The 68,869-nt window shown below is 32.6% G+C and overlaps 10 protein-coding genes, 1 long non-coding RNA gene, 1 other non-coding gene and 1 pseudogene across 15 annotated transcripts in view; 7 read left to right on the plus strand and 6 right to left on the minus strand.

Annotated features, from left to right (window-relative positions):
• Positions 1-8,432: 8,432 nt before the first annotated feature.
• LOC107903058 (uncharacterized) lies at positions 8,433-9,245 on the plus strand. Its single transcript, XR_001685690.2, has 2 exons — positions 8,433-8,733; positions 9,032-9,245. It is a non-coding gene; the product is annotated as an uncharacterized lncRNA (long non-coding RNA).
• Positions 9,246-14,962: 5,717 nt separating this feature from the next.
• On the minus strand, positions 14,963-15,648 carry LOC107903057 (brassinosteroid-responsive RING protein 1). Its single transcript, XM_016829116.2, has one exon. It carries the CDS (start codon positions 15,579-15,581, stop codon positions 15,090-15,092), a length of 492 nt encoding a protein of 163 aa, XP_016684605.2. The 5' UTR covers positions 15,582-15,648; the 3' UTR covers positions 14,963-15,089.
• Positions 15,649-17,100: 1,452 nt separating this feature from the next.
• Positions 17,101-19,118, minus strand: LOC107904481 (1-aminocyclopropane-1-carboxylate synthase). The gene is made up of 4 exons (XM_016830868.2): positions 18,887-19,118; positions 18,664-18,795; positions 18,417-18,577; positions 17,101-18,333 (listed from the first exon to the last, which is right to left on the minus strand). Exons 1-4 carry the CDS (start codon positions 19,031-19,033, stop codon positions 17,340-17,342), a joined length of 1,434 nt encoding a protein of 477 aa, XP_016686357.1. The 5' UTR covers positions 19,034-19,118; the 3' UTR covers positions 17,101-17,339.
• Positions 19,119-26,577: 7,459 nt separating this feature from the next.
• On the plus strand, positions 26,578-31,433 carry LOC107904480 (uncharacterized). Its single transcript, XM_016830867.2, has 6 exons — positions 26,578-26,808; positions 28,028-28,362; positions 28,810-28,965; positions 29,156-29,496; positions 29,731-30,238; positions 30,640-31,433. Exons 2-6 carry the CDS (start codon positions 28,125-28,127, stop codon positions 31,146-31,148), a joined length of 1,752 nt encoding a protein of 583 aa, XP_016686356.1. The 5' UTR covers positions 26,578-26,808; positions 28,028-28,124; the 3' UTR covers positions 31,149-31,433.
• A 579-nt stretch (positions 31,434-32,012) lies between these two features.
• Positions 32,013-33,048, minus strand: LOC107903056 (protein LURP-one-related 17). The gene is made up of 2 exons (XM_016829115.2): positions 32,536-33,048; positions 32,013-32,441 (listed from the first exon to the last, which is right to left on the minus strand). The coding sequence occupies exons 1-2, from the start codon at positions 32,797-32,799 to the stop codon at positions 32,055-32,057; spliced, it is 651 nt and encodes a 216-aa protein (XP_016684604.1). The 5' UTR covers positions 32,800-33,048; the 3' UTR covers positions 32,013-32,054.
• Positions 33,049-34,915: 1,867 nt separating this feature from the next.
• On the plus strand, positions 34,916-37,130 carry LOC107904479 (reticulon-like protein B3; annotated as a pseudogene).
• Positions 37,131-38,212: 1,082 nt separating this feature from the next.
• LOC107904478 (uncharacterized) lies at positions 38,213-41,347 on the minus strand. Its single transcript, XM_016830865.2, has 4 exons — positions 40,997-41,347; positions 40,409-40,561; positions 39,849-39,920; positions 38,213-39,306 (listed from the first exon to the last, which is right to left on the minus strand). Exons 1-4 carry the CDS (start codon positions 41,141-41,143, stop codon positions 38,638-38,640), a joined length of 1,041 nt encoding a protein of 346 aa, XP_016686354.1. The 5' UTR covers positions 41,144-41,347; the 3' UTR covers positions 38,213-38,637.
• Positions 41,348-42,444: 1,097 nt separating this feature from the next.
• On the minus strand, positions 42,445-45,806 carry LOC107904476 (calcium-dependent protein kinase 1). 3 transcript variants are annotated; one of them, XM_016830863.2, is made up of 9 exons: positions 45,294-45,802; positions 44,924-45,210; positions 44,489-44,632; positions 44,247-44,399; positions 44,027-44,142; positions 43,756-43,923; positions 43,167-43,294; positions 42,964-43,063; positions 42,445-42,869 (listed from the first exon to the last, which is right to left on the minus strand). In XM_016830863.2, the coding sequence occupies exons 1-9, from the start codon at positions 45,704-45,706 to the stop codon at positions 42,786-42,788; spliced, it is 1,593 nt and encodes a 530-aa protein (XP_016686352.1). In that variant the 5' UTR covers positions 45,707-45,802; the 3' UTR covers positions 42,445-42,785. The 3 variants fall into 3 exon arrangements, 1 of the variants encoding a protein (XP_016686352.1); XR_001686240.2 differs by lacking the exon at positions 42,445-42,869 and having other exon boundaries at positions 43,009-43,063; positions 43,167-43,245; positions 45,294-45,806; XR_005920916.1 differs by lacking the exon at positions 42,445-42,869 and having other exon boundaries at positions 43,009-43,063; positions 43,167-43,648; positions 45,294-45,806.
• A 2,625-nt stretch (positions 45,807-48,431) lies between these two features.
• On the plus strand, positions 48,432-51,585 carry LOC107904475 (BTB/POZ domain-containing protein POB1). The gene is made up of 7 exons (XM_016830862.2): positions 48,432-48,526; positions 48,622-48,895; positions 48,984-49,127; positions 49,470-49,591; positions 49,675-49,738; positions 49,995-50,274; positions 50,655-51,585. The coding sequence occupies exons 2-7, from the start codon at positions 48,631-48,633 to the stop codon at positions 51,466-51,468; spliced, it is 1,689 nt and encodes a 562-aa protein (XP_016686351.1). The 5' UTR covers positions 48,432-48,526; positions 48,622-48,630; the 3' UTR covers positions 51,469-51,585.
• Positions 51,586-52,214: 629 nt separating this feature from the next.
• On the minus strand, positions 52,215-52,286 carry TRNAM-CAU (transfer RNA methionine (anticodon CAU)). The gene has a single exon. It is a non-coding gene; the product is annotated as a tRNA-Met (tRNA).
• Positions 52,287-53,289: 1,003 nt separating this feature from the next.
• On the plus strand, positions 53,290-55,967 carry LOC107904474 (ubiquitin-conjugating enzyme E2-17 kDa). Of its 2 annotated transcripts, none has more exons than XM_016830861.2 (5): positions 53,290-53,431; positions 53,569-53,648; positions 54,124-54,251; positions 55,273-55,377; positions 55,635-55,967. In XM_016830861.2, exons 2-5 carry the CDS (start codon positions 53,579-53,581, stop codon positions 55,776-55,778), a joined length of 447 nt encoding a protein of 148 aa, XP_016686350.1. In that variant the 5' UTR covers positions 53,290-53,431; positions 53,569-53,578; the 3' UTR covers positions 55,779-55,967. The 2 variants fall into 2 exon arrangements, with proteins under 2 accessions (XP_016686350.1, XP_040961384.1); XM_041105450.1 differs by having other exon boundaries at positions 53,323-53,431; positions 53,548-53,648.
• A 5,847-nt stretch (positions 55,968-61,814) lies between these two features.
• On the plus strand, positions 61,815-66,832 carry LOC107904473 (crooked neck-like protein 1). Its single transcript, XM_016830860.2, has 7 exons — positions 61,815-63,358; positions 63,445-63,510; positions 64,231-64,375; positions 64,463-64,681; positions 65,106-65,325; positions 65,428-65,626; positions 66,457-66,832. Exons 1-7 carry the CDS (start codon positions 62,205-62,207, stop codon positions 66,569-66,571), a joined length of 2,118 nt encoding a protein of 705 aa, XP_016686349.2. The 5' UTR covers positions 61,815-62,204; the 3' UTR covers positions 66,572-66,832.
• Positions 66,833-68,442: 1,610 nt separating this feature from the next.
• Positions 68,443-68,869, plus strand: part of LOC107904472 (high mobility group B protein 6) — a 2,265-nt gene continuing 1,838 nt past the window's right edge. Inside the window, exon 1 of the mRNA XM_016830859.2 lies at positions 68,443-68,869. This exon is cut by the window's right edge and continues 434 nt beyond it. Within this exon, the coding sequence (XP_016686348.2) occupies positions 68,836-68,869 (34 nt within the window). The 5' untranslated portion in view covers positions 68,443-68,835.

Raw genomic sequence — 68,869 nt, forward strand, 5'->3', positions numbered from 1 at the left:
AGGGAAAATTAATGGATCTTAATTTGGAGCTCTGTAGCTTCAGATAAAAATTATTTGGTGACGCTGACTCAAATAGACAGCTTTGAATTTAAATATAAGTGAATAGTGAAATTATGTATAATGCTATTTAAGCATGTTTTATACATAAAGGATGTGGAATGGAGAGGAGGAGGAGGACAATAAAATGTATGAAAGAATTGTGTATAATGGTCGTATGCCCGATTATAATCGGTAAATGTTAAATTAAAATGGTAAATACGTATTGGTACCGAATGAACTATTGCGCTGTTGAAAAGCAATTGATCAAATATATAAGAAATTTAGTCTTGATATATATATATGATAATAATGATATATGGATGATTATATAATTGAGTTGCATTGATTAATTCGGTTTATGTGATGGAAATGTCAAGAACATTTGTCTTTGATATGTGATGATCATGGTTTAAGCTCATATGGGAAAATAAAGTTTCATAGTATGAGAGTGTGGTATTGAAATATATATATTGGATTGAGAAATTAAATTGAATTGTGAACACGAAATATTGTGAATTGAATAAAATAGAAATGGAGCTTTGAATTACATAAGTAAGAATCGGGTCTCGTAGGCCCTATTTGTTATGAATGTAATATTTTGAGGATATGTTATAAAGAATTATAAAAGCATGTTAAAAATTTGAAGAGTTTAAATTTGAATGAAATTTTGTAACTCGGTTTAATACGTTTACATGTGTAAGTGTTATAGTAATGCCTCATACCCTATTCCGGAGTTGAATAAGGATAAGGGGTGTTAGACTCTGCAACTTCAGGGAGATAAGATTCTCAATCTTCAACGTATTCCCCTGTTGACCAGGGAGGTAGGATTCACAATTTTCAACCTATTCCACTGCTAACCAGGGAGATAAGGCCGGGGACTTCGATCTGCTCCACTACTGCTTAGGGAGATAAGATCTATAATTTTCAACCTACTCCACTATTGTTTAGGGAGACAAGGATGGGGTTTTTGATCTACTCCACTACTGCTTAAGGAGATATGATATGTAATTTTTAACCTACTCCACTGTTGACCAAGGAGATAGGATTCACAATCTTCAACCTATTCCACTGCTGACCAGGGAGATAGGGTTGGGGTCATCGATCTGCTTCGTTGTCGGTGCAGGAAGGCAAGATATGCTATTTTTAACCTGCTCCACTACAACCCAGGGAGGCAAGGCTGGTATCTTCGATCTGCTTCGCTGTCGATGCAGGAAGACAAGATCTGCTATCTTCAACTTGCTCCACTACAACCCAGGAGGGCAAGGCTGGTATCTTCGATCTGCTTAGCTGTCGATGCAGGAAGGCAAGATCTGCTATATTCAACCTGCTCCACTGCAACCCAGGGAGGCAAGGTTGGTATCTTCGATCTGCTTCGCTGTCGATGCAGGAAGGCAAGATATGCTATCTTCAACCTGCTCCACGACAACCCAAGGATGCAAGACTGGTATCGTCGATCTGCTTCGCTGTCGATGCAGGAAGGCAAGATCTGCTATCTTCAACCTGCTCCACTACAACCCAAGTAGGCAAGGCTGGTATCTTCGATCTGTTTCGCCTTCAGTACATGAAGGCAAGATCTGTTATTTTCAACCTGCTCCACTGAAAACCAGGAAGGCAAGGCTTTGTGATTTCACCGATTATTTCTCTGAAGAATATGACCTGTATAATGAACCTAAATATGCCTAAGATTAGGATGGCATGATCAAAATGCATCAAATGCTCCTAACTAGACATGTGTGAATGGTGTTTGCATGAATGTAGAATGCTATTTTTGAGAATGATCCCCTTTTTTCGCTTAAGTTATCATTGCTCGAAGTTTGTTAAGGCTTTATCACTGACGTGCTACAATTCTTTCTTGCTTGGCTGGCTTTTCTGAAGAAACATTTAGTCAAGTTGCCTCACACTGTAAACCTCAATGTTCAATCCATTGGGGCGCGAAATTTGTACCATCATTGTCCCACTGTAACTCAAATGTAGGAATATATAGCTTTTTCTCGGTCCTTTCCTATCATAATTCAAAGATACAGGATCTAAAATTCTTTGGCCCTTTACACCATGCCTAAGGTGTCACACCAATGGCTCATGTGTAAATGAAGTCTTTCTTCTCCAAGAAAACCTCTTCCTATTACCTGGTGACCATTGCTCGCTTGTTTATTTTAGCTTTGTCACCAACCTGACATCCTGTCACTTTGCTCAATCAATGTTTTTGACAACAAAATTCAAAAAGTTCTAATTAGACTATTCCTTCTTAAATTTCCAACCTTTAAACTTGGTGCGTTCTAAACAATAGTCCTATTTCAGGTTCCTGTATTATTTAGAAACTTCTAAAGTAATATGCAAAACTTCCCTTGTGAAAGTTTTATTAGTCTATTAATCATTATTCCAATGCAACATGATTGCAAAAAAGGTCATAACAATAGATAAGAAAAAATTAGTTCTGAGCATATCTCGAAAGAAATAAATTATCAAAAATAGCAAAAAAGGATAACAAAGAAATTGATTGGGAATGTGTATCTTTGAAAAGAATGAAGTATTCCAAGAACAACAAATTCAATAGTATGAAAATTGGGTGCCCCAAATATCGCAACTTGAACTTCTCTGTACAAACTTTCTAAAGACCCTTCTAAGTTTGACATGTGTTTGAGAGATCTACAGTACTCTGTCGATACCTCAAGATGTTGCCTACTATTTTCTATTGACTAGATCACCACATGCCCCAATCTGATCAAGATTCGAGTTGCTCTAGTCACCTCATGCCTCATATTGATCACTATTTGAGCCGTCCTTTTCAGGTTTTCAACTCAAATCCCTTTTGGTCTCAAGGCGTCCTTTGCGGATTTTCACATTGGCCTCTCCCTTTTGCTTTTTTTTTTGAAATATTTTTTTTGATTGATTCTGAACTCATAGGATTAGGCATGTTCTTGCTATCTTCGTTTTTCCAGATAAGGCCTTCCACATAAGATCCTTTAACCGGGAAGAAGTTCTTTTTGTATGGGAAGGATCTTCTTCAATACCAGGTCCCTCTCAAAGAATTCTCTAGGGCTGACCTTTTTTGTGAGCTCGTATCATTTGCTTTTGGTGCATTTGACCATGATGTATAACTTTGAACGTTCCTCTTCAATCAAAATTAATCTAAAAATTCAAAGAGAAAGAATCTTGTCTTCAATAGGTAAAACCGCGACGAGCCCAAGAGAAAGGTATTGCCCTGGAAGAATTTTTTTCCTTTTTTTTGCACCATCCTTTTTTGGTGATTTGGCATTGATCGTGAACAGACTGCAAACTTTTGATATTATGTTGTCAAATATGATCCTTTTGGCGTTCCACATGATTCTTCAAGAATTTGCTAACTGTCGACTTTATGACATTGGCATACGAAACAACTTCCACCCATTTAGTAAAGTAATTGATGATCACAAAGATGAATCGATGACCGTCAGACTCTTTTGGCGAGATCGACCAAATGATTTTCATGCCCTACATAAGGAGAAGTCATGTATCCCAATGACTTTTTTTTAGGGTAAGATCCGTTTCTCGACTTGTTCTACCATCATTAACAAGTTCAGAAATAGGCTATAATCTATGTCATCTTCAAAGTTATGAGATCCCTCTAAACACATATCTCGCTCAAAAGGAGATTCTAAGTCTGTAGTAATGTCACTCATGTCATTGATATCTAGGGACCCAACATAAAAGAATATACAAAAGAATGCATTTATGAATAACTATTTGTACAATATATTTATGAATGAAAGAATGATGTGGAAGAAAATCCAAAAGAATGAAATAATAAAAAAGGATTGGCTCAAAAATGAATGCAAAGATGTATTTTATTAGAATAATGACGTTCAGACATGAGCCTTTTTCCACAAAAGAATTTCTATAATTTTTAGGCTAAAAACAAAAAAAATGTTCTGAACATTACTCTAAATAAGCTCTAAAAACTACAGAAATTTCTTTCGCAGTCCCATTACTTAGAACACTCCTAAATTTATAAGGGCGGACATCTAACAAGGTCCCTTTTCAATTGTGTCTTTGTATATGACATTGATGTGAACACTTCCTAACACCTCTTCATATATTGCATTCACCCCATTATCAATCATGATTGGGTAGCGGATTTTCTGCATTAGATGAGTCATCCAACTTGACAATACCCATGTTGATAAAATTTTTAACTAGCTTTTTGAAGGTAATACAATTCTCTATTGAGTGCCCCGTAATTCCTGCATGGTAATCACATTGTGCGTTCGCATCATACCACTTGGGATACGGAGGTTGTGGAGGTTTTAAGTAGGAAAGGGCAGCAACATGTGCATTGAACAACCTTTGATACAGCTCCTTATACAACATCGGTATTGGTGTGAACTGCAGCTTCTCAGTATCTTGTTTCACTCCAAGTTCTTGTCTCAATGAACCTTGTTGACTAGCGACCATTTTTCTTGGCTGATTCATCGTAATCGTCTTGCTGTACGTATTTACGCTGTTCACCTCATTTTCCTTTGAGGCTTGCCTTCTGTTATTTCCTCCAACATCAATCTTTCTGCTCTTTATGGCGCTTTCAACCATTTCACCATTCATGACTATGTCAGAAAAGTTTTTTGTAGCACCTCCTAACATATGTGTGATGAACGGGGCTTTCAATGTATTTATAAACAACATTGTCATATCTCTTTCCAAGAGCGGTGGCTGAACTTGGACAGCGACTTCCCTCCACATCTGTGCATACTGCCTAAAACTCTCGTTCGACTTCTTTTCCATATTCTGAAGGGTGATTCTGTCAGGTACCATGTCTGTTACATGACTGTACTGTTTCATGAATACTTGTGCTAAATCCCTCCATGAACCAATCATGCTACTGCTCAATTGATTGTACCATTTAGATGCTGCCCCTGCGAGGCTATCTTGGAAACAGTGTATCAATAGCTGATCATTGCTAACATATCCAGTCATTCGCATGCAGAATATGGTGATATGAGCTTCTGGGCAAGTTGTCCCATTGTACTTCTCGAATTCTGGCATCTTAAACTTGTGAGGGAATACCAAATTTGGAACTAAGCTCAGCTCTTTAGTGTCAATCCCGCGATAGCTTTCAGTGACTTTCATCGCCTTGAATTTCTCCTCGAGCCATTTGCACATTTCCTCTAACTACTTTGGTAACTCCTTCTTTAATCTTTCCTTTTCAGCCACTTCATCGAAGTCAGGAATGGCGGAGTTAGTAGGGTTGTTTCCGGGGTTAGAGCCTAATCTAGCTTGAAAGTTTGAAGCACCGGCCTGGGACTGCTGAGGCCTGATTGTGACAGTAGGTTTGTGCGGATATTCAGCTTGAGCTCGCACATGTGGAGGAATAAAGCCTGGAGGATAGAGTGGTTCATCCTCATTACCCTCTTCGATATCAGCCATGAGACCCTTTCCCTTATCACATCCTCCAGTCAACAGTTGGGTTAGCTTTGTCATCATATTATTTTGGGATTCCATTATTTTATCTATCATTTTTTGTTGAATCTTCTCAAGCTGCTCATTCATTTGTTGTTGAAGCTGATCTTGCATTTCTTTTTGGAACTGTTCTAGCCTTTGGCCCATGTCTTTAGTCTTTGATCGAGTACCGTAACAGTGTTTGGCAAGTTGGTTGGTTTCCAGATTAACTGAGGAATGATTTTAATCGATTAGGCTCTTTTAGTGGACTTTAATGTTTATGATGTCATGCAATGCGAATGCATGCAATGAATGCATAAAGAGATGTTGATTCTGATTCAATTCCATTTAGAAAACTTTACTAGAAAACAAATCTCTTTACATAAAATGAATATTTATACGACCTTGCCCTCATAGGCGGAGATATTCGATCCTCTTCTTCATTCAAGCGTTAAGATAAATCTCATGAACTCTTCAAAAAAACATCTCTTCTATCTCCTTTTTGCTCGATCCAAGCCATAATTTGTTGCTCACTCATCATCGTGATGCTCGTTGGCTTCTCTTTAAGAAGGTTCAGTAGCTCTCGAATAATCTTTGCCATCTTGAATCCTTGGGCAACGGAGCCATAGTCGTGTAGTCCTCCATTAAATTATCATCCTTCTCTTATCATGTGTTCTTGGACCATATTCGAACAACCATATTGTCATCCACTTTATCAAAAAACTCATTTTCTTATGACAAGCTCTCTATTTAGCAACTGAACGTGAACCAACACCTCTTTTTTAAGATGCAAATGCAATGCATTCGTAATAAAAACAACATAAAAAACAAGTTAGTACAAAGTAAAAGCAAATGAATAAAGTACCTACTTGAGTGACCTCTAGGAGTTTGGCATAGTTTTACCTAGGGCAAGTTCTTAAGGTTCATTATATGAGGTTTGGCTTCTAGAGCAAGGGTACCCGAACTAGCAGATTCCTTAATCCTCACCCATTATAGGCTCATATGGACCGAGTTCAGTTCAGGGGAATACATTTCCCTATGGCTGCATGGAGGTGAAAATCTCACGAAGACATAGGTACGGATGTACCCCAGAAGCGGTCCACTACCCTGCACGGAGGTGAAAACCTCACGAAGAACTAGTTTCTCGCTCCCACTTAAAGGGTAAAATCATTCAACTCATGTAATGTGTAGTGCAAACATTACTTAAATACATTAAGCAAAAAGATAATGAATGCAAAAAGATATCATGAAATTTTTTTTTAAAACAAATACTTTCTCGACCATAAAACAAAAATTAATCAACTTTGTGGCTCGACTCTCTTATTTTTTTTTTAAAATGTCCCAATGGAGTCGCCAAGCTGTCGAAACCATTTTTATTTTGGAAAAAAATAAAAATTAGTTGTCGACTTTAAAAACAAAAATTGGGAGTCACCACCAATCTTTTATTAAGGTGTGATTGGAACACCTAAAAACGACTTTGGTCTACAAGTTTCAAAAAAATGGGTTCGGGAGTCAATTACGTACGAGGAAGGATTAGCACCCTCGTAACGCCCAAATATTGGTACCTAGTTGATTAATTAATGTCTTAATGTCGAGAGTTAAAAAAATACGATCTTTAATTAAATTAAATTATTTACTAAGACTCCCTCATTTTGAAACAGAAAACATCACATCCAATGCGTTAGGACACGATATTTTATTTCTTCAAGATGAGCTTGTCCAAAAGATTTGTGTGATAAAATTTAAAAGAATATTTCATTGTTAAATATTTATGACGAAACCGCAGCCCAATACGTTAGGGCACAATTTCTCAACATCCCAAACATTGAATATTTCCTTTACTAATATATATATTTAAAAATCTTTGTCTCGAGAAATCAATATGTCACATCCAATGCGTTAGGACACAACATATTAAATTCCCAACAACAAGCTTTTTCATTTTATTTTTGATCAAAGAGCAATTCTCGATTGTTAGATTTAACGAAGAAAATTAGAACTCAATACGTTAGGGCTCAATTCTCTTAAAAATCCTAAATACGAGTATTATCTCTATTTCGAAAAGTTCTATTTTGAATTCGAGTAAAAAGATGATGTAATGTTATATTAAATGTTGCAATAAATACAATGATAATAATTTTAATGATGGCATAGAAATAATATAAACAAATAAATAAATAGAATTAATATATAAAAAAAACAATAATCCGTGCCATGCAAAATACCAAATGAATAAATAAATAAATTTAAACACAATTAAATAGCGAATGAAGAAAGCAAACAAAATAAATAAAGAATAGAAGGTATATAATATACACGTTGAAATTATGAAGATTAAAAAATATACATATGATTTACATATAATATATATATAATATCTATATTATCAAAATAAATAAAATATGTGTATATATGTAAATATGAGAAAAATATTAGTTGGAAAGAAAAAATATATATAAATATGTATAAAAAATATATATGTATATAGATTTAAAAAAATAATTACATATGAAAATTATGAAAAATATAAAAAAACTATTAAAATTAATTAATTTTAAGATAAATATTAAAAAAGGACTAAATTGAACTGCAAATAAAAAATCTGGGGAAATCCGTAAATAAGTAAAGCCCAAAGGACTAACTTAAACGCTCGAATTACATAGAGGGGCTGGAAGGAAAAATTTCCCTTCTCCTCTAAAACGGCGCCGTTCAAGGGGGACTAAATTGTAATTAAAAATAAATTAAAGGGATAAATTTTAAAAAATAAAAACTGAATTGTAAAATTATTAAAAGGCGGAGGGGCTAAAAGCGCAATTTACCCCTCCACTCAGAAACGCGCGGATCCTAGGCCGGGTCGGGTTGGCCTCCCCAAAATGACGTCGTTTTGGCATCTAGGGAGGCCTGATGAAATGACGTCGTTTCACTAGGCTATTTAAGCCTAAAAATCAATCAAAAATTCATTTATTCTGTTTCTTTAAAAAAATAAAAAAAAAGCTCTCACCCTTTTTTTTAGCCCTTAAGTCCGGCCTCTAGCGCCGGCGAGCTCAATGCTGTGGCTCTGCCACGCTCCGCCGTAGCGTCGTCGTACCGAAGGGCTAAAACCTAAATCTTTTCCCCTTTTTAGAAAAACAAAAAAATAAAACCCGATTTGGGTGTTTTTTAAAATAAAACACAAAAAAATGGCCTTTCGGCCTCGGTAGTTACAACCCGAGTGAAACCCTAAGGGTTTCCGCGTTCTTGACGAACGGAGGAGATCTTCGACGGCGGCATATGATCCGTATTCAGGTATTTTCAACCCCTTTCTTCTTTTATTTTTATTCTATTTTATTTATCATAATACGCATAAAAATCAAAGAAATCGAAAAGAAACAGAAACATAAAAATATCAACCTTTGATCCCTCTGATTGACTTTTGTGTTTGTGCTGTGAAAATAATAGTTTTCTTTTTTTATCGATTTTTCGATCCTGGTTACAGTGTATCAATGGCTTTTTTTAGCCATGATAAAAACAAAAGAAACAAATCTATTTGATTCGATTTACAAATCTTTTGATTTCCTTTCCATTTTTGCTATTTGCTGTGCAGGTACGAAGATCATGCTGCGATGCTTGGTTGCGGCGCTTGAGGAAGGCTGCGGTTTACCTTAGAAACCCTAAGGCTTGTGAAACTTCTTGGGCCACTATTAATTTTGGGCCTATTCTGTTGTAATTGCGTTTGAATTAATTGGGTCACTTCTTTGTCTTATTAATTTGGCCATTCAGGCCCGTTTGTAATTCGGGATTTTTAGACCCGGGCAAAATTGGGTATTTACATTATTTTTTAATTTTTAGTTTAAACATTTATTAAAGTATAAAAAATCTATTATAAAATTGAAATCAAATAAATAAATTGATGATTTTTTAAAGAAAAAATTGTGATTGATTTTTTTTTATAAAAAGAAATTATTACATTTGAAATATTTATTTTGGAACATTTTTGGTGTTTTTGTCATCTTAAAGCTGAGAGTTGTTACAAAGCCGCCACAGTCTCTCATTATACATCTCTTCCTTATCATGAGGAACCAAACTCAATCTACAAAGTGGACATGTTTTCTGATCATATCCCATCCAACGGTTCAAACAGCTCCGGTGGAATATATGTTGACAATTCGTCAGCCGCCAAATCTCATCCTCCGTTTCGAAGTCCTTAAAACAAACGGAGCAACTATCTGGAGGGTCGACGAGGTCGGAAAACTTCACAACGGGTAATAATTCACGCAACAAGAGAGCCGAGAGTGGGATATTGCAGCGGCGCGTGGCGGGAGAAGAAGAGGAAGAAACATGATCGGCGTCCACTGTAATGTCGGGTTCGATGAAATAAGGGAGACCCAAATAGGAAATGGAAATGGAAAAGGAATTGTGAAGATAAACAAAAAGATTAAGTATAGGGACAAGTAGAATTACAAGAAAAATGTCGAAGTAGGATTTTGGTAACATCATTAAACCACTATATGACATGACAAAGCTCTGGTTATTTGTTGCACAGCAGATTTGTAAAGGAACATGGGTGAATATAAAGGGACAGTCAAATATTATTTTTTTCCTAGAATAAGTCAAATATTATTTTTTTCCTAGAATAAGTCAAAAATTATTGCTTAACGTAGGATTTAAATGGTTGACATCCGACCTGATCTGTTTTTAAGTTTATAATAATTTATATTATGTTATTTTTATATATTATATAATTTATAACACATTAAAAAAATATATACTAAATATATAATATTAGTAAACATTAAAATAATTTTAAGATGATTATATAAAAAAATAAAATTATTAATATTAAAATAATATGAGCGAGTTACATTTCAAAAATAAAATTTTAAATTGGTAAAAAAATACACGAAACTATGTCATATTTGAACATGGGTCAAAACTTCATTAAATACGATGCATTCTATTTTGCTTTTTCTTTGTATTAAATCTCCAAATTTCTTTAAATGTAGTTCTCAATGTTAGAAAAGCAAAGAGTTTTCATTAATAAAAGTCATTTTGAAAGATTTGAAACACGCTAACTTATTTGAGTTGAAATGTGTGGAATGGCGTTTGTAATCCGCTAATTCTTATACCTTCAAATATACGTACATTCATTTTAATCTCCTGCACATCGTTTTCATTTTTAAATGTCTAATTTTCTTAATATTACAAAACAAATTTGTTTCATGCGAATGCGAATGAGATTTTTATTCAAAACTATATCTTTTTAGTATTTATCATCAACAACATGTAAAATTTCAAAATAATAATTTTAAGGACCAAACAAGTAAATTAACCCTTTTATTTTGCTTTGAAAGATTTTTCAAATATGTATGATCTTTATTTTTTTTTTTGAAAGATAAATTCATTCCATTAATAGAACCATACAATTCAGAGAAAAATAATAATAAACACTTGTCATAGATGGTGAAGGACGAGCTCGGTAAACAGAACAAAAGCTTTAACCTCAACATCAATAGAACATCATGACACTATTCCGAAAATCATTTGTAAAACTAAAGTTACATGTATAAGCAAGACTAAAAAAAGTGCTACAAGAGCAAACAAAAACTTCTAAAACTAAAAATTTATTAAATAATAGAAAAAACAAACAAAAAAACATATAAAACTTAAGACAACACGGCTCCAAATCAACTTGTGAAATAATTTATTATTCTGAAATACTCTCAAAGCAGAAACAAATTAAGAAGTTGACGAAGAGCCACCCACTTTCCAATAAAAACTACTTGTGACCGGTGGAGTTTTAGCGAATCTATCCATCATAACTTGTAAAGATAACAAAAATGTGAAGTGAAATCATGTGGAGTGAATGAGGAAAAGAAAGAAATAAATGGTTGGTGGGAGGGAGAAAAAGGCGGGCAATAGCCAACCCGAAGGTTAGCATCGCTGCTGGGCAAAACAGAAGATGGGCAAACTGCTTGGGGAAAAAAAAGATATTTTCAATTTTTTTTTACATGTTGTAGCTTGGAATTGGTTGTATTGTAACAATATTTTAATTTGATGTGTTTATTTAAAAAAAATTAACTCAAATAAATTAATTGACTCAACTCGAATCAAATTGAAAAAAATTTAAATCGAGTTAGGATGATAAAATATGAAATATTTACGGGCTTAGTATCTCCACCATCTTCTCCTCCTTATCGGTACTTAGTATCGACATATTATATTCAAATTAAATAATATATTTCATATATATTGTATATGATGCCATATCATTAAAAAAGTTGAATGAATATAAATTTAAATTTTTTAAATAATGTATCATAATCTAATTTTCTAATTCAATATATCAAAATTTGATGCCCTTTCCCCTCAAATTTTCACCTCCAAAAATCCCTTTGCAATGAAAATCTCTTATTTTAATCTTAAAAACAAAGAGAAATTCCCTAATTTTATTATATTACTAGTAAGTTAATTATTTCTGGATTAACTTATAGAGTTAAACTTAAATGTTATAATATTCTTTAAGTTTCTGTAATCTCTTTATACTTGAAATTTAGGCCCCGTGCTTTAATTTTTAAGAATTTAGTCCTTATTCTTTTCGAATTTAAAAATTTAAGTTCATTTGTTAACACCGTTTTGACATCCTAAAGTAAAAAGAAGAAGAAGAAAATACTCACTTGATAGCCATGTGACCAAAAAAGTATTGTAATGGACTTTAATATGACATAATTCTAAAGATGTTAACAATTCTTAAAATTCATGTGTACATTTTAATCAAAATAAAGTATCTAAATGAACCGATGATGTTATTAACGTAAGGGTATCAAATTATGTAAAAAAAAAGATTATAAAGATTAAATCTCAATTTTAAATATAGTATAGAGACCGAAATTGAAATTTGACAGTTTATATAATCTCAGAAAATAGAGGGGTCATGATTGATATTTAACCATTACATCAAATAACGTCGAAAAAGAAGAAAGTATGAAATAGGGAAGGCCACCAATGCACGCCTTGGACCGTAAAAATCCTTAGACATTACTTTTATATGGAAACCTCTCTCTATTTCGTCCAATTGGGCCATCATAACTTGGACATGAACTGGGTTTTGGTGGTCTGGTTCTAACAATCAAACCCAAGTTTCTTTTATCAATTAAATCCAGTGGTGAAGCCAAGGGTGCTGGCTGGCCCAACTCTGTTTAAAATAGAAATTTTTTTATTTAAATTCTTTTATAATTTATAAAATTTTAAATTAGTAGTAGTAAAATTACACTTTGGCTCTTCAAAAATAGTGAAAAATTAATTTAATTCTTTAAAAATTATAAATATATAAGTTATTAAAATGCTAAAATTACATTTTTACTGTTATAAAAATATATAATTTAATTTCGATCTCCCAAAATTTTTTTTCTGACTTCGCCCTCACTAAACATATGTTTAATAGAGTTAAACAAGTTGTTTGCCAATATACAAATAATCAAATATTGAATAAAGTTTTTTAAAAAATTATATATTTTTATATAAAATATTTTCTTTCATAGTGAATTTATAATTATATCAGTAAACTTATTACTCAAAAGAAACAAGAGACACGTGTTAACATTTATAGAATTGGAATTACTATGCATATATATATATATATTTATATATATATATTTTTTTATGGATAGTTTTTATTTTTTATGTTGAAAAATTTGGATGCATAATTATTATTTATTTAAAAGATTGTATAGTTGAAGACGAAGGACGCAGTAAGTTGACAAGGAGGTTTTGAATATGAAATGAAACCAATCATTTTGAGTCCATGCAATTAATTAGATTGTTAATTAACAAAGCGAAGTTGGCCTTATTTCTTAGTCAAATTTATAAGGAGAGTTAGACTTATTTAGTATTCTAGTCCTGACGTGAATGTTAAGCACAAATATCATTATTATAATCAAATTTTAATTATAAATTAAAAATTATGAAAACACAAAATATGCTTGGATAAATTTCGCACGAGGCTCGAATTTGGATATCCAATGATAAAATATCTCAAATTTTGGGTAAAAATATCATGAAAGTCCTTATATTATGAGTTGGATTGCATTTTGCTCCCTCTACTTAAAAATGGACAAATTAGTCGTTATACGTCAAACCAAAGAACAATAAAACTTACTTCATTTCTACTGTTAAAAACTGGTATGAAAATTAAAATATAATTTTACCAATTAAAAATTCATAAGCAGCCCCTACCAGCCTTTGGTTAATTAGATACACTACCCCTCTTTTGAGAGTAAAATATAATGCCTTAAAAAAGGGGGTGTAAAATATTTATATTTTATTTCATTTCAAAGACCAACAATTTATCCACATCAACAACAAATCTTCTCTCACTCTCAACCCTTCACCATATCACAAAACCTAACTACTTTCAAGAACAGAACTCCAAATGTTAATTTACATCAACATTTAACACTCCTTATTTAATTTGGGTGGGATCTTATTATAACTCATCCTTTAAATAAATTTTAAATTACGGGTGTAATCTTAAAAGTTAGACCGTTTTATCCTTTATTTTTATTATTCTAATCGATTTAAGATTTTTTTTCTTAAATAAAATTTAAGACTAATTAAATAATAATTTTTCCTAACAATGAACCATTAAATATCATGCATTACAATTATAAGTGTTATTTATCTATGATTATGGTTGGTGTTGTTATCACTTTTCATAAATTATTTTAATTATGATTTATAAATTTATTTCAACACGATATATTTACTTATTAATTTATAAATTGCAATAATTTATAATAATTTTATGGAAATTGAGACTAAAAAATATTAAAGGAACTAAACTTGTAAAAAAACAAATTCTATAACAAGGGCAATTGAGTAAAATGTGCTTCTAGGTAATCCTACATTCCACCCCAATGAATCAAATATGATAATCTCACGTTTCACCCATAATGTTACATTCCCATAAGTTTTTTACGAAACACAACCTAAGATTCAGCAAACTAAACGCCTTTAAAGTTTAAAACTTCCATAAGAGCAAAAGAATCATGGAGACCTTTGCACTATGAATCAAATTGCATTTTATCATTTTTATTAAAAAAGATAAATTAGTAATTGCACATTAAATCAAATAGCAAATTGAACTTCTGTAAAAAAAATCATCACTTTCTATTTATATAAAATGGTTCATGTATGTCAGAACTCAGAATGAGGTACACATAAGACATGCCACGCTATGTGTAATTATCTGATTATTTTATCATATACATTAGTTTTTAATTTATTCTTCAATTTAACATATATAAATTAATTTACTTATAAATTAATTTAAAATTTTCAAAAGTCATTTCATGAATATTATATATATGCATAAATATATATGTGTATTAAAAAAAAAGTAGAATCAATGTGATGGCTTAATAATTAAATGTATTTATCGCCTTAAGTGTGGTCTAAGTATAATTTAAATTGATTTGAGTTTCACTCTATTATTATAATTAAAAAAAGGAAAGAAAGGAAGGGTATGCAAAAATAAAACTGATCAGCATTCTATAACTTCATTTTTTTTTCATTTTTGTAATTTCGTGGATCTTTTGACGTTTAAACTTTATATACATAAAAATAATTATATAACAAAAGTCCCCATTTTGCAAATTTGAGAAGAATCAATAATCATCAAACGATTCAGGGATGGAAGCAGCAGCCCAAAGCCTTTCATTAAACGTCTCTTCCATATCATCGGGAACGAAGCTCATTCTACAAAGTGGACATGTTTTCCGATCATACCCCATCCAACGATCCAAACAGCTCCGGTGGAATACATGCCGACAATTCATTAGCCGTCTGATCTCATCCTCCCTTTCGAAGTCGTAAAAACAGACAGCGCAACTGTCCGGCGGGTCCACGAGGTGAGAGAACTTGACGATGGGTAGTAATTCCCGTAACAGGAGAGCGGTGATCGAGGTATCTCGGTGGCGCGCGGCGGGAACGCCGGTGTCCGCCGTGTGAGTCGGGGGAATGTGGGGTTCGAGGAAATCGGGGAGACCCAGGAAAAGGAAGAGAGCGGAAATGAAATCGCGAAGGTAAAGGAGGAGAGTTGATGTAGGGATAAGTAGCTTTGGGAAGAGAACCGCTGAGAAACCTACTGGAAACCCCATTAAAATTCTTTTTTGTTGTGTTGTGTGGTAAAAGAAGAGAGAGGAAGACGAAGATATTGGGACGAATATGGTCGACTATATATAGTGATAGCTGCAAAAGAAATTACAGTACAGCTTTCCATCAACCTTTGTTTTAAGTTTTTACTTACTATTGTTTAAAATTTTGTCCAAAAAATAATAAATTACCAACGTTGTGTTTGAAAGGCACGTTTTCTTTGTGTACGAAAAACCCTAGCTGGGTATACTATCCGCGATGTGAAAAAGGAACATTCTTGAAATAGAGTTGGATTATATATTATTATAATTATGGTTAATAGTCTTTTGCTTTATTTGTCTATATGTTCACAAACTGTCCTTTCATGGCATGAAAACAACATTATCTCTTTTTGACATTGTTCTTGGATATTATCTCGATGAAAGCTTGAATACCTAAAGATGTAGTGGGTACATAAAGTGAAAGTACCTCATTATGTATACGAGTAGATGAACATTGCGTACAGTCTCACTTGAAGCAATGTCCTAATGCTTATAGTTATAGGCATGCTTAGAGGTGATATTAGTTCGCGTTGGTCAAAATAATTTGGATATTTTTAACCGTCAATTATTATTTGGTTTAGTTTGGTTCGATTCTTGATTTTTCAAATTAATTTTTAATTTTGGGTTTTTAGATTTATTTTGATAAAATGATATTTGTTTTATGACTTCTGAATATTATTTAAAAAAAATTTCATAAATATTTAAAAAAATAAATTTTCAAGAACTTTTAAATTATTTTCACTATTTTAGGTATAAAATATTTATATTTATCTAATAAAAAATTTAAATTAATTATATATTAAATAAAAATAGATTTCAATTCAATTTTGAATAGACCCGATTTTTAAATTCGCATTCCATAAAACGTTCAAACACCTCAATTTAAATGAGATTTTTTATTTTTCAGCTTTTGTTACTCAACCCTGGGTATGTTAGTATGCTACCACCTGAGCATATAATCAAACCCCTTTTTTTCAATTAAAAATGGGCTTTTTAATTGTTTCAGTCAAACACAAGGCGGGGGCCCATTGGGCAACACATCAAACCCCTCAATTGGGCAACTTTTGATGGGCTATGTTCGAAAATCGACCCACTACACTTTACAAAGTTAGCTTTGAAAATGGGTAATTAACTTAACTTCATTTTCATCAAATTTACATAATTTTTATTGGTATAATAATAAATTTAGTCCTCAAAGTTTACACATTCTACTTATTTTTATTTTTTTTGAAGTTAAAGTTTTTTACATATTCTTTTTGAAATCTTTAGATTTTTTTTTTAATTTTATACTTTTTGCTAGATAAATTTTTAAAAGTAAGACCAAATTGATAGCATATATAAACATTGAGAGTTTAATTTATTATTAAACCAATCAAAATCATGTACAAGTGATATAAAACATGGATTTTCACTTTCAAAATTGCAGAGGTTAAATTATTTCGAATTTTTTGAGAAGAACCAAATTACTCAACATCCAAAGTTTCAATGCAGCGCAAAAATATTATGTTTAATAAGAAAAATACAATATGTTATCCATGAATATTATCAACACAAATACAAGAAATTATAGTCCTTTATTTTGCACATTAACCCATGGAGTCCCACCAGAAAAGGATCTTGTATGGGTTATCTCCATGGAAAAGAATAGTGATATCTAATCCTTGTATAAGAAAAGAAAAAGGTTCCTTTGGATCCCGGTTTAAGCTCGGTGGCACCTCCGGTTTAAGTTCGGGCTTGGACGAGAGGTGATTGAGGAGACATGATACTTGGTGACATAATGAAATCATCCATTTTCCGAGATAAGCTTCGGGATAAGCTGAGTTTAAGGCTAGTTCGTCTGCATAATTTGTTACGTGGTGGAACCATGGTCTCATTGTTCTTAACCATGAAGTTCCTAATCCTCGACAAAGCAATTTCCATGGAGTAATCATCCATGTTAGCAAAGCAAACCCTAAACCAACCCGGTTCGTGACAATGGAACGACGATCCCGGCGAAACGTTGAGCTTAACTTCATCGATGATGACTCGCCATAAATCCATTTCGGCTTCGAATGTTTTCTCTTTCAAGAGTTTACGTAGATCCATCCATATAAACAACCCAGCATTGCTTTTCAATGAACAAATCCCGATTTGTGAAAGGGTCCAAGTGAAATATTTGTGCCGTTTGAACAACCGTTCTCTACTTTCTGCGACAAAATTATCGATGAATTCATCGTTAGACAGCATCGTCGCGATCAAATGTTGTGTTTGCGACGATACTAATCCAAAACTCGACATTTTACGTGCACAGCTCGTGACCGTATCGTTGTAGGAATACACAATGCCAACTCGGAATCCGGGGAATCCCATGTCTTTCGAAAGACTGTAAACAATATGGATCAAATCACGGTTGCATTCAACTTCTTCGATGACTTCTGATATACTAACGAATTCGGGTTCCATGAAAACTGTGGCCGCGTAGATTTCGTCGCCGATTAAATGGATGTTCTTTTCGTTTACGAAGTTTATGATGTTCTTCAATGTGTCCTTATCCTTGAATGTTCCTAATGGATTAGATGGATTTGTTATGAGCAAACCTTTGATTTTGATGTTAGCTTCTTGTGCTTTATGGTATGCAGATTGTAAAGAATCAATGGTGACCTTGAAATCGTTGGCACTGTCACAAACGACAGGAACAAGCTCGACTCCAGTTCGCCACCTTAAGTCCCGATCGAATCTGTAAATGAATGGAATTTATTTAAAACCCGAACTCGAATACACCCGAAAAGAAAATATATAAAAAAAAAATGCAATGCATACCCTGGATAATAAGGAGTGGGAACCAGAAAAGCTTCACCGGGATCCGCCAAACAAAAGGCAACCATTTCATGAGCTCCAGTGGCTCCGCCGCTCATAACAATCCGGTCCGGATCGAATTTTACTCTATCTCCTCTCACTTTCCCCATAAATTTTGCTACAGCCTGGTGTATAAGTACACAAAGTTAATCAATAAATCAACACACAGACACAAAAACACAAACACATTATGATAAAAAATTTCCCATACTTGTCTGAACTCAGGGATTCCATGATAATCCTGGAAAAGAGCTGTCTCTTTGAATTTGCTAACACCTTCTGCAGTACATATGGAAGCTTCTGGGTGTTCCATTAGCCATTTTTCAATGAAATCAAAGCAAAGCTGAAGAGTTCAAAGAGCAAAAAAGTTATGAGTCGATCTCAAAAAGACAGACACAGTTATAAATAAATGGAGTTTTTTTTTTTCAACTTACTTGATTCTCAGCTAATCCCATTTGAATAACACCATCGGGTCTATCAGTAGGATGAAAAGGATTGGTTTCGTATGCTTTCCACCCATCGAAATAAGCTGAGTTTTCACCATGGCCATTACCTGTTGCAATCTTGGATATGGCTGCCATCTCGAAAAAAGGAATAAAATGAAGTGGATTAGTATTGAGAGAGATTTGAGATCTTTGAGTTTTTTTTGTGGGTTTTGCTTTGTTTGATGGTAGTGTGTGCTTGCCTGCAAGGCTTATTTATAGTGTGTTTTTTTGATGAAAGAGGAAGAGTACCAGTATGTTCTGACAAGAATATGTGATTTGGTTTCCGACCAATTAAATAAAATTTTGCAATTGTCTTTTAAAAAAGACAAATAAATTAGGTGACACAGATGGACTTATCAATGTTTTAAATTATCATATTTACTTCACTAATTATGACACTTTAAGTATAGTAGTGTTTATAGTTGGATTAAATTAAATTAATTAGTCGAATCGACTTAATTTGGTTAATCAATAATCAGTATGTGGTTTAATTTAGTTCAGTCGAATGTCGACTAATGAATTTTTTGAAATTTCAGTTATCGGTTAATTCAGTTTAAAATCGGGTATTTAACTGAAATAAATAATATATAATATATATAATTATTAACTTTTTATTTAGTTATTAATTTTTACGATTTATGTAGTGTTTCTAATGTCTTTATCTGTTATTGAAGTTTTTTGAACTATTAAAAAAAAGAACTATTTTTTATGTGTTATACTTATTTTAATTAAAAGACAAAAAAATATAAATTTTGGTTAAATTGGGTTAAGAGAACTAATTGAAATATTTCGATTTAATTAATATATTTGAAAAACAATTTGAATTTGTTTAACAGTTAAAACATTTTTACATTTCGAGTATTAATCAAATCAGCCGTTTAAATACCCCTAATTAAGTATAGGTTAATAATAAAAAAGAATTACAGTATAGACTAGTTAATTATGGGATTGCATCAAAAATTCAACAAACAACGCGATCATAGAATACACTAAACTTTGCATGGTAAAACTTGTCGTCTTCTCCGACCACATTTTTCTTCCATTTTTCATATGTTACACATGGAACCATTTTTGAACTCAAAGTGTAAACACTGAAAATGAATGCATGTTAGATATAAATATGAGAATTTTTCAAAAATCATATTTCAGTATTCAGAACCAAATGCTACAAAGTAGACACAGGTCCATGTTACTGTCGTCCCAGACATGTGGATTATCTTCATTAATTCATGTTAATTACTTTGCTTTTGTACAAAAACATGACGAGTTCAACGACAACGACAAATTATAAAATGAAAGATTAGTGGAATAAACACTGAGAGCATTAGGCTGTAAACCACAAAAGAGTATATATATTTTGCAGTAAGCATACCGACAATCCGACATAAGGGAGGCCAACTGTTACATTAGCTAATCCGACAGTGATCACCGACAATATATTAATTAGGAATTGAAATTTATAAGAGCTACCGACTTTCAGTTTCACTTGGACAGTTTTGAGAATCTTTTAATAATGTTGGATCAATATTCAGATTCAGTACCATGTCTCAATCTGCTTACCTGCAATGGCTGTGGCCCCTTTCACTATAATAATTCAACTCGCTTTGGAACTCTTTTTTATACATAAATTGAACATCATTTCATTATAGATCAGCATTGAGGTACTGGTTGAAAGGGTCATGACATACGCAATGACTTGTGTTTATTTAGTTTTTTTACCAACACTCAGCATGATAATTGTGATTAGAGATGTAAATGAAATATTCACAATCCGTTCGAATTTGATTTGAAAAAAATTAAATTTAATTCGGTAATTATTGAATCGAGTTATCGGTCAAATTAAATTCAAACTTAATAATATTTGATATTCAAATAGTTTGCTAGCTAGCTTTTTTATATTTTATATTATTAAATTTAATTATTATCCTTAATACATATTATTAATCTTAAACTTAATTATATCTTGAGTCGAATTTGATCTCAAAAATAAATGTTCAATTGAGCTTGGTTGGATTTAAAAAATCTATTAATTTACTCAATATTTATTAATCCACATGTCAAACAATTAGTGGTGGGGCATATAAAGTGGCATGGAGGAATTTCGTTCATCGAGCTTGATTCGAGTGTGGGATTCGATCCACATGGTTTTACTTCTTCTGGATTTGTAGTTTTCCTATTTTAAGGCAGATTCCTTAAACAGTAGCTTTGAAATTTCTTATCTGCTACTGTAATACATGCAACATGTGGAGTGGCCGGTCGGCTTATTTTCTTGTCCTGCTTTTGACTCAATGAGTTGATTTAGATGGTGAGTTTTGTTTTATTATTTAATTTCTTGAGTCTAATAAAATTAAACCATATTAATTATATGATTAAATTTTAGGTTAAAAAATATAAATATCATATATATTTTTAAATACTTTTGAAACAAAGTAAGATAATAATAATATCTAAAACTCGTAAAAGTAAAGTTCATTTTGTTAAAACAATAAAAACTCTAAAACATAAAATTAATATAAAAAAATCGACAACTGAACTAAATTACACTAAATAATATAAACAGTTCGATAAATCCAAAACACCTAATTGAATTAAACCAAACTCACCCTTAATTATTTATGTTTGATCTAATTATCATCTAAATTTTAATAAAAACTCAATATATTTTTTTTCAAACCTAAATTTAAACAAAATTTATCAATAAAAATCGAATCAAGCCAAAACTCAATAAACTCAAATTAGTATACCAGCCATAAGTTTGACTTAGATTTTATTTATTTATTAAAACTAAAACGCGTAGGATGCTGACTTAATTGATGATTTTAAAAGCTAATATAATTCCTAACCCAATCTTTGAAATGGTCGAAGCATAATATGAGTACTTTTTCTAGTTTTATTATAGTGGATGCTCCCACTCAAAATGCCACTATATACAATTATAATAAAAATAATTCAACTCGAATCCGACCCATAAAATATACCCATGATCCAATACTAAAAAGGAGCTCATCTTCATGATCAGGGGACGGTATTAAAAATGTTTCATTTTTTATGATCTTTTTTTTCTATACTCCTGAACTAGAACACCATTTTTCTCTCCATCTTGACCCATTAATACTGTGAATCAACAATTATATTTAAATATTTAATTGAATTAATATAAAAAATTAATAAAAAAACAACTCATTAATTCAATTAGAAATGATTAAAAATATTTTAAAAAATAAATATTATTATATTTTTAAAATTAAACTTATAAACCCAAAATAACTCATAAATATATATTAACACAAATTATTTTTTATTTGAGCGTGCAATGATGTAATTTAATATAAATAGAATCATAGATGAATTGCCAGCCATATAGAGTTTCTGAAAATGGTTTTTTATGTCTGCTAGCTTTGACTTGAGGGAATATTCTCAAACCTGAGTTGTCCAATTGTAACATCATAGTATTGTTAGCTTTGTAGCTTTCGTGTTAGGACGGGCAATTACATGCAACAAAATAATATTTTTTAAAATTTGACTGTAACTCTCACCAAACTTTATTAAATAATCACGTGAATTTCATGGTAGTCATGTATTTCATGAATTTTAGTGTGAAAACTTTGAGATAAAAGAATGAATCAAATTCAAACAAAAACACCAAAAGTTGAAATGTAACATTTTATTTCACGTCCTAAGTTGTTGGATGGTCAGCGGATGACACTTCACAAGGGACGGCTCGCAAGCAACTCTTCACGTGGAAGGATGTCTACGTCGACCTATAGGCGGTCCGATACGCGGCACTTGCTAAAACAACTAAAGTATAACCCCCATGTATGACCCTAAGGGCGAGAATGTCAAAGTAAGATTACACAGTACACTCCATGACGGCAACTAACATGCAACAGCACTGCCACCTGGCTAACCCGCACAACCGTGCAAAACACTGTACTGTTGGTTACGTGGCACTATAGGACAAGGGTGGCCCCTCTATATATATAAGCCTGAGTGCACAAGGGACCAAATATCAACTTTTCTCGCTGGTAATATTACACATCAACTCTAGAGCATCCTCCTCCCTGTCCTTCCTCCTTACACTGATTCTCCACCTATCACAGGTAAACTGGCACTCCCTTCCACCATCTCTTTGCAGGTGCCAACAAGTTCCGATCTTCAAACCTACCTCGCATACGAGTCACACTTAAAATGAACTGTATTGCGAAGGCTGAGCTTTATTAATCTAAATAGAAGAAAAACAACATTCTTCCTAATGCTAATCCCAAATGAAAACAACAATATCATAAACCCGAGTCGATTTCTCTCGTCAAATACAAACAGAAAGCAACGTGAGAGGTTCAAAGTGAGGCATATAGCATAAGTTGTTTAGCATTTCTCTTTACAGACTAGGATTGAGATCATCATACGATATATCACCTAGTAAGAAAGAGACGACATTGTCAAATAGGGTTTTCCGGCACATACATGAATATGCAAGAAAGGTGCATCTGCACATACAATCCACTTTGAGGGCGAGATAGGATATAGGGATATACAGAGTTTTCTATGTTATATTCACTGCCTGCTATCAGAGAATCAAAGACATCATAGCTTTGATCTAATGCAGTAGTATCATATGCACTTATCGATTCCTCGATACAACAGGCATCTATTCATTTGATTTGGCAATGCATCTAAGATGGACAACAAAAACAGATAGAAATTAACCAGCCATGCCATGCCCCTCAAGAGATCAAACAGGTAGTGCTATATCATGTGAGCAGCATGAAATTTCATCATCCAAATTACCCTGTAGATTGAAAATGACTTGAAGCAGGTTGAATCCGTCATGCATTCAGACCCATTTTCTGGTTGATCCACCCTATCATATCCAACCTCCCTGAAAATAATTGATCAGCTTACATGCTGGAAATTCAGTTAAGCTGCAATTGAGCCTATTGCTCGTCGTAAATCAACAAAAGTATCAGTAGAAAAGAACCCGAATTTGAAACTTGGGAGGGAACAAAAACAAGACAAGCTTAAAACTTATGAACAACAGAACAAAACCAGAAGTTAAACAACATAAACATTTGCCTAGCCCATTACCAATGTTACAGTGAACCAAGGAATATGGGGTGTTTGAAAACCTGCAAAAACTTGGTAAGTGAAGGGGATTTGTAGGGGATATTGGTTCAAAGCAGTCATCAATGGCAAAAGAAATCTTGGTACTAAATGGTTGAATCTCTTTCCCTCAGTGGCACCAATTGAATGGGTACGAGAATACGATCTTCTAAGAAAACTTTTATAAAAAAAATTGAATATATCCTAATGGACTTAAACCCAAAACATACACGCTCGTCAGGGCACCTGCATTATCAAATTCACCATGGTAATTTGGGTAACCATCGTCTACAAACTTGATCAAGTATAGAAACATAAAAGAAACAGTAAGAAAGTAATCTAATCGGAGTAAATACGATACACTATGATACACAATTAATGAATCTGTATCAAACCCATAAAAAGTCTGTTCAGACCCATACTTTAAAAAACAATTTTAATTATAATGGAGCATATTCAAAAGATCATATACGTATATATATATATCAATCAAACGAAGTCAATTTCATTGCCAAATCCTCGTACCTCAACAGCCAGACATCATAGCAATTTAGTAGCATTATCATCGGCTTCAGCTTTTGCTCTTCGAACTTCGATTTCAGCCATGGCTTCGACCTTCGTGGATTGGAGCTTGGGTACCCTTTGATCAGTGGCGGGATAATCCTCAGCAGTAATGCTGTGAGGCTCATCATTTTGGCGGGATCCAAAATGTCTGATCCGGGTTTGGTTAAAAAAATTGTTCACGGAAATTTATTGGTAAAAATTTTCTATTAGTCTCTGTACTTTATGAAAGTTTTGGAATTAGTCCTTGTGCTTTAATTTGCTCAATTTTAGTCCCTATGTTATTTGAATTAGTCAATTTTAGTCCTTATACTTTTTGAATTATGAAATTTTAGTCCTGACTTGGTTAAATTTAATTACTGCTCCTGTATTATGCATAAACTTATAGATTTAATCTATATTCTCCAATTGAATCATTTTAAATTCCTATACTTTTTGAATTTTGAAATTTCAATCTTGATACAAATGATATTTGTGAATCTATTAATTGAATTTTTAATGATTAATATGTGAAAATAACAAGCTGACATGTCATTACACAAATGACATTTGTTAATCCATTTATTATTTATAGTTAGTGGTTCAATTAGTTCGTGTTTACAATACTAGATATTGTAATAAAATTAAAATTATTTTTAAAATATATAGATAAGACACACATTTTCCTTTTAAATATTACTTATAAAGTGTAAAAATTTCTTTAGCGGTATAAAGAATAATTAACCTAACTTCATATTTTTATAAGAATTGGCGGTTCCAATTACATCACCAGACTATGAACTAAATTCTAGTTGGTCATTAGAATTCAAATATTTTAATTAATTTCTTAAACTACAAATAATATTTTACCGTACCAATTTTCGGTTTGACGTAAAACATATTTATATTACATGAATTTGACTATAAATATATATTTATTGAATAAAAATAGCATATCAATATAGTTTAAAATGATTATTTTTTAATACATCACAATTACATATAAATCTTTGAGCACTTGCGAGTGCATATTAGAGGTGATTATGGGTCGGGTCGGGTTTGGGTTCAGACAAAAATTTAGGCCCGTTTTCTAGGTCCGGCCCTGGCCCAACCTGAAATATGGGCATAAAAATTTATCCGAGCCCGGCCCATATTAAAATTTACAACACCAAAAAAGTATATATTTAATATATATTTGATTAAAAATAAAAAATATATATTTAATATATAATTCGGGCCGGGCCGGGCTCGGGCAAAAAAGTTTTACCCCAGGTCCGGCTAGTTTTTTAAACGGGCCTCATTTTTTTACCCAAACACATATTTCGGGCCTATATTTTTACCCGAACCCTCTCATTTTTCGTGAGGGCCGGGTAGCCCAATCCATGATCACCTCTAGTGCATTTGAATGGACAAATTTTGCTTTTAGACCTTGTTATTTGTATAAGTTATTGACTTAGTACATCTACTTTAATTTGATCAAGTTTAGTCCCTGTATTTTTTGAATTAATTTTAGTTATTATACTTTTTGAATCTTGAAATTTAGTCCTGACCAAATGGTAGCAGCTAAAATCTGTTTGGTTAAATTCTGCTATTAGTCCCATCTTAGTCGCTATATTTTTTGAATTTCGAAATTTCGACCTTAATACAAACGACAACCATTAAATATATTAACTAACTTTTTTATTTGTTCGTGTATGAGTAATATATTTGCCACATCAGGTTTTGGAAATAACAAAACTTAACTTAGTGCATTTAACAATTATTGTTTGACAAGGACTGAAATTTTAAAATTCAAAATGTACAAGGACTTAAAATGAACAAATTAAAGTACTGAGGTTGAATCCGAAACTTTCATAAAATATAGGGACTAACAGAAAAATTTAACCTATTCTTTTGGTAATGTCGTAATCAACAATAAATTGGCTTAAAAAATTTCAACAAATTATATGAGATTCAGATTAATACGTGTTTTAAATTTAAATTTGTTTTTACTTTAATTTACTATTTTACCCATAATTTATATATACTTGAAAAATCCTAATCCCTAACCTAATTTCTCTCTCCCCCTCCATCTCCCACCCGCGCCTCCTTGCTCCTCTTTTTCCCAACCATAGCTGCTTTGTTGTCTTCCATTTCCACCGGCTTGTTCGCCGCCGGAGCCTCCTTATTTCTCTCCCGTGTTAGGTCACCGCCTCCGGCCAACGACTGTCGTGATACAACTCCTTTGGGAGGTAAGTCGGCAACGCAACTCTTTTCAGATTTGATAATAGGTGTGTGTATGTTGATTTACATGGTTTTGTTTGACTGACTGTTTTGTTTTGCTTTGTTTGATGTGTCTAAAGATGTTTTTGGTTTCTTAGTTGAGAAATGCTAAATTTTTGTAAAATTAGAATTGAAAACGCGCCGAAATTTAATTGATTTCTTTAGGTTGCTAAGATATATGCAGTGTTTCTAAGGCATGAAACCTCATGTAATCGTTCTGGAAATTTGTTATAAAATCAGTCAGTAAAGCAGGATCTATGATTTGATTCTTAGGGTTTCAGAGTGGAAGTATTTTGGTTGTTATCTCGAACAATGTATTTACAATGGCCATTTGAGTAGCAGCCTTAACTTCAAAACGCTTTAAATTTCACAACCTTTCTGTTATTTGTTTCGTTGTCAGTTTATTTATTACTTCATCCAAGCTAATAGACTCTTTTAAAGTTCAGATCAATAATTTTATTACAAAGAGAGAAACTTTGGTATAAATTTGCAAATGATTGCAACCATTAATGTTCCTTCTCAATGATTAAAATAAACTAAATTGCTCTTAATAAAGCAGAGAAAATGCACCCAAAAGGGGTTGACAACCAATTACATGAGCTTGTATCTACTAAGTTCTTTTCTTTTTTTCTAAAGGAGGAAAATATTATACTACTAATCTTGATGGGAGGAAAATGATATAAGCTTTCCTTGGAGGCAGCACAAAGTTGCCTTCTCTGAGCCTTGATCAGTTGAACTTGCCTGGTGGTCCTCCCATTCATGATCACTACAGTCTCCTTATGATATCATATCAAACTCTCACACATACAAAAGATAACCCTAAATTAACCCTTCCTTTCCCCCCTCAAACTAACACTGGAAAACAGCACATTCTCATTCAGAGAAATGTCTTTGATTATGATGTTATTTTTTCCAAAAGGAAACTGTATGTTGTGATACACTAGTAGCTATTTATGTGGTGGGAAATGTGCTGCTAATTTTAGAATGTTGTTTTCTTGATGTAATACTTTACGTAACTTACTCTTGCATTACATTAATTGATTATGGTTATTGTATTTCGCTCATAGCGTTTACATGGTTGGAATCTTATCCCAACTTCTCTATTTACAAATTGTTGATCATTAGTGTGTAATGTTTTCTTCTTAAATTCTTCTTTGAAATCTATTCTAACAAGATCTGATTTTGTAGATGGGACTGGCATTTTTATTGCTTTGAAGTTGGCTTCATAGAGGAAGATTCTTTATGCTGAACTTTAAAGGCATGTAGTCAGCTGCCCAGATGTCAGATGGAAGAATTGTCTGAGCTGCATGACCACAGGGGCAACGGTTGCCCCTTACCAAATCCGGGTCACGATGATGTTAACACACCAAGAAAAGCTGGAAAAATGCTGAGTAATAGTAGTGGATATTCTAAGAAAGCACGTTTTAGTCAACTAGAAGACACTATCATTTCAACCGGAGTTGATGACATAAAGGACATAAATGATAAGCTAGGGTGTTATACTACAAAATCTAACTTTCCAGGTTGTACCTTTTCTTCCCCTGTTTGGAAATAGTAGATTAATTTAATCTAGATTTCAGTCAGTCTAGTTAATTGCCTTCTTAGAGCTTGTCTGCTTCTTTTTATGCTCTTGTTTCTTTTCACGTTTAGTTTCTGCATAAGTGGCTCCTGTTCTTGTAGTTGGAATTCTTGGAGTAAAATATTTGGTATAGTAACTAATTTTATTTAGCTTGAAATTACAGTGTTGGCAAGTATCCTTGTTTTAACCTATGTATGTGTGTATCATGCAATCATTTTGATTGCCCCCAGCATCCTGGGGAAAACAAGTCTTATGAGAATAATGTTTTAAAAGTACTGAAGACAATAATATTAGAAAGAGAAATTTAAAAGTAGAATCTGGATTGCCTGTGCAGTTTGCTGGAGATTATGCTGATTGTCTGTTTGCTCCTTTTTTGTAAAATACAATCCAGATAAAACACAAATGTCGAGACAAAAGAACAGCTTTAGTGGCAAGCGAGGTGACAGGAAAAATTTCAAAGTCCCTATGAAGCCGAAATTTGATTCTTTCTCCAAGAAGGCAGGTTTTGCGAGCTTTACTATGGCCTCCGGAGGAAACAACTTCCTTGGTATGTCATTTTTACCAAAAGGGTTTTGTTAACATGCATTTTTTTAAAAGAATTATGCTAGGTTTCATATGAGCGGTCACCAATTTGTGGGTGACTGGTTATGTGATATAATCTATGCATTTAGTTAAAATTAGCTACTGGTTGTATGTTTCTGTTTTTTGCATGATTCACCTTTCGGCATCAATTTCAGGATTATATGGTCTGAAGTCTGATGATATTCATGATGTCACCGAGCTTGTTGAGGATTTATCATTAAATGAACTCCTTGATGGCATATATGAGCATCCCATTTTAGGCATCGAGAAGGGTAGGAAAGCAACTAACACAACTGAAAATTTTCTACATTCTGTTAAAAAGGTGTTCTCCGTTCTTCCACTTCGAAGGGTTCAGTCCCAAAACGTTACAGATATGGACAGTTCTTCCCACAAGAAAATGCCCTTGTGTCCACTGAGCTCTGTTTCTATTCCAGCATGTAGTGCTAGTGGTGATAAAGAAGACACCTGTTCTGTAGACCCATCACCATGTGACAAGGTGCGTTTTGAGCTAAAATCTAATATAATTAGTCCTGATATCAATTATAAATGAAGTAAAAAAATTGACACCTGTTGATACTTGATTAAAAACACTGTGCATGCTCTGGAACACCCTGTTATTATGCCTTGAAGTCTTAGGTCCATCTGGGAAGGGTGTTTTATTTTTGTTTTTAAATCTTTATAGGCGCTGACAAGTTATTAACTTTGTACTTTAATCTTGTTCCAAACCCAGGATTCATCTGGCAAGCCCGAAATGCCTTCCAGTCCTCCAGAATTTTTGTTGTGTCAACCGAAAGATATTCTGGAGCGCTTGGCATTGCCTCCACCAAAAGATCTGGACTCTCTACTTCTAGATGCGACCAAGCCTTCATCCACAAGGAATAATTCTGACGCTCGTCCAGGCAAGCAAATACTCCGCCGAGCTAGCTTGCCACCATTTCCTTGGTCACATACTATTAATGGGTGCAGAACCAATCCTGATGTGGTTAAGCTTTTATCAAATAAGAGCATGTGCCAAGGGCGATGGGTAAAAATACCAAATACTTCCAGTTCGGCCGGGACTGCAACTGGATGTTTTACCAACTTGGAGTCACTTGCCTATGATCCAAGCCTAATCCCTTCACTTCCAAAGTGCAGTAGTTTGGAAGGTGAAATAGCATCATCATCTTGTAATCTCCGTTTATGTGAACAGGGTGCATCACCTCTTACGACTTATTCCAAGGCTTTTAATCTTCCTCAAGGTACTTTCCCGAAGGGTAGCTTCTTGGTCTTTCCCTGTCTATAGATATACTGATTTTTCTAGAAGTCTTTTTGTATGGTTTTCCAAGGGTAACTTATTTTCTGGATCAAGTTACTTGTTTCACATGATTCTTCTTCGGAGTCCTGCCAGACCGAATCCGAGCATGTATATCCCTTCTTTTTAGCAATTAATTTTCATTCTGGGATAAAGAACTGAATTATAGAATCTTTCGAAGTGGAATCTGATCTACCTGCTCTGGTTCTGGTTATCTAGCCTTATATTCTTAGAACCAAGTTACTTTAGGATGAAATATAGGTCATTTTGGTTAATTTAATGTACACAAATTTATTGCCATTTCGGTTGTTTGTCATTTCTTATTTATTGTTCTCTTTTTGTTGATAGTCGGGCACTGTCCAAGAATATTGGCTGCAGCTCGAACATTGTGTGACATTGCGACTAAACCCTTGAGGCAAAACCCGGATGGTATTACAAGGTGGCCGAAGAAGCCTTCACAAAAGGCCATGAAAGCTCGTAAGACAAAATCAATTGAGAAACCGGACGAGATATATGCAACACCCTCTTCTTTATTGGGATCTGACAAACTGGTGAGATGTGACACGGACCAGTTAATCCTCTCGAAAAGGCCTAAGCTCTCTGTAGTTGAGAATAAGAAGGATCTCAACCACATAAACGGTGTTAGAAAAGGACCCATAGCTTGGTCTACTCCTAGATCAAGTAGATCATCGCCTGGCAAATCAGTAAGTGAAATACGGCATACCACTGCCAATGTAGTAAAGCCACCATGTACGAATCTTCCACCTACGGTTTTAGATAAGCCTTGCAACAGTCAACATAAGTTGCGGAAACTAATGTCCGTAGACTGGAAGAGGGGAAGAGATAGGCTTGATTAATGAAAAGTTGTCGTCTTTTTCTTTTTCCCGATGTCGAAGTTTGCATTCAACAATTATTGCAAAATTTATCGACCTCTGTACGAGGTTAAACCGGTGTTCCTGGTTTATTTGTATATATATCGCGATGTAGGTGGGAATGAAATAGTTGTGCTATGGCTGGAAAGGGAAAAACAAAATGTTACAATAGTAACATCCAAGTGATAGTTTGTAGAAATACTGCAAGGGAATTCTTTGCCTTGTATATTTTAGAGCAATTGTTGAGGCAATAGAAATTTCAGTTTCTCACACTTTAGCTTTTCAGCTTCCAGTATGTGTTTGTTAGGAGTATTGTTCCATTTTTTGAACTTCTATTTATTTGAAGGATCTTATCCACATTCATATTTACGTAGTTCAAGTTCATGTCCTTTACATTCTAATAATTATATTTCATACTTATATTTCAACTTTACAGTTACAAGTGTAGGTAAAAGTATCATAAAAGTTTTTATATTAAGAGTATCATAAAAATTTTTATATTAAGAGTCAAATTATTTTTTTATACGAAAAATGGTAAACTAGTTTCTATACTTTAAGTTGAAAAATAAAAAAATTTATTCATTTTTAGTTAAGAATTGGTCTTTGTGTGTCTGAATGTGATATGTCATGTATCACTCTTTAGTTATCTATTAGTTACACTATATTTTAATAGTAAAAATAGATAAAATTTTTAACTGATTGATTTATTCATTTTCTAGTGTAAGGGGTAAAATAGAATCTGATTCTAAGGAACTTTTATTGTAATTTTATCTAAAAATAAATATATATATATATATAAAAAAATTAGAGTAATAGCTAATAATTGGATATGCAACTTTGGGTCGAAAATATGAATTACTTGTGACGTAAACAAAAACAAAACTGGAAAACCTAAGAAAACATTTGATCCAACAAAAGAACCAAAGCCATTGCCAAACCAGGATCAAATCCAGCCTCTACAATCAACATAAAAACCTCTACACCAAAAGAAACACCTCCAATTATTGCATCTTTTCTCTTAATCTCAGCCACCACTTTCTTTGCTTCATTCACCACTTTACACGATCTATGCGAATAGGATCCTTCGATCATATAAACGTACTTTTCGTCCGTTGACCGGCCCCGATATACGTATGCTAGTACATTAGGGTTGTTATGTAAGATGTTAATACATTTCTTTACATAGAAAATCGGTTGCTCCTCTGATCGTTTTGTTGATATACAATGAGCACCTATTTCCCCACCATAGATAAACCAAGTATCCAAGAATCTAAGGTTCTGTTCATAAAAAAAAGATAAATTAATCCCCTTAAATTTCAATAAAAAAAAATAAAGAGTCGAAGAAACATGAAAGGTATGAAAATTATAGTACCTTGTTACGTCGCATTGTCAGTATGGATTTTCCAACCCCATCCATAAGAACAAGTTCTTTAGGGCGTTGTCCTATGTAAGTTTCGACTCGATAAACTACATTACCATCGGAATTAATCACGGTGAATCCGTTACAGCTCATTACAAGCGATTTTCTCCACACCGTTAGCGACATGCATAGATCACTTTGGGTCGTCGGTAACTCGGCCGACCAACGTCGTTCTTCATGTACCGATCTTGATGAAGATTTCATGAAAAAAGACATTCTTACATATATGTTGGAACAAACATGGTGACAGGAAAGTATATTTATAAGGTAGATAGTAGAGTATAAATAAGTGTATAAAATATTTGAAATTTGTTTTAATATTTTTGTGCAAATTGTGGAAAGAGACAAATTCTTTTACCTGTCAATGACTCTTTTTCCAGAGAAAAATCTTGATGGGAAATATTTGATTAATTTAATCACATGTTATTTAAAAATTCACTGTTGTTAGTCATGGGAAATGTGAGATTCCGGAATTGATAGGGTATCATCGGCACTGGTGTTTGTCATGGTGCTTTCCCTTGACGTCAAATAAATAAAAACAAAATAGTATACGGCGAGTGTGGTGAGTTGGCATCTTGTTTTTCCAGCAATTCAGTCAGCCGTTTGGTCAAGGGTGTTTGGTCATTTGATTTTATTATTTAGCATTAAAAGGCAACAATTATATAATTAAATTATTATTACTGTCGAGATTTTGGTCATCTCTGACTTTTTTGAAATAATATCTAGAATTATTCATGATTCCTTCCTAACACATAAATAAGAAGATAATACTCGAACTCGCATATTCTGATATTAACAACAATATCCATACTAATTAAGTTAAAACTCAATCACCGTCATTCATTTATGTATAAATCCAAAAGGGTTTTATTATTATTATTATTATTATTACAATTTTACAGTATGAACTGAACTGTTTTACAATGGGCCAACCAAGACTTATATTACCTCATCTTCTGTTCTTTTCTTCCATTAATTTTTAATTTTTGTGATGGTATTTCCTAAAACCAGAATTGGAAGCCATTGTTTATGAAATTTAATAATTGGATAAGCAAAGCTACGAAAAATATTCCAATGTGAGCCAATTAAGACAACCCAGAATCTAAAAACCAAACAAAAAACTTTATTATTTTCTTCAAACAAACCAGATTTGTGTTTCTGGTACAGGATTTTGTGTAAACACACAACCATGTCTTTATCATAATATCGGAGAGATTTTATTCCATGGCTTATTTTAAATAAACTAGGACAGGCATGAAAGTCGTGCAGGCTTCTTAAGTGTCAAAAGATTGGTTTTTTTTTAATTAAAATATGTATATTTTATATCTGTTTTACGGTTCATGAAAATTCATCTTTTCGGAGTTTGTAGTTGCTATTCTTAACAATATTGTCTCTAAAATTTAAACTTAAGTTCTATCCGTAAGATTGCAATGTAACTTAATATTGCACCTAATATTTGTTGGTCTGGTATAAAGTTTATTTGATACCCGAGTTTGACAAAAAAATTTAATATGATACTTGTATTGTTTATTTGAAAAAAAGAGTTATACATGTTGACACCCAAAGAAAACAATGTTTACTTTTTAGTGTTTGATTCAAATTTTAGGATTAATTTGATAAAAGTTAATTGCTAATATTATTAGGGTTGGATTCTCATTATTTTGTTAATAGAATAAATTTGGTGCTAATTGTGAATTGATTTAATTTGTTAAATGCAGACGGATGACCGTGATTTTTTTTTTTTGCTTTTAAGGTTGATTGATGGAAGTTAATTGTTAATATTATTAGTTAATTATGAATTATCATCAAATCAACCATAAAACTCGAATTAAATACTAAAATATTTATACCATTAACTTCAAGTAACAATACGTATAACTTTTATCAAACACAACTATTATATTCAACCAAAAAGTAAAACAAGTATCGTATTAAAAAAAATATCAAATTATTTACTAAACTTTTAAATAGTAATTTTTAACAATTTTTCATATGCATTTGAATTAAAAAATATTAGTTAATAGATATAATTTTATGTATTGTTAGTGAATTAAATGAGATATGTTTCATTCTTAAAATCTTATTTAGGGAGTTTAAAAACTTCGGTAATAATATGTCAACTAATTTTTCTACATGATCAAAAAGATTTTGACTTAATAATAAAGTTAAAGACTTTAAAATTTAAATGGGTATAATACAAATCCAACGGCTTATGGAACTCCACGTGGTGCAATATTATTGGTTTATTAGTTTGTCAAAAATAAAACTGCCGTGAATCCTCGAACCTATAAAAACGTACGTCTCATTCGTTTATCTTTCCCGGTTTTTTTACAAGCCCACGGGTTATCAACGGTCCAGATCAAAATCTTCCTGTTATAAACGGTCCAGATTAAAACTATTTTATCACAAAATGGAGCTGAGCTGAGCTGAGCTCGTTAGTAAAAAATAACAACACTCAAAATTATTTCTCCAGATTTTCGTTTTTCTTTTTTGAACTTTGGGGGGTTTTCAATCTTCAAACGTTTTTCACAATTAGTAGTAAGGGTTTTAGAACTTTGGGGTTCAAAAGAAAATGGCGGAGCACGAGGAATCGTTGATGGAGAAGATAGCAGAGAAGATCCACGGCCATGATTCATCGTCTGATTCCGATGACGATAAGCCATCAAAAACGTCGGTCTAATACAAGGTCTTTCGTCTCTTTGGGAGAGAAAGACCCGTCCACCATGTTTTTGTTGGAGGCAAATGTATGTTGCAAAAACTTTTTTTTTCATTTCTTAAATTTCTCTTTTTTTTTTTGAAATATTTTTTGTGGTCATTGAAGAGTTAGACCTGGCTAAGGTCGAGCTTGGATTTTTGCTTTGATTAATGCTACTTGTGCTTAATTTATGGTTTTTGATATTTTATTATCCGTTTTAGCATGAATATTTGAAGTTAGGGTTTAGGATTTCTGTGATTATTTTTTTGGGTTTTTTGGGTAAACTATATTAGTAGTCGCGCAACTATTCGCAAATTTCTTTTTACTCACCTAACTATTGTAGTTGCATAATGGTCACGGCATATATTCAATATTTTTGTCACCAGCTGACAATAGCAGCTTTTAAAAAATTTATATAATAATAACTTTAACCCTCAATATTTATATATTGTATCAATTTAGTCTTGATTCTAAAAGATCTAACCCTCTGTGTAATAATATAATTTGTTTTTGGCAGTTTTATTTTTCTTTCTGACCATTTCATAGTTGGGTGACTAAAGAAGAAATAAAAATACTTACAGTAGGGTGATCATTTTGTAATTTTTTATAGTTGGATGACCTTAAAAGAAATCTACTAATAGCTGGGTGACTCCTGTTGGTACTGATTATTAATAACCTTTCTTAACGATACTAGTTTGATACTTAGGTGATCATTATCAGTAATTATTACCCTTTGCCTCTTTTTTTTTCTTTAATTGTGCTATACATACTCATGTGATGAAATTGTGTGTATGTGTAATAGCGGCTGACCTTTTCCTATGGAGGAACAAAAAGGCATCAGCAGGAGCCCTCGGGAATTGCTGGAATACAACCTTCTCCCTCTAGTGGGTCACTTGTTGATGCTTACACTTGCATTACTTTTCTTGTGGTCAAATGTTACTACCTTCATCCACAAGTAAGCTACTAAGCCACCGATTTTATCGTCTGATTTTGAGGTTATATTTGGATTCAGGTATCCTTTTTGTTTGTGCTAATGTTGAAATCGTTCTGAATAGGTCCCCAACACGTATCCCTGAAGTTCAAATACCTAAAGACCCTGTTTTAGAGTGTGCTCAAGCGCTTAGGTTCGAGATCAACTGACTTTTCTGTCTTGCAGGATATCGCATCAGGAAGAGATTTTAAGAAGATCCTCGCTGTATGTTTTCTTAGTCATTTGCCTTTCTGGTCGAGCATAAAGCAATTCATTCATCTGAAGCTCGTAATTAAGATAGTGATATAATGGTTAGATACGCATTTGCCACTATCCTGAACTCTTGTTAGTTTACTCGTTAATTATATCCTAACGGCATTGTGAGTTTTTCAGGTGATTGCTAGCTTGTGGGTCTTGACACTTTTCTATATAGGTATTGCCGTTGTCTTCACCCTCCTTTTACCTTATAAAGGTTTCGGGTTTCGGGTTTTTTTTTTTTGCGAACAGTCTTCATACTACTTCACACGATTCTTGTGCTATACGAGAAATATGAGGACAAGGTTGATCCATTTGCTGAGAAAGCAATGCATGAGATTAAGAAGCAGTATGCAGTGTTTGATGCAAAATTTCTAAGATTCCGAGGAGACGGTTGAAAGGAAAGAAGGATCAAATTTACGGGCCGAGATGTTTGCTGTTGCTAGGTTTTGACATACATATGCGGTAGCTCTGTTTTATGAAGGTTATGTTTCATTTTAATATCAATTAGAACCCTTCATTTATACTTTTTAGTTTTATAGTCACCGGATGAATATGGGATTCTGTTTTAAATCTTGTTTTTTCTACAAATGATAGCCTTTTGTGATAATATTTTATCATTTTTCATGTTGATTAGTGCATTATCCATTGGGTTCAAAATTCTCTCAATTTCCCTTGTGTTTGTTTTTCTTGAAAAATCATATCCAATACTTGAATATCATACATAATATATAGATATAAGCAACTTTGAAGGACTCTCTAAAATCTAAATACACACAAAAAAAAAAGTTAAATCACTTTTTGATGCTTGAACTTAACAATTACTCTGAAATTGGGAGCTTGATTTTTTTTGGTTCAAGTTAGTTATTGATATTTTCTTGAAAATCTTATAATTGAGGCATTAGTATGGAAACAATTGTCAAATTTATTGATAAACTTGGACCAAAAGAAAAGTTCTACCCACAATGCGGTAACAAATTCCTAATTCAGTTAAAGGACTAACTTGAATAAAAAAAAAGTTTAAATCTCAATGTGAGAATTATTGGGAAGATTAGGCCCATTAAAAAAAAGTAAATTTGGAGTAACATTAACTTGTAATGTTGATAAAAGCAAATCCATAGGTTAAAATTACCTTGTAGAATGATACTAGTGCCAAGCAAATTGAATTCCATATTCTATTTGATTCTTATTTTTTATAATATAAAAATTTTATTTCCAAGTTAGTAAAAAAGAATTACACCAATAATCCACAGTGTCAACTTACCAATCCTCTACTTTGACTGCCAATATTCCATCAATATCACGGCTGGTGTAAAAATATTTTACATACATTTAATATGCATAAATTATTTTCTCTATCATTTGCGAAGACCCTGCTGGCCTGATACTGTGCATTTTACTAGAATATATTTTCTCTATCATTTTTCAAGTAGGGGCAAAATAAATAATCTGTGGGCGTCAAAATAAAATTATAAAACATCCAATATATCCCAAACATTGAGTCCTCAATTCCGTTTTCTATTGTTTTTAGCTATTGGCTATGAATTTCAAACACCCAGAAAAATATATATAATATATATATTTATGAAAATTTATTTGATTTAATGAAAAAACTCCATAAGCAAATGAAACGATAACATATGATTGTAGAATAAAGTTAAAAAAATAATAATAACTTTGTGAAATCGGAAAACTCCACTAGAAGAATATAGAATAATTACCGTATATATATATCACCATGAAGAATGAGAAAATTTTTCTTACCCAACAAATTAAAACATGCAGTTCTACAATTCCAAGATGGAAGATTTGCATTTGGCCAAAATGCAAGATATATAATCTTCATTCTCTTTGTTGCTTTTTTACTGTTTCCTGGTAAGGCAAATTCTCTTAAGCTATGCTGGGATTTAACTGAATGTCCTATTATGCATGTTAGCACTCAGTTGATGAGACTTGTACAAGTTTTCTAGGCATTCAATTTGTGTAGCAGATACGAAGAAGTCGCTTGTCAATCATCGAGAAATCACTTAGAAAGCCTAGAAAGAAAGCATGCCCCAGAAAATTGACCTGGAACGTATTTTTGGTTCTGTAGGAATGAACCTATATTACAGCTGATATGAGAAAACAAAGCCAGTTATCTCATTAAATCCAAGAACACAAAGCCATTCCAGAGACTATGGAGGAGCATGGATGGTAATAGATTCCTTGACCGTGCGAAAACAACACCCATCACCATTCCTAAGAAAATAAGTGGCAACATTCTCCGAACATTAAAATGTGCCAGAGCAAAGGCGACTGAACTGACTAGTATTGCACACCAAACGGGCATGTATCTGGTCAATGAAGGGAGTAGGAAACCACGGAAAACTATTTCTTCCCATACAGGAGCACAAATCGAAACTACTATTGCATATAGTGCCATGGCTACTGGATCCCTTGCTAAAATTGACTGCTCAACACTTGAAAGGGTTACGGGTGTAGATGGCATAAGGGGTAATAAATTGAGGCTGAACTGTGATAATCGGTTGATGGCAGGAAACATGAGACATCCTAGCATAACATCGAAAAGCCACTTCCCTCTCAAACTAAATTTAAACCAATCTGATGGAAGGGGATAAAACTGAGACAAACAGCGGTGGAGTATCGCAATCCCAGCAAGACCTTCGGTTACATCAGTCACAAGGCTGAACAAGGCTTGTCCTCTGAATGTTAGAGATTCCTTGCTGAACCCCGACATGTGAGCAGCAAAAGGAATCATCCAAGACCCAATGAACCAGAAAGCAGCTACCCAGAGAAGCATAACCTATGTGAGCATAGAAAATATTATCATGCAACTAACTGACACGTTTGTAATTCATCCAAAGTTTGAATGAGATTGTCATACAAGAGGCCATTCCTCAGTTCAATCCATCATTATAGTTTGTAATCTTGAAATAATGAAATGCTAATAATATAGTGTCAGATTTGATTGATTTTAGCCTATTATGAAATATTCTTCCACAAATTCATTTTCAATACTAATCTCCTATACAAATAAATCATCGATTACTAGATGTAAAACAATAAGCAAAGATTTATCCCAGTTCAGCTATGATCTAACAGCAGGTATTAAACCTAAGGATCTCTTGATTTTCTCTTCTCTCCCAGATTCATTTAGGCTCAAAAGAATCCATTATGGGATGAAGCTCCCAGTTGGCAGCTTCGCCCCAGAGGATGTTCATTGATAGAGTTCATGGACCTTAAGCTCTTATATCTGAGTAATTAATTGATAGAGCATGCTTAACATCAACACAAGCTAAAAGCACAATCAAGATGCCAAATATTTCTACAGAGTAACAAGCCAACCTGCAGAATTGTCTTTGCTGTCCATGGTACAGTCCACCTGCTACCCACTGCACTCAATACAGCATCTGCAGCCTGCAAACCAACTAATTTCATCATGTTCCCAACAAAATTTAAAAAAGAGATCAGCAAACATGTTGACATACTAGACAATTCTGCACTACACTCAAATTTTATATCCCATAAAACTATAATATTATCTACAATAATATTTCATTTCGAGTTCCAAAAAAAAGAGAGACCAAAATGTAAAGGGTAAATGTCATGTTGCCGATTTAATTACTTGATACAAAAGAAGTAGGATCACCAGAATTATACATGTTAAGATCGATTGTCCACAAATGAGCAACATCTATTTTCTCCCGCAAATCCTACCCCAGACTAAACTCTAGCTAACAAATTGATTGTCCAGCCTATGAAGAGGCTGATTGCAATAGACTCAATGAGTAGCCAATAATAGATAGCAGACGTGCAGATTAAACTGAACATACCATCTATTCTGGCATGTAAATAAATAAAGATCGGCGGTCCACTAAACTGAACCGATTAAAAGAAAATATTACCTCCTGAAGAGTTGATTTCCAATCTCTTTTGCGAGCACTAGGCGTACTTAACTCAGGTTGTAATAATTCTTCGGGCAGGAAATGCTCGATATACTCGGATTTTGGGTTTTCTGGGGAGAAACCCTCATGCCTAAAGCATGAAATCTTCCATTTCTGCAAATTAAAAAATAGATAAATAAAACCAGAAATGCTTGTAAAGTAATAGTATATGAAGCATGATTGCGGAAATAAAAACCACAATAAACGAGATTCTCAATTGAACTCTAAACCTCAACTGATTAATAAAGCTGCCAACGTTCTACATCATGGCCTAAGTAGATCAATCAAGTTTCTTGATACATAATTTTTTCCCCTCATTTTCTCAGCAACCAAGAAGAACCTAACTAACTATAATTCATCTTCAGGGTCAAAAACTAACTATAATGCAATTCCAATTAAAGTTTCCTCCATTTTCTTGGTAACCAAACATAACCCATTTCAAGTTTTCAACTTCAGATTCTCAAAAACCAAAATTCTAACATAAAAATGAAATTAAAGTAACAGAAAACAAAATGCAAACAACAAAAATGCTTATGCATATATACTTACGTTCTTTTTTAGCTTGGAGTTGGATTCAAAGATCCGGGAGCTTCGGGCTAAAGAAAAGGTACAACGTCGATTCGGAACCTGAAATTTGAAGACAGGAGCAAGGATTGGGCGCTGAGAGAAAGAGTGAGAACAGTAGGAACTCAACATGAGGCCCTAATTTCAAGAACTCTAATAATTTGCATTAAAAAGGCATAACTTGACATGTAATTTGGGAATTGTAAATCAAAACCCTAATTTCTGAAGTTCTTTTCGTTTCGAGATGGGTAGTGTGATCTTTTTTTCTGGTGCAGAGAGGATTTTAGGGAGTGTCTGGAAACAAGGAATTAATTTTTCTTATTAATTATGATTTCCGGAATTTTCCCCAATTTTCTTTCTGAAAAATAATAAATTTTCTTTGTGGTCCCTTCCGTGTTTATTAATTGCATTTGGTCCTTTTATTTCACAATTAAGGCATAATAATAAATTTAGTCCTTAATTTTTACATTTTTATCAAATTGGCCTCTTTAAGCTCTCAATCTTTTAAAAAGAATCATATTTGACTATCAACATTTCAAAAATAGTCAAATTACTGTTTTTAGCTGAAATACTGACTAAAATATTAATTTTTTAAACATGGTAGCTTGCATGGCAATCCTCATGCAATTTTTGTTATTTTTTAAAAAAAATTTATGAACTATTTATATATTTTGTTGATTTTTTATTTTTTATTTTTAAATATTTTATAATTTTAAATTATTTGTTAATGATATAACAAATGGTGTCGTGGCAGCATGAAGTAGGCGAAACCAGATTTCTTTTTGTGGGGGCGAAATTAAGTTGTATAATCTTATGAGAGCTAAAATGTAATTTCACAATTTAATAGCTTATATCTTTATAATTTTTAAAGGACTAAATCAAAATTTAATCATTTTGAGGGGGCTAAAGTGTAATTTTACCTTTTACTAAATTAAAATCTTGTAAAAATTAAAAGACCTATGAAAATTTCCATTTTTGGGGGGTCAGCCCCTTGCCAGCCACCATAGATTTGGCCTTGGCATGAAGTATATGTAAGTTGCCACGCAAATTATCATCCCAACCTCGTTAAAAACTTAAAATTTTAGCCAGTATTTCTGTTAAAAAAAACAATAAAATTAACGACCAAATATAACTAAAAAAATAAGGATGAAATTAATAAAAAAAATACAAAGATTAAAGATTAAATTTATCAGAAGCAACAACCATTTTACCCTATAGAATAGTTTATTTGTTTTTCATGTTAATAATGATTTCGGGAAATTTCCCCAATTTTCTTCTAAACAATAATGCATTTTCTTTGCGGTCCTTCCATGTTATTAATTACGTTTAATCCAAAATTCGTTTGCCATGCAGTTTTAAAAAAAATTTAACAAATAATAAATTTATATTTTAGAATTTTAAATTAATATAAAGGATTTCTTAACAAAATTCCCTGAGCCAAATCCATATTTAAATATAAAAGATTTAATTTACATTCAACCCGGAATTGAAAATCATATTTTAACAATAGCACAATGTCCAAACAAGCAAAAACTAAAAATCATGAAACTCCCTCTATTAAGTTAAAAGTTCATATTAGTCAATACTCTTCCGCAGTTTGACGGCAAAACTTGGCCCATATATATGTCAAAGGGCAGAAATAGACCAACCAAGAACATGATTTCCGAACACGAGCTCAGGGTCTCGGATCGGAAACCAAGATCAGGCAATGAAGGTGTGATTTTGGTTATAACAAAACCAAACTGGTCGAGACATGAATTTATGGCACTGCAGGTTAAGTGTGTAGCCGGTTTCCAACCAACTCCGGATTGCCTTTTCTCATCATGGCAACGAACTCATCGTAGTTTATTCTTCCATCCTGTACGAAGCAACACGGTACATCAAACATGAAGATGCCATTACAATGGTTCAATTGCAATAATTTCGTTTAAATGTATCCACCATTAGCAGACCTTATCAGTGTCAACTTCAGCAAGGATCTCGTTTATTGTTTTTTCATCTCTCGTGTTATACTTTTGAAGGGCCTGTTTGAGCTCTTCCATTGTTATGTACCTAAATCGAGTCGAAACAAATATGATCAGATATCACAATGGGAACATATGATTCGGGAATGGAAGAAAATCGTTATATACTAAGAAAATGGTAGACTGATTACCCGCTGTTGTCCTTGTCGAAGTGTTGGAAGGCAGTGTATAAACGTTTTTCCTTTTCCATTCGATTCATGTGCATGGTAGCTGTTATAAACTCCACGTAATCAATCGTTCCATTTCCGTCAATGTCGGTCTAGAGCAGTATGAAATATATTTTGCTTAACAAGATTTACAATTACATTTGATATGTTTCATGTAACACATGCAAAACACGATATTCATCACCCTTTTCTTTCAGTTCATAAAAAAATTCTAAAATGAACTAAAATACATGTGAGCTGTTATCTTGGTTTTCGAGTATCTTTCAGGTCGGCAGGAGGGAGGGCTTGCATTTCTCCAACGTGTACCGTCCCTGTCTTGTCATCTGTTTAGCATTGTATAATTTGATGGCAAGTTACATGTTGACCTCACTCTGCATTTCTCCTTGTAAAAGATATTGGTTTCTATTCCGTTCCTCGGTCCTAGAGGCTCATTAAGATACTTAATACTAATCCGTATGACCAAGGTTACGTCATTAGATTGGAATTTAAGTAAATTATTTAAAAGCGCAGTGTTTATCAGGAAGGATAAATATATAAAAGGATCGAGACATACCGCTTCCATTAGCAGCCTCACTTCAGACTCGGAAACATTAGTACCGAGTTTACAAAGGCCAGCTTTTAACTCATCGAAGGTGATTGTTCGACTGTTATCAGTGTCCATCAATTTGAACATCTCCTTCAAACCTACGATTTCTTCTTCCGATAGATTTTCCGCAATTACCTGGACAAAGAGAAAAAGGAAAACGGACGATGATGAGGACTATGTTGCCGCAATGCTTACATATTAATGGTTCATAAGGGTATATCAGACAAAAGCAATTCACCTTTAGAGCAACTTTTTTGAATTTGTTCATTGCCCTGAATTGCTTCATTCTAGTTAAAACAGCAACATCGAGAGGCTTATCAGATGCATCACCATCTTCCCGCAGCCACAGATGATCTGCAGTTTATTTCTTTTTTAACAGAATTGCCTAGAAACTCGATGAAAAACTTAATGCGAGACGAACAAGAAGATAAAATATGATTTTTACACCCAAAACTTACCCAAGACTTCAGAAGCTGAAAGCCGTTCCTTGGGATCTTGTCGTAGCATCTTCGACAAGAGATCTTTGGCACTGTCGGAAACAGAAGGCCATGGATCTGATAAGAAATTGATATTTCCCTGAAGAATAGACTTGAAGATACTCTTTTCAGTTTCTGCATATAATCAAAAGCAGGAATAAGAGACCTCTCACTCATCCACAACATAGCAATAGCTAATCTTCAATTAGGAACAATAGTACTACCTCCATAGAATGGTGGAGACCCACTAAGGAGAACGTAAAGAATCACCCCAGCACTCCAAATATCGGCTTCAGGTCCATATCGCCAGTGCAATACTTCCGGAGCCATATAAAAAGCAGTTCCAACAAAATCCTTAAAAACCTCTCCTGCATTAGTAGAGAATGTTACCTTACTCGATCGGATAAACTGCGATAACATATGAAGGTTCACAATTCATTTTAAGTAGTAGCATTTCGATATAATGTACCATGAAAAGCAAACCCAAATAGGGAATTTTAACAAGCTTCGACTCTTCATTTTTCTTCAACTACCATAGTCAGGCACTAGATACATATTCCGACATGGTTCAATGATATGTCCGTCCTAAGACACATATTGGGCAAATTAAACATACATTCACACCTGAGTTCGAGTAACATTGAATCACAAATACTCACCTGGCTTAAAAAATGTAGAGAGCCCAAAATCCGTAGCTTTCAATGGAGAATCCTCGTCTTTACTCAAGAACAAGAAATTTTCAGGCTTCAAGTCCCTGTGCATTACCCCCATTGAATGACAATTATGAATCACCGTCACGATTTGCCTACACAAATTAGCCGCTTCCTTTTCTGAATAATGACCTTTGGCTAAAATCCGATCAAGCAACTCCCCTCCAGCACACAGTTCCATAATCAGATTCACCGAGCGCCGATCCTCGCAAGCTGTTTCTAGCTCAACAATATTCCTATCAACAACAACATTAATTTAAAAACCTTTAAAATGATAAAAAAAAAAACAATAAGTTTTGCTTTGGGGGAGGGGGGGAACCTGTGGCCGGTGAGATGATACATGATCTGAACTTCACGGCGGACGTCTTCGATATCATCACGGGTGAGAAGCTTACGCCTGGAGATAGATTTACAAGCGAAATGCTGTTTTGTTTCCTTATGAGTTACCAAGTAGGTAACGCCAAACTGACCACGGCCGAGTTCACGGCCGACGACGTAAGTTGACCGGACGTCCTCCATGGTACGGCCGAACACACGACCGATGGGTGGAGTGTTGGGGGTGGCGAGGCGGTTTTTGGAGGCAATGGTTGAAGAATGGTAGTAATGGGTTTTGGGAGGCGGTGAATAGCCGGGAACAGGTTTAACGTTGTCGTCATTATGATGGGTACCGCCTGGGTCGGGTTCTGGTCGGAACCGGTTACTGGCGATGGGAGGACGGTTACAGTTACCCATTCTAACCGGAAAACAAAAAAAAAAAGTTGAAAAATGAGCGAGTTAAGGCGAGTCGGAAGGAAAAGCTACCTATTTGTCCTTGAGTTGTCTGAAACTGAAATTTTTGGCTAATCGGAAATGACTAAAATAGGGTTGATTGGGACTTCTATGGTACGTGCGTGTGCATGATTTCCTTTGGCGTGCAAAAGTTGGTTAAAATTCGATTTAGCCAATTTAATCCATGATATTATGCAATTTAGGTGGCTTGGCAAAGTTAGTTGGCTATGGTTTCGATTAAAATAATTTATTTATTTAATGGAGTGAAATTTTAATTATAATTTTTTAAAAGATTAAAATATAATTTTATATATCATTTTATAATTTAAAGTATAATTTTATAATTTTATTAATTTATAAATTTCAAATTTCTTTAAAATACTAAACTAACCTGTGCCATTAAAATCAGTAATAATAAATCTTAAAAATATATATGAAGTTTAGTTTAATGTGCAATTCTATGCATGTACTTTGGTCTTGTTCAATTTTATACATGAAATTTTGATTTGATTAAATCATCATAAATTATTAACACGATTATTGATATAACATCATTTTATGTTTATATATTACATACACATGTAATTATATTTATCTAATATAAAAATATATTGATGTATTTATTTCTTTAAATATGCATGATTGAATCAAAATTAAAATTTCATGTGTATATTTAAATTACAATTAAAATTTAATGTATATAATTGCATCAAATTAAAATTCATATATCTAATTACACATTAAATCAAATTTCATATATAATTTTAAGATTTATTCTAAATTAGTAAAATAATAACTATCAATTTTATTTCTATAATACGTAGAAAGTTCATTCTTTTAATTTAAAAATCAATATTCTTACCTAATTTTGAGATCCTTTTAATATTAAATTGTAGTTTTTTTATTAATTTTGAATTAAAATATTTAAAATAGTATTTTTAAAAGTTTTAATTTTAAAAAGTAAGAGATATAATTCAAGTTGGTTTATTTATGTTTTTTTTATAAACTATTTATAATCCATTTCGAAATGTGTTTCAACATACTTAAACTCATATTCTCATACAATGACAATAATATAATGCAAACTGAATTAAGACTCAATCGACTATTTTTTTTAATTTGATGTTGACTCAATTTTTTTATTAATATTATAGTTACTTGTACAAATAAAATGTCTAGTTTTATATGTGTACTAGATTATTCTTATTCAAAGCCTTAATCCATATCAATAGCTGGTTGGGAAAAGTAAAGTTTTTTTTTTTTAAATCTGCTATTAGTCTTTGTACTTTATAAATGTTACGGATTTAGTCTTTATATTTTAATTTGGTCATTTTTAGTCTCTATACTTTAAATTTTTTACAATTTCAGTCGTAACCAAACGATAATTGTTAAATTCATTAAGTTACACTCTGGTATTTCCAAAATTTGATACGGCAAATATATTATCACATGTGTAGTGTCATGTCAATTTGTTAATTTTATATATTACACACTAAAAATCCAATTAATGAATTAACGGCTATCATTTGCGTCAATATAAAAATTTAAAAATCCAAAAAGCATAGGGACTTAGAATGATTCAATTGGAGAATATAGACTAATTCTATAATTATACACTTCGTACGAGATTGGTAATTGAATTAAACTAGAAGGATTTAACTTTTACTATTTGATTTAGGACTAAAATTTCAAATCTCAAATTTCAAATTTCAAAAAGCATAGGGACTAAAATTAACTAATTTGAAAAGCCCATATACTAAAATTAATTAAATTAAAGTACAAAAACTTAATTCATAATTTTCAAAAGTATAAGGACCAATAACAGAATTTAACCTAAATGGTTTATCACATAAACAAATAATAATAATAACATAGTCAAAGTTTCTCCCTTACCAGATAACAGGTTACAGGTTTGAGCTTCTTTCGCTTGCGGGTCCACGTCAAAATCCAAGCGTAAAAGAAATTAAAATATTACAAAATAGATACTGAATTATTCAAAAGTTTTTATTTTTAAGTTATTGAGCTATTAAAATTATTATTGTACTGTATTTTTTAACTTAGATACCATATAGTATATTAGGTGAAATTCACGAGCTAGTTGTAATATTAGCCCGATTTTCCATTAGTATGGATATTAGATAATTTCAATGTTTTTGAAATCTGATTAGTATTCAAATCGATCAAACTATCAATTTTTAATTCGATTGAACGGTTGAAAGTAAAAATTTATTAAAAAGTAAAAAGATAAAAGTTCAATGGATTCAATTATTATTTTTTAGTTTGCTTCATCTGATTCATGCCAGTTCACAAGTAAATTGATTTTTTTTATCAATCATCATACTGCTATTCCTATCAACCACATTAGATAACTTCTAATCACATTGAAAAAGAAGTTTACAGTCTTGAACTATATTTAATTTAAAAATATATATATATGTTATCATCTTAAACTCAGGTTAAGGTGAAAAATATTTTTAATTTTTATTTTTAAATTTAATGGTATAACATTTTGAAATAAAAAAAATAGGATTTAACAAAAAAAAATAGGACCTGAATTTTGAAACTCGAAAAATAAAGGATTAAATTTATAAAAACAAAAGTATAATAGACTAAATTTTAAATTTACAAAAAAAATAGATGCTATAATCTTTGTAAACATTTAAATAAACTTTTTTTTATTTTGAAATTTAAATTTTAGTCCCAATTTTTTTTTTTACATATATAAGAGACGAACAAAACAACTCTAAACTCGGAAACTAACCAGCGAATGTTTCAAGTTCTAAAGTATTTTGAAATTTTTAATTCATTTTCCAACTAACTCCCAATTTTTTCAAACTTTGCTTATACGTATACTTACTTATAATCTGTTTGTAATTTAGGGTTTGGGCATGAGAGTGCTTAAAGTTCCTGATCTTTTCGATCTATCAACGATTATGGTCTCCGACTTTTCACCCGGCGGAGCTTTCGGTTCAGATACCACTGAACCGGACTTCGGTTTTGCTTTTAACGACAGTAACTTTTCCGATCGGGTATTGAGGATTGAGATCATGCCGGATTCGCCGGAGACGAAATCCGACGGTGACTGTTGTTCTTCCATCGCTGACTGGGCACGTAATAGGAAGAGACGAAGGGAAGATTTCAAGAAAGAAATTGGTTCGTTCTTCTTTCTGTTATTGACATTATTTTATATAATTTTACTTGTGTTTCTTTTAGGTTTTGACGGTTTCTGGTGTTCTTGTAGATGTCGTGCAACGTCAGGAGCAAGTCTTGAATTGTAACGTGCCGGACACTGTGGATGGGTTAACATATGAAAATCGAGATGATGATGCTGTGGCAATGATTGAAGGGTCGCCTTCTGATGTTGGATTGAACTGCAATCAAATTGGTAACTAGTAAATTTCATGAAGGCATTGTTTTTAGTTGATCTTTTTATTGTAACAACTCAAACTACTGCGGTTTCTTCATTTTTGTGTGTGTGTCTGTGTGTGTTTGGTTGTTTGTGGCTGCTTATTCATAAATTGCTAAAAGAAAAAAACAAGAAAGTATCACACTAAGTCGAATTTTGACTGGAAATGAGCAAATGGGTCGCAATAAACCATGGATTCTGTTATTCAAGAACGTTAATTTTGAACTTTTCCTTAGCTTTTTTGTATTTGAGAGCAAAATATTAGTTACCATCTGATTGCAACGAATGAACCTTCTTGATACAGGTTTGGTATTTTTGTAGGGAATGATACGGCTTATGACAATTATTCATCTTTGAATAAGGATCATTTGACAGTTCTAAGAGTTAATATCATTCATATAAGTTCTCCAATTTTAGCAGCTAAAAGTCCATTCTTTTATAAGGTAAGGGATTGTGGTTGGTTTCTGCCTTTATCATTGGTTGGCTTATTCGTGATAGACATACTTGTCTGTGCCTCTTGTTGCAGTTGTTTTCAAATGGAATGACAGAGTCAGAGCAGCGATATGTAACCCTCCCGGTACATGCTTCTGGTAAATGTTAAGAATATTAAATATTCCCATTACAGTTTCCTGTTTCTGTTTCTGTTTCTGTTTGGCCCTTATGATATGAACCCAATGAACAAAGACTGCTTTCATGTGGGAATCAGCTATGTATTTATGAGTTGATTCATGCATTTAATTGTGATCTAAAAGATCATTATATTCTTTATTAGGTCATATTACTTATTGACTAGGTAAACCATAAATATGACCTAGTACTGTTTGTTTTCTTCTTTTTTCCGAGCAGAAGAAGCAGCTCTCCTGGACCTCCTTAATTTTATGTATAGCAACACCCTATCAACTACCACTCCTACTGCCTTGCTAGATGTGTTGATGGTGGCTGACAAATTCGAGGTTGCATCATGCATGAGATATTGTAGTCGATTGTTACGAAACCTTCCTATGACCTGTGAGTCTGCCTTATTGTATTTGGATCTTCCTTCTACTGTTTTAATGGCAGATGCTGTTCAGCCACTGGCAGATGCAGCAAAGCAATTTCTTGCTGCAAAATACAAGGATGTAACCAAGTGAGTGCTGTCATTATCTACAATATTAAATGCTTATTTATATTTTTGAGTAATTTCTATCTGTAACAAGGTTGGTTTCTTTTGTTAATTGTTACCATATGTATTTCAATATGTTTGGCATCCTTTTGTTGATATTTTCTGGTTTTATTTCGAAGTTTTTCCCTTCAAAATTATGGTCATTCTTCTTTAGAAAACTACGAGGGCAATAATTGCAATCTTGTATAACATGGGTACATTAGTGTAAAATTAAGTAGCTTGGATGTTGGTGGTCTGAAGTGGCAAAGTTAGTGAAGTTGCTGTCAACATTTCATTAACTATTTTTTGGGGGTCCAATTTGTAGATCTTTTAATAAACTAGTTTGTACTGTGTTTCTTTTTCAGGTTCCAGGATGAGGTTCTCAACTTGCCTCTTGCTGGTATAGAGGCAGTTTTTTCCAGTGATGATCTCCAGGTAGCTTCAGAGGATGCTGTTTATGACTTTTTGCTGAAATGGGCTCGGACTCATTACCCAAAACTGGAGGAAAGGCGTAGAGTTTTCGCTACACGCCTTGGCCGACTAATCCGTTTTCCGCATATGACTTGCAGAAAGCTTAAAAAAGTTTTAACCTGCAATGACTTTGATGCAGAAATTGCACCCAAGGTTGTGCTCGAAGCCCTCTTTTTCAAGGCTGAGACACCACACAAACAGCGTGCTCTTGCATCAGAGGAGGCGAATGCCCCTTATCGCCACTTTCTTGAACGGGCTTACAAGTACCGCCCTGTCAAGGTTGTAGAGTTTGAAAAGCCAAGACAACAGTGCGTTGTGTACCTGGACCTGAAGCGCGAGGAATGCGCGCATTTGTTTCCAGGTGGTAAAGTTTATTCACAAGCATTCCATCTCTGTGGACAAGGGTTTTTCTTCTCCGCACATTGCCATATGGACCAGCAAAGCTCATTCCACTGCTTTGGGCTATTTTTGGGAATGCAAGAGAAGGGACCCGTCACTTTTGCCGTTGACTATGAGTTTGCAGCGAGGTCAAAACCAACCGAGGATTACATAAGTAAGTATAAAGGTAACTACACATTCACAGGTGGAAAGGCCGTTGGCTATCGTAACCTGTTCGGTATACCATGGACGACATTCATGGCCGATGATAGTAATTACTTTATAAATGGTGTCCTCCATCTCAGGGCTGAACTAACTGTTAGACAATGAGATTGAGCTAGGTTTATATAGTATTATATACAGTCCATTAGATTACTATATCAGTTACTGATACGCACCATGTGTAAATACATTTGGAATCATAGAATTTTGAATAATTCTATTCAATGCATATTATCATTATGATTTTCGAAAATTGTGATGATTTAAGGGAAAAGGGAAACACAATAACAGTATTGTACTCAACAATCGAGATGACTAGGTAAAAATATATATATTTCCTGCCATTGAAATGGGCATTTTTGTACATTCAACTTCAAATTTGTTCCTTTTCAGGCAGTTAGACATCAACAAAAGTTGGAATAGGGCTCCACAATTGATACTAAAATTTCAGACAATCTTTTACTTTCATTGGATGCTTTGTACATTTGGTCTTCGTTTCATTTGCATGGTAATCACTAGATTAATGACACCCTAAACCATGTTTAGTATGTATTAATCAAAGCTCTCAGTCTAATGGTTTTCCATTAAACTGATATAGCTTGTTTTGTAGTAACTTAAATTGATTGAAAATGAGGTTTTATGTATGAGAATGAAAATCCCATTTAATAAGAAACTTAAGATGTCAGAATTCGAAATTTTAATGAGAACGGTCCGGAGTAAAGCAAAAGTGTGTAATCTTCGATCTGGGACCTGAAAGGTTTAATAAGTGAAGGGGCTTAAAAGGAATTTTGGCCAATATTCAATAAGAAAGGTGAAGCGGGCTAAAATTTATATGGCCAGCTGAGCTACTCTAATATCAGAGCCAGGTTTCGATCCTGGGACCTGTGGGTTATGGGCCCACCACGCTTCCGCTGCGCCACTCTGATTATTGACTTTATTTTACAAATACCTTTATTTAACTATAAAATATCCAATATCCTTTCAGCTGTCAATCTCACTCGTTTACTTTTTAAGTACTTATCTCTTCAACTTAATTATCGTCCGCTTTGATTCTTTCATAAAAAGAATCTAATTAATCTTTTTTTTAAGAATTAAATTAAATATCATAGAAAATCAATCGATTTGACGAGTAATTTAAAAAAAAAAGACTTTTATATTTATATTACTAATTTAAAATTGAAATATTTATTTTTGTAATATAAAAGAATTGAGAATAAATTAAAATAATTTAAACAGAGATAATTGTTATTACAGTAGCAGTAATAAAATAAAATACATTTTATTACAAAAAATCGTACAAGAGGTCCGCGAAGATAGCCAATGAGAACGCAAGAACACAACCCAATTCTCCTATTTTTTTATTAAATATTTCTAAAAGAAAGGGTAAATTACGCCCCATGGTCACTGAACTATTAATAGGTTCATATCTTGATCGCTCAACTTCAAAAAGTTATCATTGAACTATTCAAATGTTTTATTTCAAGTGATTGGGTTGTTAAAATCGCATTTGTATGGCTTTCCCTGTTCACATTGCCTACATCAATAGAAACCTCTCATTCCCTTCTCTTTTACATATTAAGTTTTTTTATAAAACAATTTTAAACATCATGAATTTTTGAACTAAAATCTAAAAAACTTTTTTCTTCGATCTTTGACATTGAGTGTTAAATAGACTTTGATTTAATGTATGTTCTACTTGTCGATGAATACAGATCCATCATATTGATCATTGAATGGTCATTTGGAGCTTACTAGCCGAAAAAAAAAACATTAACAACCTAGTGACTTAAATAAAACTTTTGACTAGTTCAATGACTATTTTATAACTTTTTGAAGTTAAGTGACTAAAACGTAAACATACTAATAGTTGAGTGACCTTGGGTGTATTTTACCCAAAAAATTATTATTCAACCTCTCATCCTCTCCTTTTTAAACCTTTTTATTATTTTTATTTTTTCTCTTTACTTTGTTTTTTAGCTATTTTCAGCGACTACTAAACAAAATAAAAATTAACCCAGGACAGGAGGATCTCTCAGCTACTTTTTCTCTCAAAATTTCTCCAATTAGCTCTGTAATTTTCTATTTTGTTTCTCTTTATTTTAGATTTTTTTTGGTCCGTGTTAATCTTCGTTGAAGGCGATCTAGCTTTGATTTGAATTTCATTTTTTTTTCTTTTTTCCTTTTAAGATACTTTTTTGTTTGTTTTAGGGTTTAGGCGATGGCTTCAAAGCGGATCTTGAAGGAGCTCAAGGATCTACAGAAAGATCCTCCTACCTCTTGCAGTGCAGGTTCAATTTCTTCTTTCTTTTCTCTTTTTTCTAGCATCAATTTCTTTACTTCTTGTTGTTTATTCTTTTCATCCTTTTTTAGTTTTGTTTTCATGAAACTTCACTTCTTTTTTAATTTTTTTTAAATCATGACATGAGATAATTATTTATGTATATGATGGATCTATAGTTTTTATTAGGGATATGATGTTGATCATGATGATTCCATTGATTAAAGTTTTAGATTCACATCATTGGATTCTGTTTCATTCTAAATTGTTAATGGTTTCCTTTTGGTGCCTATTGATTGTTATTCATTTTCATGTTATTATAGGTTAATTTGTGAGGAAATGATCATGTTTTGGAGAAGAAACTTTTTTTTTTAAATATTGCATATCAGAGCTTATTTTTGTATCATTAATTCAGTTAAATGTTACTTGCTGTTTTGGTTTTTGCATCTAGCTGATGTTTTACTTCATTTTACCATTGAAATAAGGCCCTGTTGCTGAAGACATGTTTCATTGGCAAGCGACTCTTATGGGTCCACCTGACAGTCCATATGCCGGTGGAGTGTTTCTAGTCACCATTCATTTCCCTCCGGACTATCCATTTAAGCCACCCAAGGCACTTAATCTTATTCCTTAGCCTTCTATTTTACGTTATTTCTGGCTTAACTGAATATTGTGTATGTCTACTTTTCTTGACTGTGTATATAACTGTAACTGACTTTCTTTTACGTTTTAGAAACATGCCATTTTATGTGTCTAGAGACAAAATTGCATATCCCTCTATATACTGCATCAAGTTCTTTTTCCATGCAAGTCTTGTATATGTGACTCTTCTTTTAATTGACCGATGTTCCTACATCCCCCATTCTACGTTTCAACCTTTGGAGGGATATGTATGAGCATAAATGTTTTAAAGCCTTCATGTTATTTAGCTAATTCCTTACTGTAAATACTCTGTGACCATGGTGTCTTTACAGGGTAAATGGCTTGTGCAAACATTGCTTGGCATTGAAATGAGTAAAAGCTAACTCTTTGTAGCTTTTGTTAGCTTATTCTGTTACACAATTATTTTCCTTTTGGCATGTATGCATGCACAGTGGTGCATGCATATGCATGCTAGGTGTCTAATGGTTTAGTTTATATGTGAAAGGCTATTATTAGGTGGTTTTCAGTGCCAAAGTTTACATGATCTATTGTTATTTTTAACTTTTGTAAACAGTCTCAGGTAAGCCTTCTCTGTTACATGCAGATAGATGTTTCATTATGGCTCCTCACATTTACTATATACTTTTGTTTAAACAAAGCTACTGTGCATGGACACCATAGGAATATTTATAATTTTATCCAACAATGATGTCGCTCAAATAATTTAAGATAGAATACATGAAATTTTTTTAGAGAAATATATTTGTATGCTATTGATACTGGCTTGTCAATCCTGAGCTAGACTCATGCTAATTCTCGTAATTACATGGTGATGTTATTTCATACTCTTTTTCCGCCTTAATGGCCTTCTAACATACTCGTTTAGCAGCTGATTCATGACTAGCAAGTTTCTCATTTAGTTTTGTTTGGTTATCTTTTTTTCTTCTTTTGTACTTATTATTTTTATTATTATATTTTCCCCTTGAATTCAGGTTGCATTCAGGACAAAGGTCTTTCACCCTAATATTAACAGCAATGGCAGCATTTGCCTCGATATTTTGAAGGAGCAGTGGAGCCCTGCCCTCACCATATCCAAGGTTATTGTTCAACATGTATTGAAGCATATACATATCTTAATTTGAATAATAATACATTTCTCTGTTATGTCATCTATTAGCAATTCTTCATGAAACCATTAAAAAATTGCACTGGTTTAAAAATGAACGTTAGAGCAACCCTAGCATTTCATCTACTGCCCAAGTAGTTTGCTTTGCATCATGTATCTTTTGGTTGCTTTGGTTTTACTGGTATTTGAAGTGTGGGGAATGTGTTCTTATTTGTATTTTGATTCTAGGTATTGCTCTCAATCTGCTCACTTTTGACGGACCCAAATCCCGATGATCCCTTGGTGCCAGAGATTGCCCACATGTACAAGACCGACAGGGCTAAGTACGAGACAACTGCTCGGAGCTGGACCCAGAAGTATGCTATGGGTTAGTGTGCTAATATGCATATAATAGGAGGGCTTTATTCTATGTGGCTTTGATCTTCAATTTAATATGTACGAATCAATGAAACAGTATGTGTGATCTGTCTCTCCAACTTATGTACTGGACCAAGCCCTCCTTAAAACACATTCGTTGCCTTAATTGTTTGTATGGAAATTATGTTTCAAGCTTTGAAAGTCCCCACTTTTCTAATAACCCCCCCTGTTTTCAATCTTCTGGAAAAAAGAAAAAAAAAAAGCTGATCAGATCAGCTGCTAAACTCCGACTTCAACTCCGTCGTGTTACAGTTAACAGCAATCTGTAAGGTGTTGTTTGTTACTGTCTTCTTGAGTTTCACAATTCTAGCTCACGTTGTGAGATTCTGATTAAAAATGTCCTTTGGATATGGTGCAAAGAAGTAAATAGAGTTTGAAAAGGTAAAAGCGTATAGACTTTTGTACTAGGAGTTGGATTAAGTTTTGTCCTTTGTATTAAAAAAGAGGCAATTTAGTTCTTGGTAGTTAGATCAAGAGTAAATTGATTTTTGTTTTTAAAAATTTTCATTCATTTTTACAGTTAATAACGAAATAATCAGATTGTGACGCATGGCACTTCACATGTACCTTATGTTGAGATATATGAACCACTTTGTAATAGTAAAAATGAATGGAATTTTTAGACTCTAGTAAAAGGGTCGACAAGTATCTTATTAAATGTATAGTAAAATATTAAAATAATAATTATTTTAAAAAAACTTGTGATAATTTTTTTAAGTTGTTAGTGTACTAAATATTAACACTTTATTTGTTCTTTGCAATTTGTTTCTTTTTCTGTTTGTGGAGAACTAGTTGCTCTTAGTATTTGAGGTATTTGAGTAAATCATTACAAATGAGGTGGAAATCTTTTATTTATAGTTGAGTACAGTTTATATTATATCAACGGTTAATATCAAAGTTTATCTATCTTATTTATTGGGACTTATAATATTCACTATTATAACTCGAATTTTATTGAAGTGTTTCACTAAGCCATCAATGTTTCAAATAAACTAGTTTATTCCACAAATTGAGTCAATTTGAGTAGATCAAATGAGTCTCATTAATCAATTGACCTTCATGAGATGTTTTGTATGTGTTCATCACGAACTTCGATTTTTGGCCCATGACGCTAGAACATACTTCCTTTTTCTATTTATATTTAAGAAGTTACATTAAATGAGCCAAAGTATACAACATTATAAGTGTATTCGAATTCATATTATTCAATTTTTTGCCACACGTCTATTTTATTAAATATACATCTATAATGATATTAATTAAATTTAAACTCAATTTATATAATATAGTCAAGCTATTATGATTAAACTGAATCTGTTTTGTAATACATGTAACACATTCTTATTATTTTCACCTCGAAAAAGAAAAAGAAAACCATCATGCTTTAATGTTAGGGTTGAACACGAAAGTTGGAATAATTGAAAATATCGACATGTTTAAACGAATTATGGAATATAAATAAAAAAATCACGTTCACTTCAATTGAATTGTATTTTTTATTTAATTTATAATTATTTTTATTTTTATGAAAATAAATAAATATTTATGTTTAAAATAATGAAAATAATTTTAAAACACTAAAGAAAAAATATTTTTCAAAAAGTTATTATATAATAGCTATTGATTATTTTTAATTAACTTGAAATTTTAATTTTAAAAATATTTATAAAAATATTAAAACTTCACTGAATAATGTTGAAAAGCTATTAAAATAAATCCAAAAATCTAAAATTAGTAAAAGAAACAGACAAACAAACAGAGCCGAACGTGAACTCACCCTTCATTAATGGGCTCTACAACATTTCTTCAAATTTTTATTAAAAAGATGAATTGAACGTTCAAAATTTAATTTTATTTTGAAATACAATTAATCCAAATGATTATTTTTAGCAGCATCACAGCTTTCCAGAATAAGCTAAATCCATTAGGATTTGAGAGACGAAAAATGGAAGATACAGCAGCAAAAAGAGAATTAGCAAATGATAGAAGATTAAAGAGACTAACACCAAAGATTAAAAAAAAATTGACATTATCAACGAATCCCAACAATTAATATCTAAACTCACAAAAAACAACCCTTTTAGGACTCAAATCGAGACCAACCAACCATTGTTTCACATAAATTGTTCAAATGCAAAAATTAAAAAATCAAAATCAAAAGCTAAAACAGAAATCAGCAGCGTGGATGAGGTAAGTGAGCACCAACGCCACCAGCATCAACACGTACGCAATCCCTAAATCAATTGAGTTCCCTGTCGCGCCCCAAAAAAATAATAAAAATTTTCTTAATCATTTAAAATCTAAAATGGCATTTGATCTCGGAAGCCAGATCTAAAACGTCAGTAGGAAATTTTTTTTAAAGAAAGAACTAACCGTCGCTTGTGGGAGCAGGGGCGGGAGCAGAAGACTGGGCATCAACAGCCGTGGCAAAAACAAGAGCTGCAAAAACAGCCATGAAACAAACCTTGGGAACTGCCATTCTTCCTTATAAGTGAACAAATGCTCTCTCTCTTTCTCTGCGGTGTGCCTCAAATGTTAAGCTTTTTTTTTCTCTCTCTCAAAGAGAAATGGCTGAGCAGTAGAAAGAGAGAGAAACAGAGAAGGAAATTTGATTCTTTTGACGATGTTGATAACGAATGGCCAGAGAGAGGGTTGAAGAACATGATTTTATAATATGAATACTTTAATTATATAAAAATAAAAAATAGTAAATTACATAGTTAAATTATTAATAAATTTATGTTTTTTTATTAAATTATTCGAAAACTTTCGTCACTGAACTTAAAATAAAAACTTTCGAATAGTTTAATAAATATTTTGTAACTTTTTAAAGTTGAGTGACCAAAATATAAATTTATTAATAGTTTAGTGATTTTGGGTTTATTTACCCAGATTAAAAAAGAGACAATATATCATTTGATACTTGAGTTCAGTTTTAATGCTCAATTTGATACTTAAATTTTTTGTCTTAATTTGGTACTTGAGTTCGACTTTAGTATTTAATTTGATACCTAGATCAAATGGCATCATCGGATCCAATTAATGTTTGGCACATATGCTCTAATAAAAAAATATAGATACTTATTTGGGACAAAAAAAACTCAAATACCAAATTAAATATTGAAACTAAATTGAAGTACTTCACTTGAAAAAAAAATTAGGCACCAAAGTAACAAAAGAAACATTTAAGCTAAACTCAAGATTAGGAAAAAATAATACTTAGTTACTAAATTGAACATTAAAGCTATATTCAGATACTAAATAGTAGATTAACCCAAAATAAAATTAATTTGAGTGCAAATCATAATATTACGGTATAAATAAAAGAAGTAGAACTAGTCCAATGTCTCTTCCCATTTTTGTTTGTCTTTTTCTTTGGTGACAGTTTGTCACATTAGTTGGACCTATCTGCTTGCATATGGGAAGAATAATATATGATTATAGGTTAAAGTACCTAGAAGGTCCCTGTATTGTAGGCACTAGATCAAATTAGTCCCTCTATTATTAAATATATCAATTTAGTCTCTATACTGATAAAAATAATTAAATAAGTCCAATTTGTAACAAAAGCTAACATGTACTGGATAAAAAATGTCCTGAATTTTTTCAATTGCAATTCAATTCCAAACATTTACAGAACCATAAAAAAACTTTTTAAATATTAACTAAAATACAGATCGACAAAAAAAATCAGAAAAAAAAAACATAATACTTCTTATTAGTTTGTTCTGTCATAATAAAAAACATATTAATTAATTATAAAAATATATAAATATTATTTAAAAATAATTAAATAATTTATATTTTATGAATAGTTAATTGAATGAATATTTTGACTTAACTCATTAATGAATCCATTTGAATCTCCTTAAAAAAATATTTTAAGATAAAAAAAATATCTTTTTCCATTTTTTTTTAAGACAAAACAGGCCCTTAGCCGAACAAGTAGTATATTACAATAAAGAATCCGACCCCTTAATTTTTGTCAAGTTGTATTTTAGGCCCTAAAAAAGTTGTTAAAAGAAAATAATATAATATTTTAATCCTTATAATCAATATTTTTTTAAATAATTATGTTTGCCATCAAAAGTTTTTAATTTGACTCTTTTTCTTTATATAGAATTTGTCTATTTTTATGATAAATTTGATAATATTTTTAGTTTAAATCTTATTAATTCTACTAGCTTAATATATTTATTATGTTTCCAGTTAATTAATAAATATATTTATATTAACTATAGTATTAATTTTTTAATCTTATGCAATAACGTTCTAATATTTAATAAGATTTTAGCATTTCAATAAAACCTTATATTTTATTTTATCGTAAAATATTTTTGTCTTTAATTTAATTATTTTGCCTAATACTAAATATATATATTATGAAATCTCGACGTGTGATTTTACTTGAAAATTTGAAAGTTTCATTTGATTTTACTTAAGTGTTAGTGGAAATTTTAAACTCACACCTAAAATTATAGTAAAATATTAAAAGATACATGTCCAACTTTTAAAATTATTTGTAGAATATAAAAGATACACTATCAATGTACTAAATACTCATCTAACGTGAAATATTAATGATAAATATAATATTTAAATTTTTTATGCTTTGGTTAAAGTTTGTATGACAACAATTTTATTAGCGCCACATAGTCGCACCGTTAACAATAGTTGATAGATATATCATAATTTTTTTAGAGTTTAGGAATTTTAGTTGGATTTAAGCATGACATTAACAAACTTTATATTTGCCTAAGCTCGTTGCGGTCCAATATACGAGGTTAATATTTTGCCTAAGCTCACCCATATTTGTAAATAGAGTTGTCCATAGGTCGAGCCACCCGACTTAGCTCGAATGCTTGCCTGAAAATGGGAGGGCTTAGACAAAAATATAGATCAGGGAAATGAGTTTGGGCAAAAAATAAAATTCGTTTAGAAAATGGGTTGGGCCTCCACTAAGGTGTTTTAGCTTGGGCCTAGCCTGCTACAACCTGAATTTGCAATAAAAAACCGTTGCTGTTTTCTCACTTTTTACCATTGTTTTGCTACCATTTCATTATGATGTTGCTACTCTTTTGTTGTTAATGTTTGAATATTATATAACACTTATTTTATTGTTAATCTTGCTACTATTTTAGATGTATTTGCTTGTTAGGTTGCACTTATCTTAATGTTATTTAAGTATATAGACTTTTTTAAATTTATTTTCAATTTGTTAGAAAATATTTATTTTAATATTTTTAGTATAGTTGGTGTATTATATTTTTTAGATTTTTTATATAAAGATTAAAATTTTAAAAAAAGTATTACAAGCGGGTCGAATTGGGTTTAAATTTTAGCATTTTTATCTGGGTTGGGCTTGGGCAACAATTTAGACCTATTTTAGAGTCGAGCCTAAGCCTAAAATTTTGTTAGGACTGAACCCAGCCCATGAACAATTCTATTTGTAAATAATTAGCTCAAGCCTGTTTTAAGTTGCCCATGTCGTTCTTTTGAAAATATTAAAAATATCTATATTATTTTAATTTAATATTTAATAGGGTGATCTACATCCAAGGTCACTCTAAAATAGGGTGTAATTTACTCTATTTAATAATTATAGATAATTTTATTTGTTAAACTTTTATATACACGTGGCTTAATATTTTATTAGTATTTACATTATAGTATTATGTATTATTATAGATTTAATTTTATGTGTTATAAATACCTTCACAAAAATTATGTACTAAAAATTATCTAATATATAAAAATAAGATAATAAACATTAAAAATGGGCGGGATTGAACTTGAGCCCAACTGATGTTTTAAACCGTCCTAATTTTTTGTCTAAACCCTTTTAAAATTTAAGAAGACCTTCAGATTAAGATAAATAACTCAACTTATGAATAAATCTAATTAAAACACAATTTAAATAATAGAACTTATTTTAGATTAAAATAATTTCGAAAAGTCATTTTTAAACACCAAACAATAACATGTTATGTTTTTCTGATCAAATTTAAACTAATAAAAATATAAAAAATAAGGATCAAAATTATTATTATATCAATTAGAAAGTGTCAACAACAACAAAAACTTATCCGTGACCAAATTTAACCTTCAATTATTTATTATTCTCTCTCCTAGAATTACAATTTACAACCCTAATTTTATTGTTCATTTGATTTGAAATATCTTTTCTTTCGTCTATCATCATCTTCCTCCTGCCATCGTCCCTGTTCTCTCTGCAAATTAGTTTTTTTTTCCTTCTAATCTCAGTTCTCACCTGCCGCCGTTTCAAATCAGTTTTCTTTCTTCTCATCTCAGTTCTCACCCACCGCCGTGTCCGCTGGTTCTTTCCGGATCTGACTCGTATCCCGTGTCGGATCGTGAAGCATGGCATCCAAAGATGCTGACCCTTCGCTCGGGTATTTGACCCGTAAAGACACGGAGGTCAAACTCCCTCGACCGACCCGTGTCAAAAATAAAACTCCGGCACCAATCCAGATTACCGCCGAACAGATCCTCCGAGAAGCTCGAGAACGTCAAGAGGCGGAAATCCGGCCGCCTAAGCAAAAGATTACGGACCCAACTGAACTCGCCGACTATCGCCTCCGCAAACGCAAGGAGTTCGAAGACCTAATTCGCCGCGTTCGGTGGAACCAAAGTGTTTGGATCAAGTACGCCCAATGGGAAGAGTCTCAAAAGGACTTCAATCGAGCGAGGAGCGTGTGGGAGCGCGCTCTGGAAGTCGATTACCGGAACCACACATTGTGGTTGAAATACGCCGAAGTGGAGATGAAGAACAAGTTCATCAACCACGCGAGGAATGTTTGGGACCGTGCCGTTACGCTCCTCCCGCGCGTGGACCAGCTTTGGTACAAGTACATCCACATGGAAGAAATGTTAGGGAATGTCGCCGGAGCTCGCCAGATTTTCGAACGCTGGATGTCGTGGATGCCTGACCAACAAGGTTGGCTTTCCTACATCAAATTCGAGCTCCGTTACAACGAAGTCGAACGCGCCCGTGCAATTTACGAACGGTTCGTTCAGTGCCACCCCAAAGTCGGAGCTTGGATTAGATATGCCAAATTCGAGATGAAGAATGGGGAGATTGTACGGGCTAGGAATGTGTACGAACGTGCGGTGGAGAAGCTGGCGGATGAAGAAGATGCAGAGCAGTTATTCGTTGCATTCGCCGAATTTGAGGAACGGTGTAAGGAAACGGAACGAGCTCGGTGTATTTACAAGTTTGCTCTCGATCATATACCCAAAGGTAGTGCAGAGGATTTGTATAGAAAGTTTGTGGCTTTTGAGAAGCAATATGGAGATAAGGAAGGGATTGAGGATGCCATTGTGGGGAAGAGGAGGTTTCAGTATGAGGATGAAGTCAGGAAGAATCCATTGAATTATGATGCTTGGTTTGATTATATAAGGTTGGAAGAGAGTGTAGGCAGTAAGGGGAGGATTAGGGAGGTTTATGAGAGAGCTATTGCTAATGTTCCTCCAGCTGAGGAGAAGCGATATTGGCAGAGATATATTTACTTGTGGTGAGTTTTTGTGTGCCTAATGGTTGTATGCTTGGTTTAATATTATAGTTCTGTACTAACCAACTTATGGTTTACTTGTAATTTAGGATTAATTATGCTTTATATGAGGAGCTTGATGCTGGGGATATGGAGCGGACGAGAGATGTGTACAGGTATCTTTATGTTCTTGCAATGGATTTATGGTTCTGTTGGTTGCTACTGTTGCTAAATTGCAAGTGAAATAATTGCTTTACTAATAAATCTTGTCAACTGAACTCTGCAAGAAATTTGTCAGTTGCCTACTATTTGAATGTTTGCATGTTTTGGTTTCATGTTCTGCTAACAGTCCATTTCATTACCCTGTAATGTGCCAATAAAAAGGGATAAGGAAAGAAGAAAATCTAAAATTTAACATTCGACGTTAGCTTTGTTGCACCTTTTTTCTCATTGAGTGTTCTATTTCTTTGTGTTATCAGTATCTTCGTTCTTTTCATGGTAGTGTTTTTGTTCCCTTATTTCCTTGTTTTGCATTGGTGCCTCTCTTCTGGTTATTTGTAAGACAGCTCATTATATCTAAAATGTCATGAGAAATGATGTTGTTTAAAATAGAAAGAAAACATTTCAGCATTTGCATTGTTTCTCTTTGACATGAGTTAATGTATTATCTTGTGATTATATGGTGGTGGTTTTATGGTAGTCAGTAGGTAGTCAATTATTGTTACATTTATAGCATGCATCAAATGTTATTTTGATTTTTATCTTGTCTCCCTCATCCATAGACATATGGTGTATTCTAAAGAATCATTCAGTTTTTGGATGTTTTTTACCATTCATATTTGTGGTTGGTTGTAATAGACATTGAATAGTTCCTCATTAATTTAAAAAATTTCCAGGGAGTGCCTTAAGCTTATTCCACACGAGAAGTTTTCTTTTGCAAAGATCTGGCTTCTTGCTGCACAGTTTGAAATAAGACAGCTCAATCTCATGGGTGCGCGGCAAATCTTGGGAAATGCTATTGGAAAGGCACCTAAAGATAAGGTAAATGTCCAGCTTATGCTGAAAGTTTATAAGTTTGACTACTTTTAACATGAACTTTTCTCAGTATGTTGTTTTGTTCAAATTCAGATCTTTAAGAAGTATATTGAAATTGAGCTGCAACTTGGTAATATTGACCGTTGCCGAAAACTGTATGAGAAGTATCTGGAGTGGGCACCTGAGAACTGCTATGCATGGAGCAAATATGCTGAGTTAGAAAGATCATTAACTGAAACAGAGCGGGCAAGAGCTATTTTTGAGCTTGCCATCACACAACCAGCTTTGGACATGCCGGAGTTATTGTGGAAGGTATTTACCCTATGAGCAACTGTTTTATGTTGTTTATCTTTGTGATTGTATTTACCCTATTAAGGCAGAAACTATTACAACAAGTTCTGGGTTTGGAGGGTGAATTACTTGTCTTTTTGTTGGTAATGCTCGATAATTTTGTCTTATTGCTTCATAACTCATCCAATAAGTATTTCTCATCTCATGATTAATGTTTCTCCAGTGAAATGGCTGATGATTTTCTGGTGAAAACTTCAGTTTACAACTAGTTGCATGTTTGCTAGTAGATATATACATGGTACTAAAATTTGGACAGTGCTGGGTGTCTTTAAGGGTGATTTCTCCATTTTCTCATCGTATCTTTCTTGACTGACTGTTTTTAGTCTTAAATAATATTCAATTCTAATGATGTTATGTGGTAATGCTTCATATTCTTTGTTGACAGGCATACATAGATTTTGAAATTTCTGAAGGTGAATATGAACGAACTAGAGGATTGTACGAGAGACTATTAGATCGCACGAAGCACTTGAAGGTGTGGATTAGTTATGCAAACTTTGAAGCCTCTGCAATGGAGGAGAATGATGAGAGTTCGGACTTGCCACAAGACGGGGTTGAGGAATATAATCACGAAGCAAAGAAGGAATGTGTTCAGCGTGCAAGAAGTGAGTTCGGACCAATCCAATTTTTGCTGCCTGTTATACATTTACTTTGATTATGTATTAGTATAACCAATTCTTACCTTTTATTTGTCTATTTTTTATCAGGAGTCTTTGAAAGAGCAGTTAACTATTATAGAACGTCAGCACCAGAGCTGAAAGAAGAGCGGGCTATGCTCCTGGAAGAGTGGCTTAAAACGGAAAGCAGTTTCGGTGAGCTTGGTGACATTAGCATAGTCCAGTCTAAGTTGCCTAAAAAACTCAAAAAGAGGAAGCAAATTACGAGTGAAGATGGTGGTGTTACTGGGTATGTAACTCCTTATCATTTACTTCTTTTCTTCTGCAAGTTACTTGGATCTCTCATGTTACTGTTTTGTGCTTTCCCTGCATCTTTAGTTGTTTTCTTGAATCAAACAATTAGGAACCGTGGTATAAAACCATTGAGCATGCAAGTCAACATAGTTTCCCTATGTTTCATAGGACAATTCTGCTGTACACCCGGGGAGTGTACCCAGCAATTTAACCTTTTACCAATATTTCTAATTTATACCAATACGAATATTTCTAAAAAAGTGAAATATTTTTGTGCACGCAATACCAATAGTTTTAACAAAAGATGTTAAATGTTTTGGTAAAAATTAGATATTTGTGTGTGCACTTCAGGGAAGAATTTTCGTGTTCCCTAGCCCCTTAAATTGAGAGTTTCTTTTTCTTTGTTTTGTCTACTACCATAAAGGGTCTACTTGTATTTTCCTCATTTCCATTAATTATTTTCTTTTCTGATTTCACAATTATAAGCCCCCATTCGAACAAAATTACCTTCCATTAGGAAAATGGACAAATTAGACTTTGTACATTAGACCAAAGAGCATCCGGTCTTTCTATTAAAAATTTCATTCATTTTTTATGTTAAAAACTGGTCCTTGTACGTGAGCATGAGGTACGCATGACACACCACGTGTAACTGTTTGGTTCTTTCGTTGGACGTCAGTTTTTAACAGGGATTAATTTGTTTAAATTTTTTTAGTAAAGTGGACAAAATGCAATCTGACTCCTGAAATAGGGACCTCTATGGTACTTATAACGCATGTCTGTGTTTTGCTGCAACACTAAATGTTGAATCATCTGGCTTGGCAGGTATGAAGAATACTTCGATTATGTATTCCCTGAAGAAAACCAGGCGACGAACCTCAAGATTTTGGAAGCTGCATACAAATGGAAAAAACAAAAGATTACTTCAGATGATGAGTAGGATGATGATACGTGTATTGTAACCCTTTCTTTTGTTGCACTTCCAAATGTATACAAGCATATGCCCAGCTTAACTGCATAATTCTTTAGTGCCTGGATTTTGTTCTGCTGTATCTGTGTTTTGGAAAACAAGCTTTTGAGGGGAACTGTTATGGGAGAAGATCTCTTGTAATATGAAATGAGTTTAGTATTGTTTTAGAAATCTTAGGTTACACTGAGATTGATCTATGATCACTGGAATCAAGACTCTAATTCATTGCTATTGCTACTTGTGACTGTGTTATATTTTCTGTACCAAAATATAAGTTCGAGCATTTTTAACTGGATAGAATTAAGTTCCAAGTGCTTGATGGAATTTCATTTTAAAATTTTATCTTGATTTTGAAATAAATTGCATTCTTGTATTTTATTTTTTAAAGAGAGAATATACTTCTTGCTAAGGTAAATTATTTTGTTTTGATTGTTAATTAAAAAAGTTACCATTTTTATATTTTTTTATCAATTTGATCTTGATTATATATATAATTAAAAAATAATTTTTGAAAATTTTGAAAATTTAAAAAACTAAATAGAAGTAGATAAAATTTTCAAAAAATAGATAGTGAGAAAATTAAGAAAAATTGTTTTTAAATCCTCCAAATCTTTCTGTATTATTTGCATAAAAATATTCAATACTCATCCTTTAGAAAATTATTAAAGAAACTTCACGTAGCATTTTCTATTATAAGAAAAGAAAAAATAAAGTAGAGTATACATTTGAGTTTTGCAAAACAATTTAAATGAATTGAAAATTTGAATTGAATCTAAAACAGAAAAAATTTGTAGTCTCTATAATATGAGTTCCGGATGTTCTTTTAAGGGTATGAAATTTAACTTGATGATATTACTAATTTGATTTCGAGAAAAATTTTATTCACTGTTTGACCCTGAATTATATCCTTTTCCTCATAAATCAAACTAAACTTTTTTTGTCCAATTTTAATATTTAAACTAAAATTCTATTACACGTTTTGGCCCTTACCATTAACAGTGTTAAAAAAAACAACTAATCAAAACACACCACGTGTCCCTCTTGACTGGTGATGTCGACAATGACGTTGTCGTTAAGCGTATTGATTGTGCATTGACTAGACAAAATATTGTAAGAAAAAAATATTTAAAAAAAAGAGACACTGTTCCGGTCAACGCTGTTCGGCAACTACGTCATCGTCCACATCAATAGTCAATGGAGGCATGTGGCGTGTTCTGATTTGTTGCTATTCTTTTTAACATTGTTAACAACAGGGTAAAAAAAAGTGTAACGGAACTATAATTTAGGTACCAAAATGGGACAAAAAAAATTTAGGTACCAATTTGTGAAAATTGGGTATAATTCAAGGGCCAAATAGTGATTAAAGCCTTTAAGAAAAACTGAGGAAGTGTATTTTTTTTTGTTCTATATTATTTTCAATTTGTTATTGAGCTGTATTGAATGATAATTTTTTTTTATTTCCTATACATATTAGTTCTTCAACAATATCATTTTCGAAATTTTATTTTTTTTTAAATTTTTATATAGAATCTTCTATTTTTAAATAATTTTGAGTTTTTTTTATAATTTTATATAGAATTAAGGTAAAATTGATATAAAATATAAAAACCGGAGACTAAAATTACCATACTAGCTAAAAAATGTCACTTAATAGTAGGATGACAAAAAAATTGAAAACAGTAGTGATTAAATTGTAACTTTTTTTAATTAAATGACTAAAATAAAAATTTACAAATAATTAAGTGACTAATGGTGTAATTTACTCTTAATTTTAATATAAAATATTGTATTTGAGTTTTTATTTTCCAATTAAGTACTTAATATCTAGTCAAACATATATTGAACCATAAAACATAGAAGAGTCGATTTGCGTTTTTTCTTTTGATGTAATAAAACATAAAACATATACTTGTCTTTTTGATAGAGAGGACGGTTTATTTTTACCAGCCATATTTGATTTGAGTTCAATTACCTGCTTAAAAAAAAAATAAACTTGCTCAATTTAGTCCATCTTACCTCCATCTTCCCATCAATAGCCATTCAACGTTCATCTTAAATTTGAATTTTGAAAAATCAGACCGTTCAACGTTCATCTTATATTTTGAATTTTGAAAAACCAGACCGTTCCTCACCCCGTCAGCCCCTCTTTAAAAAACGCACCACCGCTTTTCTTCATTTATCCCAAAATCAAGAGACATTTCTGTGGCTTAAATTTTTTTCTCTCCCCCCAAAAAATGGCGGATACAGCTGTTGTTGTTGATGTGCCAA

Source organism: Gossypium hirsutum, chromosome D11, assembly GCF_007990345.1.
Source record: "Gossypium hirsutum isolate 1008001.06 chromosome D11, Gossypium_hirsutum_v2.1, whole genome shotgun sequence".
In the NCBI taxonomy this organism is placed as follows: domain Eukaryota; kingdom Viridiplantae; phylum Streptophyta; class Magnoliopsida; order Malvales; family Malvaceae; genus Gossypium; species Gossypium hirsutum.

Bases quoted from the DNA above. Each gene is read 5' to 3' on its own strand.
- LOC107904478 (XM_016830865.2), bottom strand. From the start codon at position 41,143: ATGTTGAGTTCCTACTGTTCTCACTCTTTCTCTCAGCGCCCAATCCTT. The intron at 39,921-40,408 runs GTAATATTTTCT...GTTGGTTTGCAG, and splicing joins GGAAATCAACTCTTCAGGAG to GCTGCAGATGCTGTATTGAG. The intron at 39,307-39,848 runs GTTGGCTTGTTA...ATGCTCACATAG, and splicing joins CAGCAAAGACAATTCTGCAG to GTTATGCTTCTCTGGGTAGC.
- LOC107904480 (XM_016830867.2), top strand. From the start codon at position 28,125: ATGGAAGAATTGTCTGAGCTGCATGACCACAGGGGCAACGGTTGCCCC. The intron at 28,966-29,155 runs GTATGTCATTTT...CATCAATTTCAG, and splicing joins CGGAGGAAACAACTTCCTTG to GATTATATGGTCTGAAGTCT. The intron at 30,239-30,639 runs GTACTTTCCCGA...TTTTGTTGATAG, and splicing joins GGCTTTTAATCTTCCTCAAG to TCGGGCACTGTCCAAGAATA.
- LOC107904481 (XM_016830868.2), bottom strand. From the start codon at position 19,033: ATGGCAGCCATATCCAAGATTGCAACAGGTAATGGCCATGGTGAAAAC. The intron at 18,578-18,663 runs GTATGGGAAATT...CTTATACACCAG, and splicing joins GAATCCCTGAGTTCAGACAA to GCTGTAGCAAAATTTATGGG. The intron at 18,334-18,416 runs GTATGCATTGCA...ATTCATTTACAG, and splicing joins CCCACTCCTTATTATCCAGG to ATTCGATCGGGACTTAAGGT.
- LOC107904475 (XM_016830862.2), top strand. From the start codon at position 48,631: ATGAGAGTGCTTAAAGTTCCTGATCTTTTCGATCTATCAACGATTATG. The intron at 49,128-49,469 runs GTAACTAGTAAA...GTATTTTTGTAG, and splicing joins ATTGAACTGCAATCAAATTG to GGAATGATACGGCTTATGAC. The intron at 50,275-50,654 runs GTGAGTGCTGTC...TTTCTTTTTCAG, and splicing joins AAATACAAGGATGTAACCAA to GTTCCAGGATGAGGTTCTCA.
- LOC107904476 (XM_016830863.2), bottom strand. From the start codon at position 45,706: ATGGGTAACTGTAACCGTCCTCCCATCGCCAGTAACCGGTTCCGACCA. The intron at 44,633-44,923 runs GTGAGTATTTGT...CTACTAATGCAG, and splicing joins CTCTACATTTTTTAAGCCAG to GAGAGGTTTTTAAGGATTTT. The intron at 44,400-44,488 runs GTAGTACTATTG...GATTATATGCAG, and splicing joins GTCTCCACCATTCTATGGAG to AAACTGAAAAGAGTATCTTC.
- LOC107904474 (XM_016830861.2), top strand. From the start codon at position 53,579: ATGGCTTCAAAGCGGATCTTGAAGGAGCTCAAGGATCTACAGAAAGAT. The intron at 54,252-55,272 runs GCACTTAATCTT...CCTTGAATTCAG, and splicing joins ATCCATTTAAGCCACCCAAG to GTTGCATTCAGGACAAAGGT. The intron at 55,378-55,634 runs GTTATTGTTCAA...TTTTGATTCTAG, and splicing joins CTGCCCTCACCATATCCAAG to GTATTGCTCTCAATCTGCTC.
- LOC107904473 (XM_016830860.2), top strand. From the start codon at position 62,205: ATGGCATCCAAAGATGCTGACCCTTCGCTCGGGTATTTGACCCGTAAA. The intron at 63,359-63,444 runs GTGAGTTTTTGT...CTTGTAATTTAG, and splicing joins CAGAGATATATTTACTTGTG to GATTAATTATGCTTTATATG. The intron at 63,511-64,230 runs GTATCTTTATGT...AAAAATTTCCAG, and splicing joins CGGACGAGAGATGTGTACAG to GGAGTGCCTTAAGCTTATTC.
- LOC107903057 (XM_016829116.2), bottom strand. From the start codon at position 15,581: ATGGGGTTTCCAGTAGGTTTCTCAGCGGTTCTCTTCCCAAAGCTACTT.
- LOC107903056 (XM_016829115.2), bottom strand. From the start codon at position 32,799: ATGTCTTTTTTCATGAAATCTTCATCAAGATCGGTACATGAAGAACGA. The intron at 32,442-32,535 runs GTACTATAATTT...TTTTATGAACAG, and splicing joins TGACAATGCGACGTAACAAG to AACCTTAGATTCTTGGATAC.